The 72,089-nt window shown below is 44.1% G+C and overlaps 1 protein-coding gene across 1 annotated transcript; it reads left to right on the forward strand.

Annotated features, from left to right (window-relative positions):
* Positions 1–11,995: 11,995 nt before the first annotated feature.
* On the forward strand, positions 11,996–28,462 carry LOC132590787 (volume-regulated anion channel subunit LRRC8C-like). The gene is made up of 2 exons (XM_060263715.1): positions 11,996–12,133; positions 26,027–28,462. Exons 1-2 carry the CDS (start codon positions 11,996–11,998, stop codon positions 28,295–28,297), a joined length of 2,409 nt encoding a protein of 802 aa, XP_060119698.1. The 3' UTR covers positions 28,298–28,462.
* The last annotated feature ends 43,627 nt before the right edge of the window (positions 28,463–72,089 follow it).

Raw genomic sequence — 72,089 nt, forward strand, 5'->3', positions numbered from 1 at the left:
GGAAATGGCTGATATCCATACTGTGCCTGTCTTTTCCCAGGAAGTATTAAAGCAGTCGGGAGACGGGGAGAGGGTAAATATTTCAATTGGGGGGGGGGGGTGCTTGAAAGCCTGTGGAAAGTATACCCTCTTGCACCATTGTCCCTATACATTTCAGGCTCTCCTCAGCTGCTGAGAGACAGTGTTGTGTAGTGGTTATAGTATTGGACTATGATCTGGGAGAAAAATTTCCAGTTCACCATGGAAGTTTGCTGGGAGAACCTAGCCAGCCTCTCTTGGGCTTTTGTGAGGTCAAAATGGGGAGAAACTATGCTTACTGCCTGAAGCTCCTTGGAAGAAGGTAGAAATAACATGTATTTTCAGAGCCAAGACTTGTCGGCTGCGTTCAACACGGTTGACCATCGGTTACTGACCCACCGGCTCGCCGACGCAGGGATTAGGGGGTCGGCCTTACAGCGGCTCTCCTCCTTCCTTGATGGTCGGGGACAAAGGGTGGCAATTGGGGGAGAGCTGTCCCGGAGGCACCCACTAGTGTGTGGAGTGCCACAAGGGGCAGTCCTCTCTCTGATGTTGTTTAACATCTACATGCGCCCACTTGCCCAGATTGCTCGGAGGTTTGGGCTTGGGTGCCATCAATATGCAGATGACACCCAGCTCTATCTACTAATGGATGGCCAACCTGACTGTGTCCCAGAAAACCTGGACCTTGCATTGCAGGCCGTGGCTGGCTGGCTCAGGCTGAGTGGGCTGAAGTTGAATCCAGCGAAGACGGAGGTCCTTTGCTTGGTTCGCGGTGCTCCGGGAGGGGAAATTCCCTTGCCAGCTCTTGACGGTGTGCTGCTGAAAGCGGCCCACAGGGTCAGGAGCTTGGGGGTTCTTCTGGAGCCTTCACTATCAATGGAGGCACAGATAGCGGCCACTGCCAAGTCCGCGTTTTTTCATCTTCGGCGGGCAAAGCAGTTGGCCCCCTTCCTGGAGCGCCGGGACCTGGCAACGGTGATTCATGCTACGGTCACCTCGAGACAGGATTACTGCAACGCCCTCTACATGGGGCTGCCCTTGTGCCGAACTCGGCGGTTGCAGCTGGTGCAGAATGTGGTGGCTAGGCTGCTATTGGGGCTCCCAAGATGGGAGCACATGCGGCCAGGGCTACGCGAACTGCACTGGCTGCCAGTGGTCTACCGAGTTCGTTACAAGGTGCTGGTCATGACCTTTAAAGCCCTATATGGCCGAGGGCCTGCCTACCTGAGGGACCGTCTCTCCCCATATGAGCCCCAGAGAGCACTGAGGTCAGCTGGTAAGCACCAGCTAAATATCCCTGGGCCAAGGGAGGCCAGATTGAAGACCACCCGGGATCGGGCCTTTTCCATTGCGGCCCCACTGTTGTGGAATCAACTCCCGGAGGAGGTACGGGCCCTGCGATGTTTAGACCAATTTTGCAGGGCCTGTAAGACATACCTCTTCAAAATAGCCTTCGCCCATACCGAGCTAAGATAATGTCGCTGTGTATGTTTTCTTTTTCTTCCCACTGAACTTATGAAGACCTATTTAGCACCTTAATGTTAATTTCAATGTAACTATATACTGATTTATGATGATTTTATTGCTATGTATGATTTTATTGTATTGTATTGCATTTACACGTTGTGAGCCGCCCTGAGCCTACTTGTGCAGGGAGGGCGGGATACAAATAAAAAGTATTATTATTATTATTATTATTATTATTATTATTATTATTATTATTATTATTATTATTAAATAACATAATTTTATATCATTTATGCTTACCATATTTACAGTCTGCCTTTCTCACTGAGACTCAAGACAGATTATATACTGTTAAATTGATAAGACTGCAGAATTCCAACATCAGAGGTTGTTTGGCCCTAAGATTTTTGCCATATATGAATATTTGCAGGTTGGGTGATATACTCTGGATAAAGAAAGCACCTCAGATATTGTTTGTAGGAACTTGGCCCTCACTTCTTCCATATTGTATCTGACTTTCTCATGGGATAAGAACATAAGAACATAAGAGAAGCCATGTTGGATCAGGCCAACGGCCCATCAAGTCCAACACTCTGTGTCACACAGTGGCAAAAATTTTTATATACACACATACACTGGCTAATAGCCACTGATGGACCTGTGCTCCATATTTTTATCTAAACCCTTCTTGAAGGTGGCTATACTTGTGGCCGCCACCACCTCCTGTGGCAGTGAATTCCACATGTTAATCACCCTTTGGGTGAAGAAGTACTTCCTTTTATCCATTTTAACCTGTCTGCTCAGCAATTTCATCGAATGCCCACGAGTTCTTGTATTGTGAGAAAGGGAGAAAAGTACTTCTTTCTCTACTTTCTCCATACCATGCATTATCTTGTAAACCTCTATCATGTCACCCCGCAGTCAACGTTTCTCCAAGCTAAAGAGTCCCAAGCGTTTCAACCTTTCTTCATAGGGAAAGTGCTCCAGCCCTTTAATCATTCTAGTTGCCCTTCTCTGGACTTTCTCCAATGCTATAATATCCTTTTTGAGGTGTGGCGACCAGAACTGCACACAGTACTCCAAATGAGACCGCACCATCGATTTATACAGGGGCATTATGATACTGGCTGATTTGTTTTCAATTCCCTTCCTAATAATTCCCAGCATGGCGTTGGCCTTTTTTATTGCAAACGCACACCATCTTGACATTTTCAGTGAGTTATCTACCACGACCCCAAGATCTGTCTCTTGGTCAGTCTCTGCCAGTTCACACCCCATCAACTTGTATTTGTAGCTGGGATTCTTGGCCCCAATGTGCATTACTTTGCACTTGGCCACATTGAACCGCATCTGCCACGTTGACGCCCACTCACCCAGCCTCAACAGATCCCTTTGGAGTTCCTCACAATCCTCTCTGGTTCTCACCACCCTGAACAATTTAGTGTCATCCGCAAACTTGGCCACTTCACTGCTCACTCCCAACTCTAAATCATTTATGAACAAGTTAAAGAGCATGGGACCCAGTACCGAGCCCTGCGGCACTCCACTGCTTACCATCCTCCACTGCGAAGACTGCCCATTTATACTCACTCTCTGCTTCCTATTACTCAGCCAGTTTTTGATCCACAAGAGGACCTGTCCTTTAACTCCATGACTCTCAAGCTTTCTAAGGAGCCTTTGATGAGGAACTTTATCAAAAGCTTTCTGGAAGTCAAGGTAAACAACATCTATCGGGTCTCCTTTGTCCACATGTTTGTTCACCCCCTCAAAGAAATGTAACAGGTTAGTGAGGCAAGATCTTCCCTTGCAGAACCCATGCTGAGTCTTCCTCAATAACCCGTGTTCATCAATGTGCCTACTCATTCTGTCCTTGATAATGGTTTCTACCAACTTTCCCGGTATTGAAGTCAGACTGACTGGCCTTTAATTTCCCAGGTCTCCTCTGGAACCTTTTTTAAAGATGGGGGTGACATTTGCTACCTTCCAGTCCTCAGGAACGGAGGCAGATTTCAATGAAAGATTACAGATTTTTGTTAGAAGATCCACAAGTTCAACTTTGAGTTCTTTCAGAACTCTCGGATGTATGCCATCCGGACCCAGTGACTTATTAGTTTTTAATTTGTCTATCAGTTGTAGTACCTCCTCTTTTGTCACCTCAATCTGACTAAGGTCTTTCCACACCCCTTCCAAAATTAGTGGTTCTGGGGCGGGCAAAAAGTTCTCATCTTCCACAGTGAAGACGGAGGCAAAAAATTCATTTAGCTTCTCAGCCATTTCCCTATCCTCCTTCAGTAATCCTTTTACCCCATGGTCATCCAAGGGCCCCACTGCCTCCCTGGCTGGTTTCCTACTTCTAATATATTTGAAGAAAGTTTTATTGTTGGTCTTTATGTTTTTTGCAATATGCTCCTCATAGTCCCTTTTTGCCTGTCTGATCACAGTCTTGCATTTGATTTGCCACAGCCTGTGTTCCCTTTTACTAATCTCACTTGGACTGGTTTTCCACCACTTAAAGGAGTCCTTCTTACCTTTTACAGCTTCCATTACTTTGTTTGTTAACCACGCAGGCCTTTTCTTATGCCTGTTTGTGCCTTTCCTAACTTGTGGTATGTATTTTATCTGAGCTTCTAGGATTATAGTTTTAAATAGCATCCAAGCTTCCCCAAAGATTTTGACTGTATGTACCTTTCCTTTCAGTTTCCTCCTCACATGCCTCCTCATCTCAGTGTATTTACCCCTTTTAAAGTTAAACGTGGTTGTGGCGGTCTTTTTGGACAACTCCCTATTTATACAAACGGTGAAATCAATAACATTAGGGTCACTGCTCCCAAGCGGCGCAGTCACTTTTACATCTCTCACCAAGTCTTGGGCATTACTTAGGATAGTGTTTGACCTTCTGTCAATCCACTTCAAGAGCAAAACTTTCCGTTAACTTCAGTGAATCAGGAATGATCAGTTCCCAGGTTGCCACCATGAAGTCATTTCAGGCCTTGGGCCAAGCTCCTGAAGAGGTGATGGCTTAGGAAATCATTAAGAAGCATTTGCAAATGTATTAGCCCCTTGCCAAGACAAGAAAATGCATTTGGAAGAGCTGTTAATCTCTGAACAGCAGATGAATTTGGGAAGCTACCCATTTTATCCTCTTCTTAAATTCTATAGTGGTACAACCCCTGCCCCCACCCCCCACAAAAATTGATGTCTTTCTTCCCAGAATAATTCTGGACTTTTTGGAGGAATTGACTTTTAATAACCTCTTGAAGTCTCAGATGTGTATAAATCTAGGTTGTGGATGATGGAGCAGATTAATTAATTAATTTCTCTCATATCCTACAATTCAGGCCATTTGGAGTTCCTGATGTCTGGTTTATACTTTTTCATCTCTTGGGACAAAACCTGTAATACTTCCTAGCCGTTTATACTCCCTTTCTTTATTTCTACTGATAGAAGGCTATGCAAAAATCAAGAAGGTTATCAGTGCAGATTCAGAGTTTAATTGAATCCTTCCCTTTATTTTATTCATGTCCACCCCACAAGCCTGTTCTGCCTGGAGCTCATCATATTAATTCCACTTAATTTGTTCAGGGAACATTCTATTTTCTGCTGTTTCTGTCTTTTCAGTCTCATGCAGATGCTTTTTTGTGTAAATTCATGAAAGCAGCAGGACATCTGCACCACAGAAAGAAACTTCCCTTATTCAGTATTGCCCACCCAGAAGTTAAAAAATGATATAACGTACAAATATATAACGTCATTGATTTTTTGATTTGTTGCCTGACCTCTCTCAAAGATAGAGGTCCCAACCTCCAGAGCCTGGACATCTCCTGGAATTACAGCTGATCTCCAGGCTACAGAGATCAGTTCCCCTGAAGAAAATGTCTCCTTTGGAGTGTAGATTGTATGACATTATACCCTACTGATCTCCTTCTCCTTATCAAAGTCCACACTCCCCATGCTCTGCCCCCAGATTTCCAGGGATTTCTCAACCTGGAGTTGGCAACCCTACTTAAAAGCCTCTGGCAGGTAGTTTTCTAAACAGTTCTTTAGGATTAGGGCTGCCAAGCCCCTGGTCTGGGTGGGGCTTTCCCTGCCCAAGAGGTTCCCAATATTGGGCTGGCAGGGGGAACCTCCCCTGACATCATCGATATGATGACATCACCCGGAAGTGATGTCATCGTGCTGGCGTTGGCACATGGCGGCTGCTCTAGGCGTTTCCGGGAAAACTCTATGGTTTTCCCAGTTGCTGTAGCCATTTGGGAGGGGGAAATTCTATGGTAGGTTCCCTAGAGTTTTCCCCTCCCAAATGGCTAGAGCGGAAACGCCTAAAGCGGCTGCCATGTGCCAGCACCAGCACAATGACATCACTTCTGGTTAATATTATTGCGGCGCACGCTTTGTGCGCGCTCAAAAGTCCCCCGCCAGAGAGCAGAGGGGACTTGGCAACGCTATTTAGGATGCATGCACTGAAGAGCTGGGAGGAAGAGCAGGGGGAGTTACTATTCCACAATGAAAATAAAAAATGTTTATGTATTCATGCACTTCCTTATGTATGCTGGGAATGGAAGGCTTCATGTTTTGTAGGGTTGGCAAGTACAATTCAAGAAATATCTTGGGACTTTGAGAGTGGAGCCAGGAGACACTGGGGGGTGGAGCCAGGAGCAAGGTTGTGACAAGCATAACTGAACTCCAAAGGGAGTTCTGGCCATCACATTTAACGGGACCGCACATCTTTTAAATGCCTTCCCTCCATTGGAAATAATGAAGGATGGGGGCAACTTCTTTGGGGGTCATAGAACTGAACCCCCTAAATCCACTCCTTTTGAAACTTGGAGGATATTTTGAGGAGAGGCGCTGGATGCTATGCTGAAAATTTGGTGCCTCTGCCTCAAAAAACAGCCTCACCAAAGCCCCTGATACCTGCGGCTCAATTCTCCATTATACCCTGTGGGAATCGGTTTCCATAGGGAATAATGGAATGCCCAGCAGACATTTCCCTCCCCACCACCTTCTGATGACCCTGAAGCAGGGGGAGATCCTCTAGACCAGGAGATCCCCTGCCCCAACCTGGGGATTGGCAACCCTAATGTTCTGTGATATCTGAAGGGCCATCGCTCCCTTTATGAGCCTCTGTGTCAGTTATGTTCCTCTAACTGACTTTTTGCTTGTTATTTTCACCTATACAAATCCAGCAGAATATAGTCCTTATTTGCGTGATCTGTGCTTTCTTGGTTTTGGCACCACTGTTGTGGAGTGGACTTTTGGAAGAGTTAAGGAGAAAAACCTTCATGGCTCACCTATCAAATGAGGTTTGAGAGTCAGGGTTATTTAGTAGGATGTTTCAATAGTGGTTTTGGAAGGTAGATGCAAAATAGAGGGGATGGGGGTCTTTTGTTTTTAAGGACAGATTAAGCAGCATGTTTTGGTATTGGGATTTTTTTATTTGTGTTGTTGCTGTTGTGGATATCAGATATCTGTTGTGAAGCCACCTTGAGCTGGATGGAGCAAGCATATTACTCCCATTCTACAGTTATTCCACTGGCTGCCCATAGTGTCAAGGGGCATTGCCATTATTATTACTGTTTCATGTTTCTGTGAATCTTTGTAACTGCACTGGTATAGGCTTCCCAACCCTCCCGCCCTGGCGGGGGACCCCAGGATTTCCACCCTCTTCCCCCGCTCCTCCAAAATACGGAAGCGGGGGGAGGGGTGGAAACGGCGCCGGGGAGCAAGGCCAGCCGCCGCATCCCGGAGCCGGCGAGGCCGCCGCGCCGCTGCTGCCCCCTCCCCTCCCACCGCAGCTGCTCCTCCGAGATGAGCCCAGGCTGAGCCCATCTCAGAAGAGCAGCCAAGAGGCGGCAGCAGCGCAGGGGAGGGCGAGGCAGGCCAGGAGCATGGCGAGCCGCGAATCCGGGCCCTTCTAGGACCCGGACTCGCGGCTCGCCACGCCCCCGGCCCGCCTCCATCCCCCCTCCGCTTCCACCCCAGAGGTGGAGCGGGCGAGGCGGCAGCGGCTTGAGTGACTGAATGGTCCAGGAAACGGTGGAGAGGGGGTATGCTCGACTGGGAAGGGGCCGCTTAACTCCCCCTTCTCCCAATTGCCACCACCTTCTTTGCCGCTCATGTTGGCTGCGCTTCTAATCCGGGAGGCGACAGCTCTGCCCCTCAGCGAACTCTGGGAGCGCCACACGCAGCCGCCGCCAAACGCCGCAAACTCCCCCGCCCCCAAGAAATCCTGCCAATGCTCGCGCAGCTCCACTTCGGTCACCTCGCCTTCCAAGGCTGTTAATTTCCCCACAGTGTATCCAAAATTCCTGACAGCGGAATGTATGTTTGTGAGACCGAATCGGCTGTGCCTTTCTCATCTGCTTTGGTCATTGCAGGGAAGGGTACTATCCGTGAGGCCGGCACAAGTTACAGTGTTTTTGTGGGCAGGGGAAAGCACGGACACTCGAAATAGGCATTCGTCGGCGAACTATATCCTTTGTGCTCTACTGCCACTGCAAGACCTCTGATAAAGCAAGGCGATATGGGAAATGTAGTTTTTGTTTGTGAATGTAGGGGAGCTGCTGTCTGAGAGACTGAAAAAAATGAACTGTTCAGAATAAAAAAAAGTAAAATACCAAATCAAATCAGAGGCCCATTTTTTCTCATGGTTTGTTTCCTGAGAACTATTGTCACCTTGAACTTGCAAATTTAGACCTCCAGGGCCCGGCCCAATTCTAGTGCCCTCAGAAAGTTTCCGGCATGTCAAGATCATAGCTGGGTTTACTCTACAGTTGCCTCCTCTGGTTTTGGGAAATTCCTGGAAATGGGGAAGGGGAACCAGAGGAGGGCAAGTTTGGGGGAAGGAGCTCAGAGGGGTATAATGCCACAGAGTACATCTCCAAAACCATTATTTACTCCAGGTGAACTAATCTGTATTGTTAGATTCTGTTGTGTGGTCATGGTGGTCAGGAGCAACAGAACAAAGTCTGAGTCCAGTGGCACCTTTCAGACCAACAAAGTTTAATTTTGGGTATAAGCTTTTGTATGCAGGCACGCTGTTGAATACTGGGTTTGATGCATGAGGAGGCTCTTGCGTAGTGATTAAAGCTCTTTATTAGTGATTCAGCATGTCTACAAAGTGACTACAAAACTACTGCTAAGCACTCAAAGCATGCAGCAATATATACAGTTGGGGCAGGGTGAATCCAGCACCCAAGAAGCAGAAAACACCCTGTGATCGTACCATTTTTAGATCCTTTATTTAGCTCCCTTTATTAGGGAGGGATGGTGGCTCAGTGGTGGAGCATCTGTTTGGTAAGCAGAAGGTCCCAGGTTCAATCCCCGGCATCTCCAACTGAAAAGGGTCCAGGCAAGTAGGCATGAAAAACCTCAGCTTGAGACCCTGGAGAGTCGCTGCCAGTCTGAGTAGACAGTACTGACTAGGGTTCTGTGGAATGTTAATGTGTCTGAATTATTTGTGCAATAAACAGGGCTGGCACCTTTAAGACAAAAAAACCCTTTAATTCTAAGTATAAGCTTTTGCAAGACTTTTTTTGGGGGGTAGAAAAAGCTCAGCAGGAACTTATTTGCATATTAGGCCACACCTCATTGCCAAGCCAGCCAGAACTGCATTCCTGTGCATTCCTGCTCAAAAAAGCCCTGAAATTTCATGTGCAGGCACACTTCAGGTAAAGCTTATATCCAGAATTAAACTTCGTTGGTCTTAAAGGTGCCCCCTGGGCTCAAACTTCATTCTGTTGCTTCAGGCCTGAGCCCATCTCGGAGGAGCAGCCACGGCGAGCAGAGAAGAGGCGTCAGCTGCGCAGCGGCGTCGCCCGCTCCGAGACGGGGCGGCTCGCCGTTTCCCCCCCTCCCCCCTAGCTCCACCCTAGTGTCTCCTGGCTCTACCCCCAAAGTCTCCTGGCTCCACCCCCAAAGTCCCCAGATATTTCTGGGGATGGACTTGGGGACCCTAACTGGTAATGTTTGGGGGAGTTGTATTCTGTTTGCCTCACTTGCTTTGCTTCAGTGATCCATGCAACGGTCACCTCGAGGTTGGACTACTGTAATGCCCTCTACATGGGGCTGCTCCTGTACCGAACTCGGAAACTGCAGCTGTTGCAGAATGCAGCAGCCAGGCTGTTAGTGGGACTACCTCGGTAGGAGCACGTGCAGCCTAGGTTGCGGGAGCTGAATTGGCTGCCAGTTGTGTTCCGAGTTCGTTACAAGGTGCTGGTTATTACCTTTAAAGCCCTATATGGCCGAGGACCTGTCTACCTTAGGGACTGCCTCTCTCCATCCCCCAGAGAGCACTGAGATCTAGCTCCCAAAATCTTTTAAAAATCCCTGGACCAAGGGAGGCCAAATTGAAAACAACCCGGGAGCAAGCCTTCTCAGTAACGGCTCCTCATTGGTGGAACCAACTACCAGCGGAGGTTCGAGCCCTGCGGGACTATAATCAGTTCCACAGGGCCTGCAAAACTAGCCTTTTTCAAATGACCTACAAGATTGAATCCTGAAATGACACCTAGCCATCTGATATACATCTAATATGTTCGCACTGTAGCACCTTAACTGTAATGGTTTTAAATAATTATTTATTTAATGTATTTTACCGTATAATGTATTAAATGTAATCATGGTACTTCCATGTCTGTGAGCCGCCCTGAGCCTGCTTCGGCGGGGAGGGCGGGATATAAATAATAATAATAATAATAATAATAATAATTATTATTATTATTATTATTATTATTATTATTATTATTATTATTATTATTATTATTATTATTATTATTCTGTCTGTACCTTACAAAGTAATCACTCTGCCCTGACGGAGAGGCCTGTGTCTGGTTTTTAAGGATGTGCTATCTCCTCTTCAGAGACTGTCTTGGCACCTGCTATATTAAATGGGAGGCTAGGCAAGGAATGCTCATCCTTACTTTACGTGGACTTTTTGCTATGAATTCTGGCAGGCTCATAATGGCCAGGGAGAGGGTATATAGGGCCAGATCTGACACAGACAGTCTTACTGCTGTAAAGTGCCTATCAATAAAACGAACCTTTTCTGCACATAAACAGGGCCTGGTTATTGAGGACTGCTCAGGAGTTGACACGTAGTTATCAAGCTCAATTAAATGTTTTGGCTATTACATATGAAGACCTTCATGGCCTTAGACCCTCATATTTGCAAGACTGCCTCTCCCCTTATGCACAACCACAACAGCTTTGCTCATCTGAGCAAAGTTTTCTGCAGGTGCCAACCTGCAAATGGGCAAAATCAACAACTACCCATTTATGTGCCTTCTCTGGTGTGGCCCCCACTTTATGGAATGGCCTGATTGAGGAAGACAGGAAGTTTCCCACTCTCCTGGCTTTCCACAAATTATGCAAACTGAATTATTCAAGAGAGCTTTTATATACAGGCAACAGAATTGCACAGAACTAAATGATTCACAAAGTTACTTATATAAATTATTAGGGACTGTGGTCTATACTACCAATGTGGCCGGGTCTGCAGTTTGATGAGCAAATGCAGTCCTGCTGTGGAAAAAGTGTTCTTTACACAAGTCAAGGGCAATCATTGGAAAAACAAAGCTGCAATTTTCATTTACTCTTCTGATTGGGCTGTTCAATGTAACAATATCTTACCAGCAATAGTGTCTGCAAAACAGGGAGGGCTGATGAATAATGCTCTGCTTCTTGGAGAGGGGGGAATTCCATTTACTAACTGCACTTTACAGCTGGTTTGTATGTTACTTCCTCAAACATGCTAAATTTTGATGCTGCTGGAACAATAGACAAATAGCACTTATAACATCAATTGACCCTGAGATGATACTTCAGATCTGACAGATATTCCCAGTTGGAGCTTCCGGCTCAGTGGGGTGTATGTGTGTGACCATATCCAGTCCATTTTATAATGAATTCCTATTCCAGCTGTCCAAGCTAGTGAAAGTAGAGTCTGAATTCTGAGAACCAGTTTTGTGAGAAGGAAAAAAGATTGGGAAGGAAGAAGGAAGCTAATGTCAGTAGAAGACCAGGTCTCAGCTGCATGTGGTGCTGTGAGTTCCATAACTGGAGCTCCCAGTATTTTTGTTTCACTAAAGATCAGGTACATGGGGACCCAGTTCAGGAGGGACTGTTGTTAACCCCATTGGGGAAACATACAGGTGCACATATCAGTACACGCACCATTTCCTGAAAGAAGGCAAATATTGAAATGGTGACTCTCCAGGGCTGTTTTATTTCAGAAAAATGGTGTGGTGGAGGAAAGGGGATCCCTCCCCCCTCAAACTATGGTCTCACTCTGAATCAAGTACTCACACCCTGCTTTTAGAGAAGTAAACACACTGGGAGCCACGTTCACCAACCTCACAATGGCATGTGTTCTTTGAACCTTGAGTTTGCTATTATTTCACTGAATAGAAGATTGAAACATTCAGGGAAAAACCTCTTTCCCACTAAGTCATGGCAAATATCACATAAAAGGCTAACCATTCACTCTCCCTTGTTGCCTTTCAGAACAATGATTCCTGTCACTGAATTCCGCCAGTTCTCAGAGCAGCAGCCAGCCTTCCGTGTGCTGAAGCCGTGGTGGGATGTATTTACAGATTATCTCTCTGTTGCCATGCTGATGATTGGAGTGTTTGGCTGTACATTACAGGTAAATAAACAGTGTATTGTTAAGACAGCTGGGGAATGTGTTGGATGCCTAGTGTAATATTTCTGGACATAATATATCCAAAGAAGAAATTTTCCCTCATCAACAATTACATTGTAGATGTAAAAGCAAGGGGAAAGTATAGGTGTAAAAGCAAAGATAAGAAGATGGTACATAAAATTTTTTCAGTCAGACCTCATTTAATCACAGCTGATTTCAGAATCAGTATACAAAGGTGTTACTGAACATTTTGGTGGTGTAAAGTTTTAACACATCTAAGACCAGCATTAAAAGGTAAAGGTAGTCCCCTGTGCAAGCACTGGGTTGTTACCAACCCATGGGGTGACATCCCATCAGGATGTTTTCACGGCAGACCTTTTACAGGGTTTGCCATTGCCTACTCCAGTCATCTACGCTTTACCCCCAGCAAGCCGGCTAGTCATCTTACTGACCTCAGAAGGATGGAAGGCTGAGTCAAACTTGAGCCAGCTACCTGAACCCAGCTTCTGCTGGGATGGAACTCAGGTTGTGAGCAGAATGGACTGCAATACTGCAGTTTACCACTCTGCGCCATGGGCTCGTCAATCTAGATTTAGTGTCCTAAAATACTGAACTGGGTCTCAGCAAGTTCAAAAATATACTTGTTACCATACATCTTTTTAAGAAACTTATCTAACACTTACAATGGAGCCAGCCCTGGATTAACCATTAAGGAAAATAAGCAGGTGCTTAGGGCACCAAGGGAAGGGGGGTCCACGGAGTTTCCCCCCCTAGCTATCATGCCGCTACCTCTTTCACTGTCACACTTGACTTTAGTCAATTGTTTTGTAATTCTCCTTATCTACTGTGTTAAATTTTAATCTGCATTGTTAAAAAGTGTTTTCTTTGCATGGTGAATGACTAAAGTTTAAAAGTTTGGTTTGAAAGTGTAGTCAAATATTGCATTTGTTTCTGTCTCATGGCATGAGAGTTTTGTTTTTGTTAGTGTCAATACAGCTGGCTGGGTCTGGCTAGTGTTTAAATCATCAGCTGATTTGTGTAATGGACCCTTAAGATCTTTATTTTATTATTTATTTTACTGGGGTTTTTCACATTAGGTAAGTTTTAGCGAACAAGATGTAAAATCATGCATCTGCAGTAAGTCATTGATTTGCAAAAGATCAAAGATTACTGTAAGTGTAACGAGCTTAAGACTTAAAACTTAAGATAAAAGATGATCGTATGTCATGATGTTTGACCTTGAAGATGTAATATGTTTCTCAGTTGTTCCTTCTGTTATGGCTATTCATAAGAAATGATAGGCAGTGGAACCACTAGCACCAAGAAGGGGAGGTGGGCAGAGACGCAAGTATCCAGGCCTGTGCTTGTCCAAGGATCTGTAAAAAATTACTATAAAAATATATTAGGTGACATTAACATTAATAGTCACAAATTACACAGCTGAGCATTCGTTTTCTCAGCTGAAGCATATTAAAAATCCCAACAGAAGAACTGTGTGACAAGAAAGGCTGAATGCCTTGTCTCTGCTAAGTATAGAAGCAGATTTGTTAGACCAGATTAGTTTTAAAGACTTGATCAAAGACTTTGCAATTTAAAAAATCAGGATAAAACTGTTTAAAGTATACAGTTACGAGTAGGCAACAATAAGCATTATTTTGCAATGTTTGATTCCTGTGTGTTGAAATGTTATATATCTTCAAGGTTAGAAAGCAATGGAATAAAAGATGTTTTGTTTTGTACAAATAATTATATTTCTCCATTGGAATATCTTTTTTTTAAAAAACTGTCCACCAACATTGATTTCTGTAGAAAGATTTTCGAAATTGAAAAGTATGCTTTCAAGATCATGTAATTTCAGTAGAGATAATATCAGATCACATTTTGCTTTATAATCTTTGGGAGGGTAGCTAAAATAGTTTTAAATAATTTTTGTTTGCATTTTTTCTCTTATAACAGTTTTATTTAAAAATGCATTTAAAGTGTTGAAAATCTGCATTTTTTCTGTTGCCCTAGTTGTAAGTATATAATTTGCTTATATTGCTTACTGCTTCAGTATTAAATATATTAAAATTTTTAGAAGTTTAATATAGGTGTGAGGTCTGGTTTGGGAGATGGCTTGGAAGAAAAGTGAATTTTCAGTCTCTTATTTCACCTTCAGCACTTATTGAGTCTTACTGTCTTGTCAGTTAAGCAATGGAAGGGCTGAGGGGAACCATTGCTGTGCTGTGTTTAGGGCATCAGTTGGCCTTAATCTGACCCTGAATAGAACCAATATGAATCTAAAAGGTTGGGAGAATGACAATTATAGTTTAATCCAAGTGGGCGGCCGTGTTGGTCTGAAGCAGTTGAACAAAGCAGGAGTCAAGTGCACCTTTAAGACCAACCAAGTTTTATTCGGAACGTAAGCTTTCGTGTGCTCTCTTAGTACACTTCATCAGATGAGGGGATCAGGTATTGTGGGCTGAAATACAAGCAGTTTGTTGATTAAGTATGCAGACTGATCACATGGTAAAGCAGTGTGGCTTAGTCATTTGGTCCGGACAGCCATAAAAGCTAATAAAGTCCTCTGCCAACTGGTGTATCTATAAATCTAGGTGAAAGTTTGCTGCACATGTTTCAGCCACAGAAGTCCTCTTCAGCAGTTTGTAAGGATTAATAATCCTTTCCAGAAACAGGTAAAATGGATCAAGTTTTTCCAGATTCATCCTCTTGTCTAGGTTCATCCATACTAGTAGATTCATTTACTTTGGATGAAAGAGGCAAAAACATTTTTTTGCATATATTTTGGGTGGGAAATAAAATGTGAGCTCCAGAACTGGTTCTTATTAAAGTATCATTTATGTGAAGTTAGATAGCTACTAGTGTGGCTGAGGGGGACCTCCATGTTCTGAGGCAGTAATATTGCTGATGTCAGTTCCTGAGGGAGGGAACAACATGGGGAGCTCTGTGGCATCTGTGACCTTGCACTGGGCTTCCAAGGTCATCTGGTTAGCCCATTCTGAAACAGGATACTGGGATTAGATTGGTCTGATCTTAAATTTTTCAGCAAATAGCTTTTTGGAATTTCTTATCAGTACCTTTAGGTGACAGTTATAAAACAGAACTTTCTTAATAGAACACTTTTTTATACCTGTGGTAACTAGGGTTGCCAATCCCCAGGTAGGGAATTACAAAGCACACAGTTTACCGAGAACACCAGCTTCCATTTCCAATTAACCAAAATCAACAATATCAGAAAGCATAAACATATATTCACTCATAGACAACCATACAGTTAGTCCTTAGTAAAAAAGGAGGAACGTATACACCAAGAGTCCGTTCTAATTTTTGTAGCCAATTGCTCAGTTCATTCCTTGAAATCCTGGTGCAGTAATAAAGATGATCAAAGTCTATTGATGGATGCAGCCAATAATCCAAATTCGAGAAGACAAGGTCGTACTGGAACCCTTGTTTTGCCTGAGCTTCTTCAAGCTGCAAATAATCCTAAATACATAATAAGATCATATAAAATACAATCCATATGCACATAAGCCAACATATTTAATTTTATACAACCCTAAAAGTAAGACAAACCTTTTAGCCATTTCTTCATACCCTGGTCAAAAAACGCCAATTTGTTCTTGTATCAGAGGCACTTGGAAGGTGCTAGAGTGAACCATTACTTGTGGCTTATATGCAACAGGTATAACAAGTTTACAGCGTTCCTTAAAGATACAGTATCACCAGCTACGGTAACGTCCAAACCAAAACTTCCAGAACAGCCAAAATCCAACTATATACATCCGACTACAATTATAAAAAACATGCCAGGTCCCAGTCATTATTTAGTCCATGGGGAGTTAAAGTCCTCAATTTAAAAATCATTCGCATTTCCTGTTGATGTAACCATCTGCCGCTATCTACCTTCCCCTGCAGCCGTGTAGGGAACTTGAGAAGTACACAAAAACGTAAAGAATCCGGTTCAGCACTTTACTCAATTCAGACTTGAACTGGATTCTTTACGGGAGGGAAATGTCTGCTGGGCACTTCATTATTCCCTATGGAGAATGATTTCCATAGGGTATAATGGAGAATTGATCTGCGGGTATCCAGAGGGCTCTGTTTTTTTGAGGTAGAGGCACCAAATTTGCAGCACAGCATCCAATGCTTCTCCTCAAAATACCCTCCAATTTTCAAAAGGATTGGACTAGGGGGGTCCACCAGTTTGGAGGCCCTCCCTCCCGCCTCAGGGTCATCAGAAAGTGGGGGGGGGAAATGTCTGCTGAGCTCTCCATTATTCCCTATGGAGACTCATTCCCGTAGGATATAATGGAGATTTGATCCTTGGGTATCTGGGCCTCTGGGAGGCTGTTTTTTTTAAGGTAGAGACACCACATATTCAGCATAGGATCCAGTGCCTCTCCCCAAAATACCCGCCAAGTTTCAAAAGGATTGGATCAGGGGGTCCCATTCTATGAGCCCCCAAAGAAGGTGCCCCAGTCCCTCAATATTTCCAATGGAGTGAAGGCATTTAAAAGGAGTGTGGTCCCTTTAAATGTGATGGCCAGAACGCCCTTTGGAGTTCAATCATGCTTGTCACACCTTTGCTCCTAGCTCCACCCCCAAAGTCTCCTGGCTCCACCCCCAAAGTCCCCAGATATTTCTTGAATTGGACTTGGCAACTCTAGTGGTAACCAACCTTTTAGCTAGCGTACCACAACTCAAAAGAATGCCTTTGTCACGAGCTGGGGCTGAGTCAGGCAAAGTCCAGGGGCGGTCCAAGGTCGGCAACTCGTGAGCAAGGAGGGTCCAAGGCGCCAAAACAGAATCGTAATCCAGGTATCACAGGTCAGAGGTTCAGAAGCCGAAGTCAGGGGGTCCAGAGGTCCAAGCCAAAGTCAGGAATCCAAAAGCCAAAGTCAAGAGCCGGAGTGGATGCTAGGATGTCAGGTATGTGACTAGTTGCTTCCACAAAGCCTCCTCCCAAAGCCCACAGCTATATAGCCCTCTGCTGCCTGTTGCTCATTTGGGCTAATTGCTGTCTCAGAGCAGCAGCCAGGATCCTGCCGAAACTTAAGCATCCTCACACTTAGAAGGGCCAGAATCCTTTCACCACTCAGGGCTCAGGGAGCGTCTTGCTTGTGAGCGTGCCACCCTCCTCCGATCCCTGAGGTCCTGACGGAGGCGGTCACGCACACGAGCCACCCGAGAGGGCGAGGCAGGGGGACTTGGATCTTCTTCAGCAGGAGGCAGGGGCACTGGTGCAGGTGGCAGAGGCACAGTTGCTTCTGCAGGCTCTGCAGGCTCGGTTTCTTCTGCAGGGTCCCCAGCACCCATGACACTATCCCCCCCCCAGGGCCCCCCTCCGTCGAGGGGCCTGGGAGGTTGGGGTGGTCGCTGTGGAATTGTTGCACCAAGTCCGGGGCATGAAGATTGTCCACAGGTTCCCAGGACCGGTCTTCCGGGCCGTATCCCTCCCAGTCCACAAGGTACTGGAGGCCTCCACGATGGTACCGGGAGTCCAGAATCTGGCGCACCTCATATTCTTCCTCGTCATCCACCAACACCGGTGGTGGCGGCGGAGGGGAAGGAGGCCGAGCTGGGTCAGGGGGTGCAGCTGGAACAAGGAGGGAGCGATGGAACACAGGGTGAATGCGGAGGTGGGGTGGCAACTGGAGCCTGAAGGTGACGGGGTTTATTTGTTCTATGACGGGGTACGGTCCAATGAACCGTGCATCCAGCTTGTGAGACCGACCAGGCCGGCGCAGGTAGCGAGTTGAGAGCCACACCTGATCCCCCGGCTGCACTGGAGGACCTTCTTGCCTCTTTCGGTCCGCAGCCCGTTTATATGCCTGCTTGGCCTGCTGTAGCTGCTCTCGGAGCAAGTCTTGGCTGGCGCGGAGTTCTTGCAGGTAGGCATCGACGGCAGGGACATTCGTGGGTGGTAGGATTGCCGGGAAGAACCGAGGGTGGTACCCGTAGGTTGCAGCAAACGGGGTCATTTGGGTGGATGAATGGACCGCGTTGTTGTATGCAAACTCCGCTAGGGGCAATAGAGTGGTCCAGTCATCCTGCTGGTAACAGGTGTAACAGCGGAGATATTGCTCTAGCGTGGCATTGGTGCGCTCTGTCTGGCCATCTGTCTGTGGGTGGTAGGCTGAGGACAGGTGCACTCGAGTACCCAGGCTGGAATGGAGGGCTTGCCAGAACCGAGAGGAGAACTGAGGGCCCCGATCGGAGATCAGATGGGCTGGGAGTCCGTGCAGACGAAAGATGTGTTGCAGGTAAAGCTGGGCCGTCTCCTGAGCTGTGGGAAGTTTCGGGCACGGAACAAAGTGGGCCATCTTGGTAAATAGGTCGACGACCACCCAGATACAAGTCTGACCCTTGGAGCGCGGAAGTTCCGTGATGAAGTCCATCGAGATGGTCTCCCAGGGTCCTGAAGATGTGGGCAAGGGCTGTAGCAACCCTGAGGGTTTGGCTGGGATGTCTTTGGCCCGTCGGCAGACGTCACAGGAGCTGACATAACGGGCAACATCAGCGCGAACTCGTGGCCACCAGAATTCCCTTGTCAGCAAGTGGGTGGTTTTATGCTGTCCAAAGTGCCCGGCGGGTAACGAGTCGTGGGTCAGGCGTAGCACTTCTGCCCGCAAGGGCCCGGGCGGCACATAGAGGCGTTCGCGGTGTAGCAAGAGGCCGCCTCGAGTCGTGAACTCGCCTGTTGGGTCATCTTGGAGAGCCTGGAGGTGTTGCTGGACCCAGGGATCATTGGCCTGGCTAGCCCGAATGTCCTCCACGAGTGCTGGTGAAGTGGAGGTGGCTGCAAATACTGAGGGCGGCAGGATTGGAGCAGCGGGCGTGGTCTCAGTTGAGGCAGGGGCGTATTCCGGTTTCCGGGAGAGCGCGTCTGCTTTCCGGTTCTGGGTATGGGGGATGTAGGAGATCCGGAAGTCGAAGCGAGAGAAGAATAGGGACCACCAGATCTGGCGCTGGTTGAGACGGCGGGTGGTCTGGAGGTGTTCCAAGTTCCGGTGATCGGTGAGCACTTGAACAGGGTGGCGAGCCCCTTCGAGGTAATGTCGCCAAACCTCAAACGCCGCCTTGATCGCGAGCAACTCCCTCTCCCAGATGGTATAGTTCCTCTCTGCGGCAGTGAGCTGGCGCGAGTAATAGGCGCAGGGCTGGAGTGGCTGGGACGGCTCCTCGCGCTGGGACAGCACTGCTCCCAGGGCCACGTTGGAGGCATCAGCTTCCACCGTAAAGGGAAGCTGGGAGTCAGGGTATCTCAGGAGTGGCCCAGTGGCAAAGCGAGTCTTCAGGGTGGAGAAGGCGTTATCGGCCTCTGGGGACCAGCGGAAGGGTTCTTTGGGGCGGAGTAGTTGAGTCAGGGGTGTGGTCAGGGATGCGTAGGCCGGGATGAATTGCCGATAGTAGTTGGCAAAACCAAGGAACCGCTGCAGGTCTTTGCGATTCTGAGGAGCCTGCCAGGTCAGGACCGCTTCTACTTTTTTCGGGTCCATGAGGATCCCCTGCGGTGACACAATGTGCCCAAGGAACTCGACGGAGCGCAGGTCGAAGTCGCACTTCTCCAGCTTGGCGTAGAGGCCATGGGCTCGTAGGCGCTGCAGGACCTGGCGGACGTGCTCGGCATGCTGGGCAGGATTGCGGGAGTAAATTAAGATGTCATCCAGGTATATGATCGCGAAGCGGTCGAGCAGGTCCCGGAATATGTCATTCATGAACCTCTGGAAGACAGCGGGGGCATTGGTCAATCCGAAGGGCATCACCAGGTGCTCGTACTGCCCGTATCGGGTCCCAAACGCGGTCTTCCACTCGTCTCCGGGCCGTATGCGCACCAAATTGTACGCTCCACGGAGGTCCAGCTTGGTGTAAATTTGGGCCCCCTTTAAGCGATCCAAGAGTTCAGGGATCAGTGGTAGAGGGTACCGGTCGCGGATGGTGATCTTGTTCAGGGCCCGGTAGTCATTGCACAGCCGGAGCTCCCCACTTTTCTTCTTCACGAAGAGGACTGGAGCAGACAGGGGAGAGGTTGAGGGTCGGATGAATCCGCGTTTCAGGTTCTTGTCCAGGTAGTCTCGCAGAGCTGCCAACTCAGGCTCCGACATCGGGTACAGACGCCCCACCGAGAGTGGTGCCCCAGGTACCAAATCAATGGCACAGTCATAGGGTCGGTGAGGGGGAAGCTGATCTGCTCCTGTCTCTTCAAAGACATCGGCGAAGTCCGCATACTTCTGAGGGAGCTGAGGACCACCACTCGGGATGCCGGCTGCTAGAGTGGTGGGAGGAGTCAGATGGGGGCATGGGTCTCGGAAACGTAGTTCCTGCTGGGCCCAGTCCACGATGGGGTTGTGCAGCTTCAGCCAGGAAAGGCCCAGAATCAGCGGGAAGCGAGGCATGCGGGCAACATTAAACTGTAGCTGTTCTTGGTGCTGCTGGACGTGGAAGGTGATGGGGCAGGTCTCCTGGGTGATGGGGCCAGAACGGAGGAGGCGCCCGTCGATAGCCTCCACCAGCGTTGGAATCTCTTTTGTCTGCACTGGTATCTGGTGCTGCTTTACAAAGGCGGCATCTACAAAACAGTGGGCCGCTCCCGAGTCCAGCATGGCATATACGAACAGCCAGCGTTCATCAGGCAGACGGAGTGTGACTGGTAGCAGGAACGGGCCCGGGGTATCAGTCTGCTGTTCGGAGGACCCAGCTAGTCGCCCCAGGCTGGAGGGCCCACTTACGCCTGGGGCTGCTCTTTTGGCGGCGGTGGCAACGAGGGTCCGGGTATCCGACGCTTAGCAGGGCAGCCAGAGGCATAGTGGCCTGCCGTACCACAGTAAAGGCACAGATTCTGCGTGCGGCGTCTGGCCTTTTCTTCTGGAGTCAGGCGGGGTCGAGCAGCTCCAAGCTGCATAGGCTCCTCCTCGGCTCTGGTACTAACTGGGGATGGGCGAGGAGCCAAGTGGCACGGCGCAGGGAGCTGGCGCCCTCTGGTCTTGGCTTGGCGGCGACTTTCCAGGCGGCCATCAATGCGGAGGCAGAGGGTGATAAGTCCTTGGAGCGTGGGTGGCGACTCCACCCTGGCCAGTTCATCCAGGACTTCCTCTGCCAGCCCCTCGGTAAACTGGTCCATCTGGGCAGCCTCATTCCACGCCAAGTCTTGGGCCAGGAGCTTGAATTCGGTGGCATACTGAGCCACTGAGGATTTGCCTTGTTTCAGCGCCCTGATCTTCCGGTTGGCTGTGGCTGCTTGGACTGGGTTTGAGAAGGCAGCAGACAGGTGGGCCTCAAACCCCTGGTAATCAGTCAGCAGGGGAGAGGACGCAACCAGCAAGGGTGTGGCCCATTTGGCCGCCTGCCCCTTTAACAGGCTGATGATGAAACACACCTTTGTTTTGTCGTTGGGGAAGTCCCGAGCTCTTAGTTCGAAGTACAGCCGGCACTGTGCTAGGAAAGCAGGAAATTCTTCCACGGCACCCCCAAATCTGTCAGGTGGGGGAACTGGGCACTTGGCTGGAGCACTGGCCACAGGTTGTTGCTGCAAGTGGACTACTGCCTGTGTCAGCTGCTGTACCTGGGCTTGGAGCGCAGCCAGTAGTCCTGTGGTTCCACTTGCTTCAGCATCCATCCTGTGGAATGGGTGTTGGTTGTGGGTGGAAGCAATCTGTCACGAGCTGGGGCTGAGTCAGGCAAAGTCCAGGGGCGGTCCAAGGTCGGCAACTCGTGAGCAAGGAGGGTCCAAGGCGCCAAAACAGAATCGTAATCCAGGTATCACAGGTCAGAGGTTCAGAAGCCGAAGTCAGGGGGTCCAGAGGTCCAAGCCAAAGTCAGGAATCCAAAAGCCAAAGTCAAGAGCCGGAGTGGATGCTAGGATGTCAGGTATGTGACTAGTTGCTTCCACAAAGCCTCCTCCCAAAGCCCACAGCTATATAGCCCTCTGCTGCCTGTTGCTCATTTGGGCTAATTGCTGTCTCAGAGCAGCAGCCAGGATCCTGCCGAAACTTAAGCATCCTCACACTTAGAAGGGCCAGAATCCTTTCACCACTCAGGGCTCAGGGAGCGTCTTGCTTGTGAGCGTGCCACCCTCCTCCGATCCCTGAGGTCCTGACGGAGGCGGTCACGCACACGAGCCACCCGAGAGGGCGAGGCAGGGGGGCTTGGATCTTCTTCAGCAGGAGGCAGGGGCACTGGTGCAGGTGGCAGAGGCACAGTTGCTTCTGCAGGCTCTGCAGGCTCGGTTTCTTCTGCAGGGTCCCCAGCACCCATGACAGCCTTGAGGTGCTTCCGCATGAAGACGGTTCCCAATTTGCTCTCATCATTGAAGTAAATGCAAAGTTATTCATAGTGGCAGTGGAGCCACTAAAGAAAACATCAATCTCTGGTAGACATGGTTCATGTTACTGTACCTGTGTATTACTTACTGTCTCTTGCTTGTGTACATGCAAAAACACCTAAGTAGTAAGTCTGTCAGCCTTTTTTGCTGACTGTGATACGTGGGGGAAGAAGGATAATTATGTATTAAGGATTCATTACCACATAAACCACTGGTTTCTGTCCGGGAAAACAGGGAGGCTGAAAAATAAGAGACATAATAATACAGATGTTACTGAACTGATCCTATCCCCCCAAACATATATAAGCTGCATTAAGAGAAAGGATAGGATCGCTCAGTCGTTCCCATAATTGGAAGTTAGCAGTGACAGCAAGGGTGAAACTCTTGACTATATAAGCCTATATGCCTTGCCATTGGCCCATTGCTTGTACTTCTATCCAGGACTCACTGCTCAAATTTCTGCCTGTATAATATGTGCATTTCTGTCTCACCCCAGTCAATGCCTACACTGTTGATAATTGCATCCACATTCTTTGCTATTTATAAGGTGTGTTTGAAATTAAATTTGTGGAGGGAATGGTGGGAGTGAATATTGGCATGGATTTAGGACAAAACAGAGAAACAATCTCATGCTAGAGGCCAGAGTGGAAACTTAGGGAGATTTATGTCTGTCTTCTACCTTGCTACGTGTTTCTTATACTGGAGACTGGCAGAATATCCCAGGTGCCCTGGATTCTGTACCACCAGGGTAGCTTTTGAGAGAAGGGATCTGCTAGCCTGATTACTGCTGTGCTTCTGCGTCTCCACTGCTGATGGCAAAAGGTGGTAGTTACCAGGCTTGGTCCGAACACAGGATCCCAAGTTCCATTGGCCCTGTAAAACTGTTGATTCTGGTCACTCAGTATGAGCAACATCACTCCAGCCCAGCAAGTCACTCTCAGAGAGCCCATGCAGTGGTGCTTCCAAACAAGGGATTTTTGTGTGTGTGGTGGTTGTGTACCCAGTGTGACTGTTGGTCCATTCATGTTTCTAATAGAGATTCCACAACACAGACTATTATGGTTTTTCCTTGTTTTCTACTGTGGTTTCCTTTTCACACAAGGTGTAGATTGCAGCTGCTTTCTGGTGCTGTCATCATGCTGTCATGATCTCTACCCCCTTTAAAAAAATTGGTGCATGTGTACTGCTACTTTAAAATAGCACACTATTACAGGTTTGTTTGTTTTGAAATTGGACACATGCACAGTGTTGTTCCAGAATAGTGCAATTCTAGAGGCAAGAGTAACCTGCCATACAGAAGCCTGGCATATGCTGGCCCCCTCCAGGACTACTTTCTTTCTATTCCAGTCTCCAGGCTACTGTCCCTCCCTCTCTTCAACAGAAAGTATCCAGACCTATGGAAAACATCAGCCCTGATAACACTATGTTGGGAAAAATCAATTTATTTTCTGGTTTAAAAGCAAAGGAGTTTTTTGCAGAAAAATTCAGGTACTGCATGATTCATGCACAAGTGGAAAATGGTGTCATGAGAAAACGAAACAAAGCAAAAAGCACACAATTCAGGTTGCTGAAACAGGGAAGAATCTCCATGCGGAAACACCCCAGGCTGGGCTGATTGATTGCCTTGCCTGCCTGTTTCCTGGCTCTGTTACCAGCTTGCCTCCAGACCATCCGTTCTGTCAGTTCTGTCAGTTCTGTGTCTCTCTGGTGGTTCAGAAGGCTTAACAAATTGTGCAGGAGGGCAGGCATACCACCATATCCTTGATATCTATTACATATTAAACTTACTGTGTGGTTAGGTTGAAAATTGTCTAGTTGAGGGCTATAACACTATCAACTTTTTTATTTTTATTTCACTGAAGTAAGCACTACTGGAATGCACAAATGAGTGAAACTCTAAGAAATGACATGTGAAAATCAAATATTTGCATTCCTTCAAGCTGTATTTTTATACATACACGCTGTTGTTAAAAAGACTATTTCCCATCAAAGTGAATCAGGGGTGCTCTGTGGGCATAAATCTGGGATCACTCCAAACAGGCAAGTAGCTAAGATCCTTGCATCTTATGAAGTGTCACTGGTAATTGTAATGGTACTAAATATTTAATTCAGAGGACTGAATGCTGCAGGGTATTTGGTTCCTGGTAGACACATGAGAGATTAAAGCATTCTGGTAGTCTCAAACACTTTGTAATTGTATGCATGCTGCTTAGAAACAACAAAGAACAATATGTACAAGCGATTGTTGTTCTAGGTTTCTCTTACAAAGGAATTTCAAAGGGAGATTAGAAAGAGACTGCTGAATTGCAAATGATAATGTAAGAGAAACCTAAAGCAGCTTCTCACCCACACAATGATAAAATACTTTATAGTAACATGGACTCAATGTGGGCTCTGGTACCGGCCTGCAACAAACCAAGATGCCAACTTTGCTCTCATATACAAATTTGCAACACCATCATAGGACCCAACAACATCAGCGATACAATCTCAGTTACATCCTCTAATATGATTTGTGCCATCAACAGTGCCCTTCCATCCTCTACATTGGCCAAACAAGTCAGTTCCTACAACAAAGAATAAGTGAGCGTAAGTCTGACATTAGAAACCTCAATATTAAAAAAAACAGAACAGGAACATTTTAATCTTCCAAAACATTCAGTTGCTGACCTAAGAGTAGCAGTTCTCTTGCAAAGGAATTTCAAAGGGAGATTAGAAAGAGAGATTACTGAATTGCAACTGATAATGAAGTTCAAGACAATGCATCCTTCTGGACTAAATTGAGAACTAGGTTTCTTGTCTCATTACCAGTGCTGATTTCTCCATACCTACAACTTTTCTGCAGCCTGCTATTGTCATTTGCCTGCTAATTGTCATTTGGCATCTGGAATCACTCCAGTCTCTAAGATATAAGGACAGATGGACTCACATTCTAGTTCTATCTGAAAAAGTGAGCTGTGACTCACAAAGCTCATACTCTGCCACAGATTTCGTTAGTCTTTAAGGTGCTACTGAACTCTTGCTGTTTTCTACTGCTACAGACAGATCAACATGGCTACCCATCTTGATCTATAAGCAGGCCAGGGTACTGTTTTTTTTCTCTTCCTTTTCCTATCTCTGTTCCATATCTGAAGCCCAAGTCATGATTTGCCAGTGAATGCATAGTGACATTATTCTTCCAGGAAGTGAGGTCACTGTACATGTGCCCCTTCTTTTCCACAGGATATGGGGAAATACATCTATGCTGTTCATGTTCAACTTCCATCTCTTGCTCCGGGTGCTAATACAGTAATCTAGGGGGAAATGCTATAATCTGAGCTGTTGGGATTGAACAGTTTATACCTACATTTCTTTTAAAAAATAAATAATGCAGTAAAGATTGCCATTCCTATGGGTTCATTTGTTGGTTGCAGTGCCATTCTAGAAACATGTTGGTTGCCACATTAAATAGTTGTACATTTGTTAATTCCAAAGCTATTGGGATTTCTCCAGTATTAGGCACATTGAATCCTTTTCTCTGTAGTACTCATTATTTACACACTACATATTATAACAAGAATGTTTGTTTGTTTCAGGTTATGCAGGACAAGATTATATGCCTTCCAAAAAGAGTACAGCCTTCACAGAACTACTCTAATCTTCCCAATGTGTCAAATTTAGTCTCCAATGCAACCCCATCTCTTCCATCCAAGCCGTCCACTCCTCCTGCCACTGTTGAAATGAAGGGACTAAAGACTGACTTAGACCTGCAACAGTATAGCTTCATAAACCAAATGTGTTATGAACGTGCCCTCCACTGGTATGCAAAGTACTTCCCCTACCTTGTCCTTATACACACTTTGATCTTCATGCTGTGTAGCAACTTCTGGTTCAAATTCCCTGGGTCGAGCTCAAAAATTGAACATTTTATCTCCATTCTAGGGAAGTGCTTTGATTCTCCTTGGACAACAAGGGCTTTATCTGAGGTGTCTGGTGAAGACTCGGAGGAGAAGGATAACAGGAAGAACAACATTGGCAGGTCAAACACTATTCAGCCTAGCACAGAAGGAACTTTGGTCAAAACTCAGTCTTTGAGATCTATACCTGAAAAATTCATTGTGGATAAGGGAACACCAGGAGCCCTTGATAAAAAAGAGGGAGAACAGGCCAAAGCACTGTTTGAGAAGGTGAAGAAGTTCCGACTGCATGTTGAGGAAGGTGATCTGCTGTATGCTATGTATGTTCGCCAAACAGTGCTGAAAGTTATTAAATTTCTCATCATTATTGCATATAACAGTGCACTTGTTTCAGAAGTTCAGTTTACAGTGGATTGCAATGTTGACATACAGGACATGACAGGATATAAGAATTTTTCATGCAATCATACTATGGCCCATCTGTTTTCTAAACTTTCCTTCTGCTATCTCTGCTTTGTGAGTATCTATGGATTCACGTGCCTTTACACTTTGTACTGGTTGTTCTACCGCTCACTTAAAGAATATTCTTTTGAGTATGTCCGTCAAGAGACTGGGATTGATGATATTCCAGATGTCAAAAATGACTTTGCTTTTATGCTCCACTTGATAGACCAATATGATCCACTGTATTCCAAAAGATTTGCTGTCTTTCTCTCAGAGGTCAGTGAGAACAAACTGAAACAGCTGAATCTAAATAATGAGTGGACTGCAGATAAATTAAGACAGAGGCTGCAGATGAATGCCCATAACCGTTTGGAGCTGCAGCTGTTTATGCTGTCTGGCCTTCCGGATACAGTTTTTGAAATTGCAGAGCTGCAGTCATTGAAACTTGAAATCATTAACAATGTCATGATACCAGCCGCTATTGCACAACTGGATAATCTCCAGGAGCTCTCATTGTATCAGTGCTCTGCAAAGATTCACAGTGCCGCTCTAATATTTTTGAAAGAAAACCTGAAAGTTCTGAATGTCAAATTTGATGACTTTAGAGAGTTACCACCATGGATGTATGGACTGAGAAATTTGGAAGAGCTGTATTTAATTGGTTCTTTGTGTCATGACATTTCTAAAAACATCACCTTGGAGTCTTTTCGAGAACTTAAGAGCCTTAAAGTTCTGTACATTAAAAGCAACCTGTCCAAAGTCCCACAGTCAGTAGTTGACGTTTCGAGTCACCTTCTAAAAATGTGTCTTCACAATGATGGCACTAAACTAGTGATGCTCAACAACTTAAAGAAAATGGTCAACTTGACTGAATTAGAATTAGTGCACTGTGACTTGGAGCGCATCCCCCATGCCATTTTCAGCCTTATCAGCCTCCAAGAACTGGACTTAAAGGAAAACAATCTCAAATCAATAGAGGAGATACTTAGCTTTCAACACCTTAGAAAACTTACAGTCCTCAAGCTATGGCACAACAGTATAACCTATATTCCAGAACACATAAAGAAACTTACAAGCCTGGAGCGGCTTTATTTTAGTCACAACAAGATAGAGGTTCTCCCATCCCACCTTTTTCTCTGCAACAAAATTAGATACTTAGACTTGTCTTATAACGACATCCGATTTATCCCCCCTGAAATAGGAGTCCTGCAAAGTTTACAGTATTTTTCTATCTCTTGCAACAAAGTGGAGAGTGTGCCAGACGAGCTGTACTTTTGCAAAAAACTCAAGACACTGAAGATTGGGAAAAACAACCTCTCCATTCTGTCACCCAAAATTGGAAACCTGGTATTTCTGTCTAACTTAGATATTAAAGGCAACCATCTGGAATTCCTCCCACCCGAACTCAGTGAATGCAAAGCTCTGAAAAAGAGTGGTCTAGTGGTTGAAGACACCTTGTTTGAAACGTTGCCTTTGGATGTTCGGGAGCAGATGAAGGTGGAGTAACCTTCCTGCAATTTTACAGAAACATGTCTCTACCAAATGCCTTGTACATAATCAGCTACTCTGCTGGGGTGGGTCCTTTCAAATCAAACGTTTCTGTATAGACACTTTTGGACTACGAAGTGTATATAGAATATATATTTTATATATAAATTTTCCATTTCTCCCTGTATTGTAAATTTGTTTTTACAGTGGGCTTTTTTTTTTTTGGCCCCAATATTGTAGAAGTCTGATTTTATTTTGTACTGGTGAAATTGCTTATGTCTTCCTTTTTTTTTAAAAAAAGAAAAGAAATGTAGGCTAGTTCAAATAGGGACAATGTGTTTTAAGATTACACCACAGGTAACACATGCAAAATAGATGAATGTACGGTTGCTATAGCAATTCTATATATTTCATCCTTTAAGGTGGTAGGAGCCAGTGCCCTCTCTGTCTTGTTTTTATCCATTAGAATTGCAGGTCATTGTAGTCTTGGTAGGTCAGAATGCCTTGTTCTTCGAACTTGGCAGTCCAGGAAGACAGTCCCTCTTATATAAGAGCTACTTCCTGATTTCTGGTTATGGACTGAGAAAGAGCCTTCTGTGCTCCTAGAGCTTTTACTCTTTCTGGTGGCAATAGAAGCTTTGTTCTCTTGAAGATGCTAATTTCTTTTTTAAAAAATATTAAAATCATGCTTTCAGCTGGGATTCAGCTTGCTGTAGTGAAGCCATGTCTGTGAGTCACTGCCTCTGCTTTTGGTACTCCCAGACATATCAAAGTTTTTGTTATAGTTTCAGTTCCAATGAAAGACTACCCATGTGAATTTCTTCCCCCCCCAAAAAAAAAAAAATTTCTGTGTATATATTGGTGCTCCCTCATGTGCATCACTAAGTCTTTTCAAGTTGAACCTATGTAGTGGCTATTTGTGATGCATCTCTTGGCCTTCCTGTTGTGAGATTCTCAGAAAGCATATATGTACCACAGATGAATATCAGGGTTTTTTTAAAAAGCCATTTAACTGCTATGGCTTCCTCCAGTGATTTCTGGAATTGTAGTTTGATAAGTGTTGAGAATCATGTCTCTTAGCCTCTCTAACAGACCTATTGTTACCAAGGTTCTCTACGAAAGTGAGAATCAAAAGCCCTGCTTGAAATGCCGTAGTAAAAAAATTCCTCAGTTCTATAGACTGGGCATGTGCCATTGATTTACTTTCAAGAAAATATGCATCCTTTACTATACGTAATGATTACCAGCATTACAGAGGACAGCAGTGATTGCTAGGAATTGTAAGTGGGTGAAGGTGGTGAGAATTTTCTGGTTTAGATCCCTATTGTAGTCATTATAATTAGATTATAAAATTGGAGGCCAGGTTGGAATAAACTATCACTGTTATCCAGCAAGATTATCTGCATTTGGAGTTTTCCATGCATGTAGCCATTGTTGATGCCAATCTCACATTGGAAGGCATATTCCCATCAGTGCTGAAGTGTATAGGTACATCATTGGATGTGCACTAGGATAGACAATTCCCAACTGGATCACTTGTTGCCTGGGTAAGAGCATAATAGAAACCCTGCTAGATCAGACCAATAGTTCATCTAGTCTAGCATCCTGTCACACAGTGGCCAACCAGTTCTTCTGGAGGGCCAACAATGCAACATAGAGGACAAGGCCTTCCCCTGATGTTGCCTTCTGACTATGGGATTCAGAGGCTTAGTGGAGGTTCCCCTCAGTCACCATGGCTAATAGCCATTGATGGTCTTATTGTCCATTTATCTATAAAATACCCTTTATTTGCTTTAAAAACTGATAAAAATGGAGGTAGTCAAAATAAATCCCTCCATCACCCACCTCCAGGACAATCTTAGTTCTGTTGTGGGAAGATGGCAGTGAAATTAATAGCTGCACTACCATCCTGCCCCTCTAAGTAAATGAGCACAGTTACATCTACAATGTTCACTGCCCATATTCAACTTGCTCCATAGTGGTGCATTATGCAGGTGCATCAAGCAGTGTATAAAAGGAGGTCCATCACAGGCAGACAAGCAACTCATCTCTCTTTTGCCATCATCTTTGACTCTAATGCAATTCTGTTGTTTGGCTAAAGTTATACCCAAGATTGCTATGGAGTGATTTTGGCTACAATTATGATTAGACAACCTTCTTCACCTACCAAGCCTTGCTGTATGCATAAGACCAGCTTTCTGCTTGCCAATTTGGGAAAAAACCTCAATAATCAGATGATATTTTGATTCTGAAACAATGGCGTTGAAAGTCTGCTGAATGATTTGTCTCAGTGCTGTGTACTAGTTTCCTTGAACTGGAAGCGTATGGTGATTTGTGCACACAATCAAGATTGCGCAATGATCTGAACTGCAGTTCCCACCTGCGTGAACAAGGAATACCAAGGCATTTCATCAATGCTTTCTTACTCAGGGGCTTGGCCTGTTCAGAGGTCACATTGGGCATTCTGCATGGGAAATGTTTACAGTTTTGTGCTGACTTTTTCATGGTTGCTAGGAATTGTAAGTGGGTGAAGGTTGTGAGAATTTTCTGGTTTAGATCCCTATTGTGTCACAAAAGAAAGGAAATGCCTGTCAAACCAGTCCAAGTCTGCCACCTAGATCAGTCCTTTTTTTCAGTATGAAACTGTAGTCTCCATCTGAGATAATTATTTTACTCCTTAGATGATTAGCAAATCAAGAACCCCCAATCCTGTCAGCTATCTCTGTCCCAATAGCTCTCTTTGAATCTCTTTCAACTCACTTCAGCCTCATCTTGAATATGAAAACAAGTCAGTAGTTGAAACAAGATATCCCAGAGGCCCAGCCTGAACTGATCATGGAAGCAGATCATTTTATATGCTTTTGTTTAGTGGGATCCAAGAACAGGAGATGTTCTCTATTTCTCATATAAACCTAACCATATAAACCAAAGTCCTGGTGTTGCCAATGAATGTAAACTGTTTACTGAGTCTACAATCAGTGATTCGCTGTAGTTACCCATTAGAGATAAGAAATTAGAGATGACAGTCACCATTACAGCAGAGAACAACACAGTCCTGATGTGTGGCATGGTCTGCTTTTGCCATGTGTGCTTATTATAGATGGCTGCTTATCAGATGAAATCTGCTAGTTTAATGGTGCTGCATAGATTGCGTCTTGGATCAGAACAGAATGAGGTTGCACCATTGAGTCTGGTACATCAGAAGTGCACTGTGTTTATGTGTAGTTAAGGGACAGTTAGCCAATTGTTGGGTAGATATCCTGTATAGATAAGCAGGAAAGGAATATGTGGACCACATATTCAGGTGCAAGATAAAATGCAAGCCAGATCAATGTATCTGGATACATAAGTGCAATTTCTGCAATGGGTCCACTCATTTTGTTTGTTTTGAGAAAGGGGACTTGACTGTATATCCATGTGTGCTGGGTCACGTACTTTATTCACTTGGTAAGGAGGTGAATGCATGGTGCTAATTGTGCATACAGAATTTTCAGCTGATGATGTGTGTAAACCAAGTCTAAGAGCCACTGGAATTGGGGAAAGAATTCACTACAGTTCTCCGGCCACTTACTCCAGAGACGTCCTATTAAACTCCACGGAGTTCCTTCAAAATAAGTGAATTAGGGAGTACAAACTGTTTTTTAAATATCTGTTATTCATGTATGTATATCAAAAACAATGTTGTTATAACTAATATTGTATTGCATGTCTTATGTGGCACATCATTTTCTAAGCAAAAATTGCAGATATACTTTATTTGCTATAGTTTTTAATGTTTTATAATAATTTTAAATTATAGTTTTAAAATAATTGCTTTGTTATATTATGAAACAATCTCAGGTAAATGAACTTTCTTTTTATTTATATTACTGTCATTGGTGTATTTGCAAAATAATATCACAATGCATTTGAAATTCTTTTTCTGTGAAAAGACAGTTTTCTTAATTTTCCCCAAGGGCAGGAAATCATGTCAGTGAAGAAGTGCCATATGTCCTCTGTCATTTACTTACTATGACACACAAATATATCTGCTTATATTATATAATTACAGCAAATCATGGCCATCTAGTCCAAATCAATTTTATTCATAGTCCAGTAGTCAGAGTAATGGGTATTTTATTCTTTTTAAAATGCACTGGTTTTGAAAACTGGTACAACATACTGAAAATCAGGGCATACCTAATCCAAGATAGGATGGAATGTGGTGGTGATCATACAGTTACAGTCCTCAACAGTAACCTTTCATGGAGCGCTATCTGTAATGTGTAGTTAAGGAAACACATGACATCACCACATGATTTCTCTACCCCATCCCTAAATGGCTGCTGATAATATTGGAGCACAAGTGAGGAATACCATCCTGTGATAACATCATACCATGTGTTTTCTTAACTATATATTACAAGGAGAAAAGTAACTCAACATGGATTTGCTGCTTTGGGAACAACCCCGTGAATAGGATTACAGCTTGTATCCTGTCACTTGTTTCTACAACGGAAAGGCCCCTCCATTGTGTTGAGGGAAGGATGATTTTGATTATTCTGCAGCTCCCCCCACTTTGTTCTTTACATTGCTATTTATGAAGATCCAGTGATCCTCAATGACAAAATTGGAGGGCTCAGTGGACTGCAGTGAGAAGAGGAAGACAATCCCCAGGAATTTTGGGTGACTCCATGCACTGCAAGGGAGGGAACTGGGGAATTCCTCTTCACAGGTCCTGTTTTTGGGGGGTGGATGTTGTTGGATACAAGCCAGTGTCTATTTCCCACCTCAATGTTTTATGGATTTTGCATACTTTATTTCTAGGGAAATGCATTTATTCAGATCTGATGTTGAATATACCTTTTCTTATCTGTGTATACTCAGGTTGTGTCAAGCTCTAGCAAATCTACCTGACCCCAAAAAAAGAGCTTTGAAATGTTATATAATATGAACAGACACCTGAATTCTGTAGCAAGAAACTTCTGTGAATGACAGTAGGCCAGTCTTGTGTTCTGTCACACAAGAGAGTACACAATAGGGAAAGGAGACTAAATAAAGGCTGTTCTGTCAAAGGTAAATTGTTGGAGAAAAATATTGTGTTTGCTGTTTCCCCCACTTTTTGTACCCCTTAGCTTCTTGCAGAGGGAAAAAGATGGTGACCAAACACCCATGTTCTAAACTGCATCAGCCTCAATCCTGTTAAGGTTAGTTGTGACCAATGCCAAGTTAGTTATGCTTATTCATGCAACCACCTTTTCCACTTAAGAAGTGGCGGTAGGACTCCTGGGTTCTGGAAAGGACCTTTTTTTAAAAAAATATATATAATTTTACTGGAAATATAAAAGAGAGAACAATTTCAGCTAAAATGCATGTCCATATACACACATACATGACAAAGGTCTGGGAAGGACCTTCATACAGCAAATGCCTGAAGGTTTGAGTCTGGGCAGTGCCTAAATGGGTGACTTTCCATGGTTCCTGTGTATGTTGAGTTATTTATTTATTTATTTAATCAATCAATCAAATTTATATCCCGCTTTCCCCTGACAGGCTCGGGGCAGCTAACAACAGTTAAAAACCACATAGAATATTTAAAAAACAATATACAATAAAAACAATTCCGCATGTTTTCCAACCATAAAATCCAAGATGCATGTCTGATTACCTGCATTTGTCCAATGAGATTGTCAGTGCTGTGGGGCATTAGCTACTTCCCCTTAACCATTGAAGGCAAGTTTAAATAGTTCAGTCTTACAGGCCTGGCGGAACTTAATGGAATACAAATAAAACAATTTTGAAGGGGGTGAATGATAGAGCACTGAAGTCTCCTTTGCTTTACCTGTTTCCATTATATCACACCAGGTATTGTCCTCTTAACTCAACTCGCACCATTGGAGGAAGAATGGGTAAAGGGGCCTTTGGCTAACAGGCTTCAAGGAGGCATGGTGGAGGAGAGAGTAGTTCAGATCTCCTCATCTATGTATCTATATTTAGCTGGATTGAAGTGCATGTGAGTTTTTTTTTAACCCATCTGTATCTTCCCTAAATTTTACAAATGTTTCCATGTGACACCTTTAGACTGAAAGGTGCTGTGCACAACACAGAAAGAAGGCAACAGAAAAACCTATGCTAAGTAAACCACCTGCCCTCCCAACGAGGGAAATAGAGAAGGGGAGAAAGGCAGTGGATGCAAGGGCCAGGTAGATCAAGGGAACAGGTGGAAGGTGGAAGTCTTCAGCAATATTAAGTCAAATTTATCCAGTAGTTTGCTGTTCATATATTCCAGAGTATGTCCACTAAATCTTTTAATATCTGAGATATTTAAGTCTCTTAAATGTATTTTCTTCTTCTAAATCTTGCAAATTCTCTCCTGTATCAGAGTATGCCTACATTTTTTGTGTATGATAGTGTTACAGGCAATGCTTTTAAGTCTCTTAATTTTGATGGGAAAATTAGCTAAGAGACTAGGTAGAGCAAATTTAGGAGCGAAGATCTTTTCTTTCAATGATACAGAGTTCGGGTTTTCTGCCAAGAATAGTCCAAGCAATTGCATTTTATAGTGTTTACTTAGGATATGTAGCAAAAGGATTTACACACACAGAGAGAGATCTATGTAAAAGCAATCAAGAGACTAAGAAAATAAGGGGTAATCGATAGAGGAATTCAAGGGTTGTTGAAACGGGTAATATTCACCTGATCCAGAAGAGATGTCCATTCAATGAAAAATACACAGAGAGGAATGCAAATGACAAGCGTAAAGCGCCCTATAGACCCAATTACAGGAGTAACGGGTGGTACAGACTGCAAATGGCACCCTACAGAATGCACAGCGAGGTGGGTTTTTGACCCACACTATATAGGGTTCGAAGGATGGGGGTCGTTAGTTACCAAGGGGCTTTGCTGTTCCATTGATGGCTATCTTGAATCACTATGTTGGGAAACTTCACATATTTTGCTAGGATGATAAGCTCGGAGCAATTGAATAATTTGTTACCAGTTTTTGGCTTACACTCGGAAAGGGATCAAAGACCTTTAGGGGTAGGATCAATCAAATTATGCATTTGATTGGAGTTAGCAAGGTAGAGGTGATAGGCTGGAGGAAGAGACAATTGGCAAGTAGCAGAAGATCAGAGTGAGAGTAGTACTTACCACAGTTCCCATGTTATGCATCCTGTTTGGGCAGAGGCGCTGGAGGGGGGAATGGGTGAGACTACACTAAGACACAGACTTCAGGCGCCAACCAAAACAAACTCTCTACTGGGTCCACTCCACCTGTTTAGATGGAGTGTTTTCTTGGCCTGTCTTTGGTTGGACTCCATTTTGTTTAACAGAAGTAGGAGACCATCTCTCTTTATTTGCACTGGGGTACTCCATTTTTATCAGGCAACGCCTCTCAGTAACAATAGCCAAGGACCATGGTGTAAATAGTTATACTAAGTAGATGCAGCACTATGTATAAATTGGCTAAGTAATGTATTGGTCAATATAATGATCAAAATAAAGAATATTTAAACCTCAAACCCTGTTACATTATTTACATACAAAATTACACCATAACACAATATATGTTCTAATAACGCAAATTCAAATTTATATTGTACATGAAAGAGAAATGTTTCCAACTAACAAGTTTGAAGTAGCAATATTTCTAAGTCATATATAAAAACTTGCTGAAGTAAGCTGAGGCTTGACAAAAGACTTCAAAGAATGCTGAGATGAACTGAAGCTTGAAAGACTACAGGGATTAGTAGGTAAAAACATATTGTACAGATTCTATATATATATGTCAGAATTATTCTAGCTTTAAGTTTTATGTATCATGTTTATTATAGATTTCCAGTATTAAACTTAAGATCTCCATTGCCGTGAGACCTGAGGAAGAATTTGTGAAATGGGATATTACCATATTTGGAAACATTTTTCTCTTTTGTGTACAATATAAATGTGTATTTGCATTATTAAAACATATATTGTGTTATGATGTCATTTTGTATGTAAATAATATACTACTTAAGACTGGAGGTTTAAATATTCTTTATTTTGATCATAACTCAAATACATTATTTAGTAGTACCATTATACATGGTGCTGCAGCTACTTACAGTGCAGCTACTCATGGTGCTACCACCTTTTTTGTGGCAACTCATTCCTTTTTTTATATTTGAATGGTTCAAATATAGAGTGCATGGAGTGCATTGCAACCAAAAGGGCCTTCCAAAGTATTAAGAACATAAGAGAAGCCATGTTGGATCAGGTCAGTGGCCCATCCAGTCCAACACTCTGTGTCACAGTGGACAGAAAAACCAGGCGCCATCAGGAGGTCCTGTCCCCACTGATGGACCTCCTGATGGCGCTTGGTTTTTTTGGCCACCGTGTGACACAGAGTGTTGGACTGGATGGCCCACTGGCCTGATCCAACATGGCTTCTCTTATGTTCTTACTACTTTGAAAGGCCCTGTTGGTTGCAATGTACTCCATTAATAATTATAAGATGATTATAAGAAAAACAGTTTTTTAAAAAACTGCTTACTGGCTTATGTGGAAATTCAGTTTGCCAATTCTTTAGAACTTTAACCTCAGAAATAATGGGGTAGATCCCATGGAAGATTTCAGTGTGCACAAAGCCCCTAGTGAAGTGCTAAAATTACTCCTTATGATCTTACGCCCAGTGAGACAGATTGTATCCCCACTTTCTTTTCTGCACGTACAAGCCATAGCACAAGTTAGTCCAGCTGTTGCAATCTCAAAACCAAATTAAATGAAATTATGCGATTCATGTGTTATACATTCCATTGCTCCATATGCACTTCGTTATTTCATTAAAAATGATACTAAAGCCATTCCCTCAGAGAAGCTTTGGGTCCTGAGATGCTGTTCCATTGGCACAGCAGCAGCTTCTCTGAGGGAATGGCTTTTCTGTTTCTAGAGAAGGGGAGGACAATTTTGGTCAGTTCTCCTCATGCTGTAAACTCCCAGTCTTCCAAAAAACAGTTTTTTTGGAAAAGCATGATTTTGGAAGGCAAAGAAGGGGGACCTTTTTTTAGCGTGACTCTACTTAGGATCCAAACCTCTGTGTTGCAGCAGCCATTGCCTTACTGCCTGAACAAGCAGAACTGTGCTATGTACATTTTCCTTTCCTCTCATGCATGACTGGATCCAACCCAATGCTATTTTACACAATGATTTATAGTTTGCTCCTCTGATCTTCTAAACAAGACTATAACACTTCTGCATCTGGCTTTCTGTGCATTGTTATAAAACAATGTCCAGACAGAATTTGTTCCATGGTGACATTTCCAGGTCCTCTTTGCTATTTTCCTGCCAAGAATAGCTGTAAGTGCTTAGACAGGCTTCCTGGATAGTTTGCATAGTTTTGTACATTGTCCTAAGAAACATTTGTAATGAGAAGCTTCTTCAGTTTTTCAGTCATTCCCTCCTCTTAATTTGCCTCGTTAAATGTGCTCCAGAAAGCAACTTAGCTTTTGTCCATTTTGTCGCTCCCTTTCTTACCCTGATACAGGAGTGGCTAGTTCCTGAGTGTGAAACCCATCTCATGCATTTGTACTTTAATGATGCATTAAAGAAAGCTCCCAGTGACTGTAATAGGTGTCAGCCTCCAAAGCAACTACATGCAGCCGTGTTTCCAATCCAGATCTTGCCCACACCTTGGCACTATACCTCACTTAAGAGAAGGGGAAATTGACCTGAGGCAATGGGTTGGATGGGATCTTGACTAAATTGGCAATTTGCATCAATTCCTCCTTCCCACTGCAGACCCTCCTCAAGTTGTTCTTAGGGTCCAGGAGCAGCATTTAATGGAGAGCAATGGAATAGCAGAGGCAAACTCTGTTCTGCCATTAGAAAATTTACACTCACAGTGCAGACAGCTCCACACAGCACCATCCCACTGTTAAAACTGCCCAAACATGCTCCAAAGGCCAACCTAAACAATTCATACTAACATGCCCTGTGGAAAGTAAACAAAACCAGCAGGGTGCATTTTAGGTACATTCACTGTAACTTGTGAACAGGGCTTAGATCTTGATGGAATGAGGGACAGAGGTGACTGCGATCCACATTTCTATGCAACTAAAATCAAATACTCAGCTGATCTCTCCTAGAGGTTTCATGTTATTGTGGGTTGCATTTTGCTTACACTAACTTTAACTGCTTCATTTATTTATTAGATTTTTGTAGGTGCTGCTTACTCAAAGGATCTTGTGGTGATGTACATCATTAAAATAAGGTAAAATAACATAAAAAAATAATAAATATAAAATATTGACATTAAAATATTATTAGAATATGTGACTATCACCATTCCACTGTTAAAACTGCCCAAACATGCTCCAAAGGCCAACCTAAACAATTCATCTTAACTTGCCCTGTGGAAAGTAAACAAAACCAGCAGGGCATAGATGTCACCTGAGAGTGCATTCCACAAGGTAGGGGCCACAACTGAGAAAGCTCTTCCCCTGGTGACAGTTAACTGAGTCATCCCAGGGCCAGGCACTTGCACGAGGCTGCTAGATTATGGCCAAAGGGAACACAGGAGGTTATAATGGGCAAGGTGAACCCATATGTATGAGAGTCTCAGATCATTATGGGCTTAAAAGGTTAGATCTTGAATTAGATTAGAACTAATTGGTAGCCAATTGCAGCTGCCATAGAATTGGAATGATATGAGCTGGCCATGGTGGCCATGGTGTTTCAGTCAGCAACCTGGCAGCTGCATTCTGGACCACCCACAGTTTCCAAAGTGTTTCCAAGGGTAGCCTTATGTAGAGCAAATTGTAGTATTCCAGTCTACAGGTGATTGTTGCATGGATCGATGTAGCAAAGTCTGACCATAAGAACTAAGAGAAGCCATGTTGGATCAGGCCAATGGCCCATCCAGTCCAATACTCTGTGTCACACAGTGGCCAAAAAAACTCAGGTGCCATCAGGAGGTCCATAAGTGGGGCCAGGACACCAGAAGCCCTCACCCTGTTGCCCCTCCCAAGCACCAAGAATACAGAGCATCACTGCCCCAGACATAAGAACAAAAGAGAAGTCATGTTGGATCAGACCAATGGCCCATCCAGTCCAACACTCTGTCACACAGTGGCAAAAAACAAAAACAGGTGCCCATCAGGAGGTTCATCAGTAGGGCCAGGACACCAGAAGCTCTCCCACTGTTCCCCCCAAGCACCAAGAACACAGATATATAAAGAGCCAGCTGGCAGGCCTGACTTAGGTGGGAAAATGTTGACATTGCCACCATGGACACATGTTTATCCAATGATAGCACAAAATCAAACCACACCTTGAAGCTCTTTATGACCCTACAGCTGTCAACTGGACATAGTCAAGTCTTGGGAATGATCCTCCAGCTAGCATCTCACTCTTTCCCAGTATGACTTTTGTAGCAAGTTACTACCAACTGCTCTATAGAAGCAGGATATAAACTTTTAAAGTAAACAAATAGGGTGCTTTGAAGTTCAGAGCAGAAAAAGGGCTGGAAGGGAATCTTGAGAATTGGCTTCCTGAACTTGCACTGAGGCCCAGGTTGGCATTTGAAAGCTTATTTCAATATGAGGCCTTTTTAAGATACAACTATGTCTACTTGCAGTTTCCTTTTAATAAGGTCTCACGTTGAAATAAACTTTCCAGTGCTTGTTGTAGCTGCCTGGTCCTGTAATTTCAGATCATATCTATATTTTTGTTTTTGTGGTGCCAACATTAGATTCTTAACACATTCTCCATAGCCAGCTGCTTATGTATTCTGCTGAAATCTTCTTAAAGTGCCTTTCTTCCACATATGATTTCATAAGATGCTGCTTGTTCTACAACATCTGCTGGAATAACTCTGGCAATATGTAATGCTTGCCCTGCCCAGTTATTATACTATTGGGTGTTGTTGAATTGTTAAAAGGACCCATCAGGATGATGCTTTACATTGCATGTTTGACTTGTTAACTCTTAACATTTGCCAAATATGTGTTTATACGGACTTCAGCAAGCCAAACCTCATGCTAGATGTTACCATATAAATCAAGTTCTATTATGCGATTCCAATGTAGTTGATTATCATAAAATTTAGACTGAATTTGCCCTATGAGTACATCTTTGGTAGCTTTCCAAAGGCACAAAGAGGCTAGCCTGCAGCACATTTAGCACTCTGTGGCTCACATTATTGATGGCAACCTGCACAAGCAGTGAGAGCCACATTTGAGGGCAATAAATTCAGTGTTCTCCATTTGTTGCATATAATCCAGGCAAGTCCTGCAACGTTAATACTCAGGGCTGGCCTGCCCACTAGGCAACTAGGCATTTGCCTACAGTGCCGGCAGGGTGGGGGTGACGAATTCGGTCCCCACCTGCCCCCTAGGCAAATCTCTATTTGCCTCCCCCTCCCTTCCTCACAATTTTAATGCCCAGGAACGGGTGATGAAGTGCCACACTCCCCGAGCTCTTTAAAGGCCTCCCCCTGCTGATCAGCTGATCAGCCGGTAAAACCGTGCCAGAGGCCTGCAGCTCCTATGCCGGCCCTCAGGCATGCTTGTGATCAGAGCGGAGGCAGCAGCAACAGGAAGGATGAGTGCGCCTCCTCCTCCTCTCTACTTCCTTCCTGGATCATGTGGGAAGGAAGTGGGGAGGAGGTAGCAGCAGCGGCTTGCTCATCCTTCACACCACTGCTGCCCCTGCGCTGATCATGAGCATGCCTGAGGGCTGGCATAGGAGCCGTTGGCCTCTGGTGCAGTTTTACCTGCTTATCAACTGATCAACTGGGGGTGGGTGGGCACGGCCTTTAAAGAGCCTGGGAGCACGGTGCTTAACCGCCTGTTCCCAGGCATTAAAATTGTGAGGAAGAGAGAGAGGAGGAGGAGGCATTGCTGAGGGGGGCTGGAGTGGCATGGGGGGGCATTGAGGCTGCCTGGGGAGCCATGTGCCCTAGGGCCAGCCCTGTTAATACTGTATTGGAAAACAGTGGAAGAGCTGCCCCACAGGCTTGCCATTTTGTGTAGCCTTTTTGTTTAACCAGAAATCAGAAAAGTTGGAAATGCATAGACAGCCTAGTTAATGGGTAGGTTTGCGAACCCCCAGATGGTAGCTGAAGATCTTCCACTATTATAACTGATCTCCAAGCAATGGAGATCAATTCACCTGTATAAAATGGAAGCTTTTGACTGTATGCCATTGTGTCCCAAACTCGACCTCCTCAGGCTCCACCTCCAAAATCTTCAGGTATTTTCAACTTGGACCTGGCAACCCTAGTTATGGGTCAGGCAGTTGTGGCTTGCTGCAATGCAAGTTTGCATACAGAAAATAATCTTGTGGGATCATGAACAGCATAAGATTTCAAAGCTGTCAGGCCTACTCTTTATGCAGATTTCCATGCAAAATGCTAGGAGGGGACATGAAGAAGAGATCCAATCCAGACTGGGCTGTTTGTTTTTCTGAGTCTGTATGGCTTGATCTACATGATTAGGGTTGCCAAGTTGGGAAATACCTGGAGATTTTAGGGGTGGAGCCTGGAGAGGGGGGGAGTGATTTGGGAAGGAGGAGACTTCAGCAAGGTATAATGCCATAGAGTCCCTCTTCCAAAACAGCCATTTTCTCCAGGTGAACTGATCTCTGCCACCTGGAAATCCGTTGTAATAGCAGATCTCCAACCATTGCCTGGAGGCTGGTAACCTGATCAGCTTTTCTGTCTGTTTTCACCTGTCCTGACGAGCTATGACATTGTCCAATAATCAGCAGTAGGCAGCCCCAGCGTTAGGGGTTCTGCCACTAGAGGCAGACCCCTGCACTGTGTCCACTCCCCTGCAAGCTTCCTCTGGGGCTATCATTGTGCGTACAAGAAGTGCAGGCAGCACAATGATGTCACCAAAAGTGACATCATCGCACCAGGCAAGCAGGGGATGAGGGAGTGTCAGGTGGTGAACAAGAGTCTGCCACGCCACCACTTTCCCCTGCAGTATGCTCTTTGGAGGCTTCCTTGGAAGTCTCAGAAGAGCACACTGTTTTAGCAGTGTCCAGCTGCTTTTGGGTTGAAAGTGGCCGATCGCCGCCTGATGAGTGCAATGGGAATGTACCCCTTGGCCACTTTCAACCCCAAAGCGGCCAGGCACCGCTAAAGCAGTGCACTCTTTGGAGAATTCTAAGGAAGCTTCCGAAGAGTGTACTGCACTGTGTAGCGCTCCTTCGAGCCTGCCTTGAAGGCAGACTCAGAGGAGTGCTCTGCATGGGCAAGGGGGAGTAAGGGGGTGCCTGGCAGTGCCCCCAAGATAGGTAGTGCCCTAAGCAGCCGGTTACCCTGCCTACTCCCAGCCGCCGGCTCTGGCAGTTATCAGGGTTATCAGGACTTTTTTTGTAGAAAAAGCTCATTAGGAATTCATTTGCATATTTGGTCACATCCCCTGACATCACCATTGTTTTACACAGGGTTTTTTGTAGAAAGATACCAGCATGAACTCACTTGCATATTAGGCCACACCCCCTCATGCCAAGCCAGCCAGAACCACATTCCTGTGTGTTCCTGCTAAACAAAAATAAAGCCCTGAGGCTTATGAACTCTACCTTTGAAAATTCCTTGAGGTTTCGGGGGGGGGGGGGTAGTGGATGCTGGAGAAAGTGATGCCAGAGCAGCAGGGGCATGATGCCACAGAGTGTACCTTTCAAAACTGCCATTTCCTCCAGAGAGAACCGATCTCTGTAGTCTGAAGATTGTTTGTAATTCCCAGAGAACTCCAGACCCCACTTTGATGTTAGTAACTCTGGCCGACAGCTATTGCTAGCTTTGCATCAGATTCTTGCGACATGGTTCTGCAAGAACAATTCTAGGGTTGCCAGGTTCCCTGTGGCCACTGGCAGAGAATGGGGTCATATGTCCATTTCACAGATGAAATGGGGTCATATGTCCATTTCACAGCCCTTTAGGCTCTCATGCACTAATTTAAAAGCCAATTTGAGTTAAAGCTGTACTCAAAAAACCTAATTATTTCAATATGATGGTATCATGAGGAATCAGGCCCCACACCATCAGAATCCCCCCTGAACAAATGGATCTGGCAGCAGACCCAATGGGGGAAGCATCGGGAAGCAAGAACACTTCCCAGTCATGTCTGGGCTGCTTGATCTTCCAGGAGAAGAAAGGAACGCCACAGAGGATAGAAGCATAGAAGAAGAGAACATTTGGTAGCTCAGGAGAGACAACAGAGCACTCGCTTGGCTGCTCTGCAATAGTCAGAGTTAGTTCCTGGAGTGGAATCCTTGCAGGACCAGGACTGACAGGCTGATAGGGAAACAGTAAAAGACCCACACCTGTAGGAAGGTGGACACAACTGTAAGGAGTGACACCTGGTCCTCAGGGGATGAGTCAGCAAAAGATGCAGATAAAAGGAACATGCTGAGTAAAGCTTAGTGTGGAAGTAGCCTTGCTTGCAACTCTTGTGTGCTAACCTGTTTAGCAAACAGTTCTACCCTGCTGCCTTGTACCATGTCTCTAATAATCTGTGCTTGCTCTTGAAGCCTGGGACCCAGACCTCTGTATCCCACACTTGTTCTTAAGCCTTGTAACTGGACCCCTGGGCCCTTGACCCTCCTGCCCTCACTCTTGAACTATACATCTGACTCTGGACAGGTTTATAGACCTTGCTCCCATGTATTTCTGTACTTGATATTGTATTTGAGGATCCTGGAAAACCTGGGTAGAGCAGTAGCACCAAGCTTAGCCCTGATTGTGACCAATGGAGTGATTGGAATGTTACAGTAGGTTCTGAGAAACTAGGGTTCAAATCCTTACTAAGAGCTATCTAGATGTCAGAAATGTCCTTGGGTTCACACCAGGGATACACCACTGCAATTCTGGTCCTAACCAGAATTATACAGGTAAGAGGTAGGGTGGTTAGCCAATGGCTAATGTCTCCAGGGGGACATGGGTGGGGGGTGGGCTGCTGGTGTCATGCTGTGCATAATGCCAGTTATTTTTTTTTTTAAAAAAAAAACCTCCTGCCACCTGAAGGAGCAACAGTGGGAAGAGCAGATTGCCAAGGGAAAGTTTCCCATCATAGCAGGAGACTTGACAACCCTAGGAGGAGTGTCAATTGAGCTCCCATGGTAAAGTTTAAATTAGTTCCTACCTGGGAACTCACTTTTAAAAATCATGACAGATCCCCAGGGCAAACCTGGAAACAGCTATCATGTCTAGATAGTGGAAGTCTGCTGGGTAACTTTGGGCCAGTCATCCCCTTTCAGCTGAACCTACTTCACAGGACTCTTGTGATGAAAAAAAAAAAATGAAAACCATATGTACCATTTTGTTCCATGGAGGAATGTTAGGATAAAAACATGATAAATACACAGAAGCCATTCAAAATAGATCTTTTCAGTTGCAGAATGTGACAGAATAGTCCACGCACTACATGGGTCTTTATTTTGCATGCAATTTTATTTATTAAGCTGCGCCTTGCCAGAGTCTGAGCACATTTCAGAGAGCTCTGAGAGAGAGCAGAGAATAAGTGCTATAAGGGTGAGGTTTGGCTTTCTAAGCAGCTGGGGAAGTTGCTGAGAATCTGAGTTTGTGTGACTGCTGAAAATTCTGAGTCTGTGGTTGCTGGGGAACTGCTGTCTGTTTGGTTTGAGTGGGCTGAAGGTGATTGAAGGTGATTGTTGCTGATTAATTAGGAGTGGCTGCGTTCCCCACCCTCTTTGCATTATTAAGCTGCGCCTTGCCAGAGGCACGAGCCTTTGGCGCAAGCCGAAGGGTGAGAGCTAAAGGGCTCTTAGCCTGGGGGCTCTGTAAGGACCAGGAACCCGGATCCCTATTTTCCTTGTGTTCCCAATAAGGTAAGTTGACCCTCCAGAAAGGGAGCCACATAAACAAACAGGATTTAAAAGGGGACTGTATATTTTTAAAAAAGCTATCATGAAGGTAGAATGCCAGCAGGGGGGTGGGGGCTTTCCAGTGTTTTGCACTGAGTGTCACATGTCTGACTATCTACCCACAGGACAGAAGTCTTGGGTGTGTTCTCAATGCAAGGAGCTCCTGGTCCTCAGGGAATGAGTTTGTACCCTTGAGGTCGAGGTGACTGACCTGGAGAAGCAGAGACAGTCAGTTAAGCACTCGGAGAAGACTCTCCGGGACGTATTAGATGAGCCCCACTCTGAAGGTGGCAGCCCCGTTGCTACCAGGGAACATGAGGGTTGAGAGGGAACAGGGCACCGTGCTGAGGATAAGGGGAATGTGCCCTCAGAATGGACCTCTTCTTCAGTTGGTGAGCAGGTATCCTTGGGCAGGAAGAGAGGGGGGGTCTTGGTAGTTGGTGATTCGATCCTTAGGCAAGTAGACAGCTGGGTAGCAAAACTGCGTACTGACCATATGGTGACTTGCCTGCCTGGTGCGAAGGTAGCGGACATTACGTGTGTAGTAGATAGGCTGATAGACAGTGCTGGGGAGGAGCCAGTGGTCATGGTGCATGTTGGCACCAACGATGTGGGGAAATGCAGTCATGAGGTCCTAGAGGAAAAATTTAGGCTGCTAGGCAGGAGACTTAAGGCCAGGACCTCAAAGGTAGCCTTCTCAGAAGTGCTACCTGTTCCACATGCAGGGCTGGAGAGACAGGCACAGATTAGAAGTCTCAATGTGTGGATGAGAAAATGGTGTAGGGAGGAAGGGTTTAAGTTTGTTAGGTACTGGGATGCTTTCTGGAACAAGCGGGAGCTGTACAAAAGAGACGGTCTCCACTTATCCCCAGATGGAACCAAGCTGCTGGCGCTTAAAATCAAAAAGGTGGCAGACCAGTTTTTAAACTAAATCTTGGGGGAAAGCCAGCAGGAGATTAAATGTCTCTGGTTCGGGAGGACTCATCTTAAAGACATGAAGGGTTAGCTGTTACTTTTCTGCCGGGTAATGGATCAGAGTTGTCCACTGAGATGGTGACAAACAGTATGGACTGTCTGCTAAAGTCTCAAGGTGGCAGGAGGAAGGTTGTGGGCCTAGCTTACCTGGGAAATTATAGATGTTTGTATGCAAATGCTAGAAGTGTTCGAAGTAAAATTGGTGAATTGAAATGTTTAGTGTTAGGAGAAAACATAGACATTGTGGGAATTTCAGAAACTTGGTGGAATGAGGAGAATCAGTGGGACATGGTGATTCCTGGATATAAGTTATATCAGAAGGATAGGGAGGGAAGGGTTGAAGGTGGGGTGGCTCTGTATATCAGAGAGGGTATACAGTCCAGTAAGACTGAGGTCAGAGAATTAGATTCCCTTCTAGAAATGCTTTGGGTTGAAATAGAGGGCCCAAAAAGGAAATTTAACTATGGGAGTTTGTTATCGCCCACCAAATCAGAAGATAGAGGACGATTATAATATGATGGAAGGATTAAAGATAATGGCTAAACGTAAAAACTGTGTCGTAATAGATGATTTTAACTACCTGCAGATTGATTGGGTCAATATGTGTTCAGGTTGAGAGAAAGAGATTGAGTTTCTAGATGCTCCCAATGACTGTGCTATGGAGCAGATGGTCTCAGAACCAACCAGGGGTGGGCGATCCTGGATTTGGTCCTAAGTAATGTCCAAGACTTGGTGAGAGACGTAAAATTGATCGCACCGCTTGGGAGCAGTGACCATAACGTTATTGATTTCACCATTTGTATAAATAGAGAGTTGCCTCAAAAGACCGGCACAACCACGCTTAACTTTAAAAGGGGTAAATTCTCTGAGATGAGGAGGCATGTGAAGAGGAAACTGAATGGAAAGGTAAATACAGTCAAAACGCTTGGGGAAGCTTGGAGGCTATTTAAAACTACAATCCTAGAAGCTCAGATAAAATATATACCACAAGTTAGGAACGGCACAAACAGGTATAAGAAAAGGCCTGCATGGTTCACAAACACAGTATTGGAAGCTGTAAAAGGTAAGAAGGACTCCTTTAAGTGGTGGAAAGCTAGTCCAAGTGAAATTAATAAAAGGGAATACAGGCTGTGGCAAATCAAATGCAAGACTGTGATCAGACAGGCAAAAAGGGACTATGAGGAGCATATTGCAAAAAACATAAAGACCAACAATAAAATTTTCTTCAAGTATATTAGAAGCAGGAAATCAGCCAGGAAGGCAGTGGGGCCCTTGGATGACCAAGGGGTAAAAGGATTACTGAAGGAGGATAGGGAAATGGCTGAGAAGCTGAATGCATTTTTTTGCCTCCATCTTCACTGTGGAAGATGAGAAGTGTTTGCCCGCTCCAGAACCACTTATTTTTGAAGGGGTGTTGAAAGACCTGAGTCAGATTGAGGTGAACAGAGAGGAGGTCCTACAACTGATAAACGAATTAAAATCTAAAAAGTCACCAGGTTCGGATGGCATACATCCAAGAGTTCTGAAAGAACTCAAAGTTGAACTTGTGGATCTTCTGACAAAAATATGTAATCTTTCATTGAAATCTGCCTCCGTTCCTGAGGACTGGAAGGTAGCAAATGTCACCCCCATCTTTAAAAAGGGTTCCAGAGAAGATCCGGGAAATTACAGGCCAGTCAGTCTGACTTCAATACTGGGAAAGTTGGTAGAAACCATTATCAAGGACAGAATGAGCAGGCACATTGATGAACACGAGTTATTGAGGAAGACTCAGCATGGGTTCTGTAAGGGAAGATCTTCCTTACTAACCTGTTACATTTTTTGAGGGGGTGAACAAATGTGTAGACAAAGGAGACCCAGTAGATGTTGTTTACCTTGACTTCCAGAAAGCTTTTGATAAAGTTCCTCATCAAAGGCTCCTTAGTAAGCTTGGGAGTCATGGAGTAAAAGGACAGGTCCTCTTGTGGATCAAAAACTGGCTAATTAATAGGAAGCAGAGAGTGAGTATAAATGGGCAGTCTTCGCAGTGGAGGACGGTAAGCAGTGGGGTGCCGCAGGGCTCAGTACTGGGTCTCATGCTCTTTAACTTGTTCATAAATGATTTGGAGTTGGGAGTGAGCAGTGAAGTGGCCAAGTCTGCAGATTACACTAAATTGTTCAGGGTGCTGAAAACCAGAGAGGATTGTGAGGCACTCCAAAGGGATCTGTTGAGGCTGGGTGAGTGGGTGTCAACGTGGCAGATGAGGTTCAATGTGGCCAAGTGCAAAGTAATGTACATTGGGGCCAAGAATCCCAGCTACAAATACAAGTTGATGGGGTGTGAACTGGCAGAGACTGACCAAGAGAGAGATCTTGGGGTCGTGGTAGATAACTCACTGAAAATGTCAAGACAGTGTGTGATAGCAATAAAAAAGGTCAATGCCATGCTGGGAATTATTAGGAAGGGAATTGAAAACAAATCAACCAGTATCATAATGCCCCTGTATAAATCGATGGTACGGTCTCATTGGGAATACTGTGTGCAATTCTGGTCACCGCACCTCAAAAAGGATATTGTAACATTGGAAAAAGTGCAGAAAGGGGCAACTAGAATGATTAAAGGGTTGGAACACTTTCCCTATGAAGAAAGGTTAAAACGCTTGGGGCTTTTTAGCTTGGAGAAACGTCGACTGCGGGGTTACATGATAGAGGTTTACAAGATTATGCATGGGATGGAGAAAGTAGAGAAAGAAGTACTTTTCTCCCTTTCTCACAATACAAGAACTCGTGGGCATTCAATGAAATTGCTGAGCAGTCAGGTTAAAACGGATAAAAGGAAGTACTTCTTCACTCAAAGGGTGATTAACATGTGGAATTCACTGTCATAGGAGGTGGTGGCAGCTACAAGCATAGCCAGCTTCAAGAGGGGGTTAGATAAAAATTTGGAGCAGAGGTCCATCAGTGGCTATTAGCCACAGTGTGTGTGTGTGTGTGTGTGTGTGTAGGTCCATCAGTGGCTATTAGCTACAGTGTGTTTGTGTGTATATATGGCCACTGTGTGACATAGAGTGTTGGACTGGATGGGCCACTGGCCTGATCCAACATGGCTTCTCTTATGTTCTTAAGTGGAGGACTGTGCAATGTCCCTCTGGACAGAGCATGCTGGTACTTCATAAGGGGCAATAGAGTGGGCAAGGCTAGGTAGGTCTCTAAGCCAGCTCTCCTTTGTTTACCTAGAATGCTATTCTTTGGGTTTCCTGCTTTCTGGCTAACACCATCTCTTCTTCCTTCTCTCCCTTAACAATCATGAGGTCAAGACGTCATCTATTAAGTCTCTTTCCATCCTACTTAAATACTTTTATGCTACCTTCTCTATCCAGTTTTGAGTTCATTTACAATGAAATAATTTGGTTTCTTTTCTAAAGCAACAAGCCTTTTGTGGGCTTTGTTCCATAAGCACGATGCTCCTGCAGGGCAAACCAGGCTCTAAGCTGATAGTATTTATATACTGGAGATGTGTTGCATTTGCTACCCTGTTCAGGTTTAACTTCTAGAGGCTGGAGGAGGGGCTTGAAAACTAAACTTTTAAAAGTAGCATTAGCAGAATGATAGCACCAGAGAGCCAGTGTGGTGTAGTGGTTATAGTGTTGGATTAGGATACGGAACCCAGGTTCAGAACCTCACTCTGCCATAGGAAGCCTGCCAGGCATACACTCTCATCGTAAGCCATCTTGTATGGTTGTTCTCAGAATAAAATGGGGATGAAAAAAATGACGAGTCGTTTTGGCTCCCCATTGGGAGAAAGGTGGGAAATAGGTTTTTTTAATTAAAAAATCACACTTTAAGGCATTCCCAGAGGGGTGGGGCATACTCATTTTCCAGGGTGCAGGTTCCAGAAAGTAGAGTCTGCCCCTGATAAATATGGGCAGTTGGATTGTATTTGTTGAGATGTCCTAGGAGACTCTGTGGCATTGTTCTCAGGACTGGCTCTGGGGCCTCTGATGTACATTCATTGAATGCCTGGATAAGTCTTGCAGATGACCTTCCTCTTGTTGCAGTGCTTGCCTGCCTATCTTTGGAGTAGAGCCTCGGCCCCCTTGGTTTCACGCTGTTGCATGAGGGACTTGGGAGAAAAGAATGATAGGGTTTTTTCTGTGAAATACACAAGATAAACAGGATGCAATTTAGATAAACAGATGAGATAGGAGTCTGACTAAGAGTGAAATCACTATAGGAAAGGGAACAGATAGCAAAGGGCAAGAAGGGGACAGGAAAAAGAGAAAAACAAGATTTTTATCCTAAGGCCAGAGAGGAAGTCATATTGTCCTGAATGAACTCAAATAAAGAGCTCAGTTCTAAAATGATGTTTTTGTGACAAAGACTGCCAGAATATCTGGGAATGAAGGCCATGAATCAATCACTCAGTCTGCAGAAGTGAAGGTAAATGCAAACCTACATACATAAATTCTGCATCCTGCTGATCAGCTTGGTGGTGTCCACATGACTTCATTTTTATTATTGATCAATCCAAAATACTTGATGTATTCAGGTTCTGTTCTTAGAATTGTTATATTTTTTACCAATAATCCCTTGAGTGGCACTAAATTGATCTGTTTCTGGTGCCTTTTTAAATCTTCACTCTTGGGGTTAAACTCCAAAGGCTTTGAATGGAACAGAAAAAGGAAATTATGAGCATTCCCTATCAGCTGGTAGGCTGGCAAATTACAAACGGAGATCATTACTACGATCTTTTTCACACAGCCTAAGTATTCCGGTATGGCAGCTGGTCAGTTACTGAACAGTAACGGGTTTCTGTTGGCATTTCAGACAGACCCGATTCAGTAACTGGCTGCTACCGGAATACTCTCACCTTTTCACACAGTCCCGCGGCTGTCCTGGTAGTGAGGCATGCCTGAGTCGTTACTAACAAAGAGCAGCTCCTTCCACTTTTCAACCCCTCCTTCCGGCTTGAAATCGCTATGGGGTGCTGTGTGAAATGTCCAGTATCTAACCCGGGAGCAGTTTTTGCACCCTTTTTCGCCCGCCGGCGCGCAATCTCCGGCTTTTTTGGGGGGAGGGAACATCGGCTAAAATCGCTATAGCGCTATAGTGACATATCACAACAGCATCACCATAGATCGCCGCCACTGAAACTTGGTAACTTATCTCAGTGGAGCCTAGCCATCTCTATGGTTGTGCTGTTGTGATACGACGCTATTGCGCTATAGCGCTATAGCAATCTTTGCCCGACGTTCCCCCCCCCCCAAAAAAAGCCGGAGACGGCGCGCCGACAGGCGAAAACGGCTGGCGCTGGTGGAAGCGAGATAAAAGCGGAACAGTGTGAAATGGCTTGCTTCAATCACGGAACCCTACCGGGAAAAAAAACATGTGTCTGAAAACTCCCATCCCTGTCTCGGATTACTGCAAGGCGGCACAATACCGACTCCCTTCCGGCTTCCACTGGTAAGTGTGAAAAGGGCCTACATCACAGCCAGTGCACTCAGCTTGGCCACAGATAACAGACCTTCATATGTCATTTGGTTTGGAATGTTCTCCCTGTCACCACTCAGGAGAAAAATGCTTTCTATTCTTTTAAACTGAAATCAATCACATTATTTCCCCAAAACATGGCAGCCATTTTGTAATTTGCACTATCTTCTCTAGCAGCCATTTTGCAGGGGTACTCTCTGCCCTTTGCAGTCTTAAAGGTAGGACAGGGGACAGGGAGGGAAGAAGGGGAGACAACATATATGCAATTGGGGTAAATGGCCACATAATCCAATTGGGGTAAAATGGCCGCAGCTTTATTGTTTATAGCCTCCAGAACATTGGCATGGCATAAGGCATGGGTCCAGACATCAAAGGACCTGCCTGTTGGCTGATGAAATCCATCCCCAGCCCTCTTGATGGTGGTAAACCTAGGATGGCAAGTCCTCTGTTCTCGGATGGGTGCAAGCCTTTCCATTGTTCCTTTGCCACATGTGAGTACAGCTAAGAGACTGCTACTGAGCTGGGCATGCGACTAGATGGCTCTATCCCCAAGACCCTTTGAGGAGGTCCCCACCAAGGGCACACAGACACAACCTCCCCTGCAAAAGAGTCCAGCCTAATTCCTATAACCATGCTTAAGCTGTGACAGGAAAGAATGACACAATGTTCAACTGTGCTACAAATGTGCGACCAAGGGAGGGAGGGGTGGCCCTGTATGGGAGAGGGGCAGGCCAGAAGGAAAGCCCTTCCTCTCAGGCTCTCTCCTGATCCAACCTCCCAGGCTGACCCGGGCAGACGGCAATTGGCCAACAGGCTAGATACTGTTAGGGCCCTACTCAGGAGGCTAGCAGCTGCTACTTCATGCCCTGGCTGAGGAGCAAAACTCTTCTTCCTAGCCATAAAACAACCCCAGATAAGACTGTGGTTGTGCTTTCTCAGAATTCCCAAAGTGCCTACAGATTCACCATGTTTCTTTAGGCCATTGGTTTGAGAAAGGACCCCATTTTACTAGGAGCAACTATGAATTGCTATTTTCAGAGCCTCAGAGGAACTACACCAGACTTTTGGCCTGAAGCCTGTGTCACAGTGTGGAAGCCAGCCAACCTGCCGCAATCTCTGTTCAGATGCATGACTAATGAATGGCGCCAGTGGCTCATGTGAACCCCTCTTCCAAAAGGTAATACATACCGGTACTTCCTACTTATATGGGAGGTGCATCTCATACAAACACATTTTTTAAAAATCAATCTCTCTTTCTTTGATCTTTCTGTCACCTTAATAATAGTTAAAGTATATGAAGTTGAGACTGGCTGCATAATTGTGGACCCTTTTGTTCTGTTCTCCATTGACCAGTAATTGATTTAGTTGCCGACTGGAAGTCTAGACACCTTCCTCTCTCATGGGATAGGTCAGCAAGGAAGGAAAAGCCCTCTCTACTTGCAGGATTATATTCCCCACAGATCTGCAAGCTCACCAGCTGCACACGTCTCACTCCCAAGCTGAGAAGAGGGCAAAGAGACAGGAGCCTGAGCACTCTCGGGGGGACCAATTGCTAGGGCTGTCTAAGGGCCTGTGAAAGGATCCTGAGCACTATTGATGACATTTAATTAATTCCAGTATTACATGCTTGTATGATAGCAATATCCTGCTTTCAATTTGGATAAGCCCAATATTTATTTAAAACATTTTAAAATGCTGCCTTTCCACCTGATCAGGGGCCCCAGGTAAAAAAAAATTGGAAACATTACAACATTTGAACAATTAAAGCAGCATTTAAAATGTAAAATAATTCAATGAAGATAGACAGGGCTTTTTTTGAGCAGGAACACATAGGAAAGCAGTTCTGGCTGGCTTTTCACCAGGGGGTGTGACCTACTATACAAATGAGTTCCTGCTGAGTGTTTTCTAACAAAAAGCCCTGTGCAAAACAATGGTGATGTCAGGGGGTGTGGCCTAATAAACAAATGAGTTCCTGCTAGGCATTTTCTACAAAAAAGCCCTGAAAATAGACAAAAACATACAATATCAGAGCCAGGAAGAAGGCCAATAACTCTTATTGGGGATATACCAGACAAACTTAAAGTCTTCATCCACTGGCAGAAAACAAATGAATCTCCCTCAGGAGGGAGTTCTAACATTTTGGTGTCATCACTAAGAAAGCTCTTTCTCAGATTACCACCTTTTTAACTTAGGATGGTGGAGGCATCTGAAGCAGGGCCTCCAAAGATGACCGGAGTTGACAAGAAGGTTCATACGGGAGAAGGTGTTCTTTCTCAGTAGAAAAAGTCTGAGACCCCCTTTTCCCTAACAGAGTAATGTTGATTAACACATCCCTTCTTCACCAGAAAATTTAAGACATCTCTGACTGTGCTGTCAAATCAACACTGAAAGTCTGATCTCTGTGTGTCATGCTGGCATTGCATAGGAACCTGGGGTACCATGCCATTGTAGCAGTATGTATGGGTGCTGCAGCCCTAAGAAAAGTCTTCTTCAGCAAAAGCATCATTGAATGTTCACTGTATGGCACAGAAGCTTATGAAAGAAGAATGGCTGGGGAAGGCAGCGGGGGAGGGTCTTGATGTGCCTCATCCCACAACTGTCTTCAGGAAGCAATGTCCATTTGCTGATGTCTCCATGCCTGTTGTCCCAAATATCAGGGAAGAGATCTGCTCCATTTGACCTCCTGCAAAATGTCACATATCTATATAACTAGGGAGTTAGAGCACTGGAACTCACATTTCTTCTGCCCTGTCTTGCTCCCTCAACAGAAATAACATGCTCAAGGAAATTAAGCACAACCTAACAGGAAAGGCTGATATTTTTAGACTTCCTGCATGTTGACTAAGAGGTTTTTTACAGGCATGAATCAAGGGAACAGAATATCAAACCATGATCATGGGGTCATTCACTATAATGGAGAGTTTAACCTCATGCTTCAGTTTTATTCAAAAGGGTTTGAAGTAAATTGGAAATATTTTTGTACTGGGAGATGCACTTTTTTCCAGTGTCAAAGTAGACCAAATAGTGGTAAACCCAAGTACCAGAATAAGATCCAAATTATTATACAGCATGAGGTAAAGGGATTTAAAGCACATTGGGGCTTAGTAGAAGAGATCACTGAACCCTTCTCTTCAAGTAGCCTCAACCTGCTTTTTATAGCTAATTTTCTTATTATGGGGGTTGTTTTCAGTCCTGCTAAGAGGGGGAAAACAGCTTAAAATCAGATTAGGCAAGGACACACTGGCAGTGAAATTGTTCCTTCCCTGTGTTTGTGAGTGTTAAGTGATGACAAATCATAGCCAAAGTGAGGCAATCTATAGGGTTTTCAAGGCAAGAGACTAACATTGCACACACACACACACACACACACGGTGGTCTCTCGTCCAAATACTAACTGAGGTCAACCCTGCTTTACTTCCACATCTGGCAATACTGGGTTAAGTCTAGGACATTATTCCGTATACTTGGTACCACTGGTGTACTTAGCCTATTTGGCACCCGGAGATGGTTTGCTTTTGCCTGCTCCATGTCATCCCCGCTTAACTTCTGAGATCTGATGAGATCAGGCTAGGCTGGAACTATCCAGGTGAGGACCCCTCCTCTACATGACAAAATTATTTTCATTAATAACAATGAAATAAAACAGTAATAATGGCCAGAAAATAGTTTTGAGTGGGTAGCCATGTTAGTCTGAAGCAGCAGAACAAAGTTTGGTCTTAAAGGTGCCACTGGACTCAAATTTTGTTTCAATGGCCAGAAAAGAAACAAAGACTGAATAATTTCTTGTATTTAACTTTGTATATATAATCGTGCCAGTAAAAAAAAAGAAAAGAAAATCCAAACCTGCTATTCCATCATGAGAGCCACCATGGTGTAGTGCTTAAAACATTGGACTAGGATCTGGGAAGTGCAGGTTCAAATCCCCATTCATACCAGGGAAGCTTGCTGGGTGACCTTGGTCCAATCACATGACTCTCAGCCTCTCCACTGACCTGGATGACCCCAGGGTAGTCTGATCTTATCAGATCTCAGAAGCTAAGGGCCAACATGGAGGTAGGCAAGGGCAAACCACCTCCGAACATCTCTTGCCTCGAAAGCCCTACAGGGTTGCCTTGAGTCAGCTGTGACATGACAGGAAAAAAATAAGTTCCATCATACCAGTTGTGTTCTGAGCAGGCACTTGGAAGGGCTTCTGTTCTCCATTTTGAAGCCCAAGAAATGCCCATCGCAAACATCTACAAGGCATTTTTGAGAGCTAGGAGTCTGCCTTTGTACTAACTTTTACTAACCAACTAGTCAGAGCATCACAAAATAGTGATCATAAGCTTCACCAGACTGGATGGTAAGAAACACACTACTCCCCCCCCCCGAAGGTATTCCCATTCTCCATTATTTATAAAGGACTAAAGTCAAACCAGAGAATTTCTGCAGTAGAAATTGAAGTGGGGGCATTTTTGCAGCCCAACATAACCAGTGCGATGTATAGAGTACCCAGCAAAATATTAACAAAGTTTTATTATACTACTCAAATATATTCAGTCACCAAGCAAGATTGGGATGAGAAGGTCTTGAGACCAAGAAGTGAAAGAAAGGGGAGGAGACAGAGACATTAGGTGAAGAGAGACAGAAATGAATGAGAAATGTGTAAAAGAGGGAGAGAGATTTAGAGAAAGAAAGGTTGTTTTATCTTGTTGGAACACCCTAATTACTGCTTTGTATGATCTGGCTGAACTGGGTGTAAGGAAATGGAAAGAAAAAGGCTATTGGAGAAAATGAACCACGGGCTGACAATAACTGTAGTAGTTAGGATTATCTGTTAAGAAAGTTTGCTTGAGTCTTGAAGAAAAGGGAAGCTTAGCCTATCATAGAGCTTTTGCTTTGCAATGCTTAGACTTCTTGCGTCCCTAGTGGCTATAACCAGAACTGCTTTTTAAAAATAAAAGGGAAGTCTTTCAGCAGCTGGATGACAATAGCTTTGAGAGCTCCCTTCAAAAGACTTCCTTAAGCTGCGCCTGGGGTGGACAATCTATATAATCAAGGGCAAAATTATTTTTATGCTGTTTTACAGCCTGAAAAACAGAGCAAAGGCACAGAGCCAATTAACAAAGCCCTGTCAACAGTACTGGAGGGGAATCCATACTGTTGTAGCCTATGGAGAGTAAACAGAGCTTTCTTGACCACCATGTTTTAGGAATTTAACTGAGATTTTTTTAAAGCATTGAGTGAACAATACTGTTCAATAATAAAGCTTTAGCCATTGTGTTGCACAGGTTTCAGTATGCTTAGACCTACTGAAATCAATGTTTATTCAGGAACACAGAAGGAACTCTGCTGGAGAGATCCAAAGTAATCTTAGTATTATGTTAAAAATAGCAGGCAGGCAGTGAGGCTTTTAGGAAACTGTTGTTCTGTTGTTTTTCCTAAGCAACTGGTGTTCAAAGGTGTATTGCCTCTGGTTCTGTTTATAAGGATTATGGCCTTTGTACATGATTACTTTTGTGTACACAACAGCTGCATTCCACAGTGGCAGCTAGCAGTTATCCTAGTGTGCAATAGTGTGGCCTGATGTGGCTTACTAGACTTCTAAGAGTTAACTGCACTCAACATGCATTTAAGTAGTAGCCAACATGAAGAAATATATGATCACACCAAAATACAGGATATTATAATTTTAGCTGTTTCCCTTCTGCTTAAAGTACCATAATTCATCAGGCAGATAGAACAAGTGCAGATAATGTAAATAGAGATGTGATTGTATCACTTTTGGTTGGATGGTACCTCCAAGACTGAAACCACAGCATGCTCAGATACACAAAGCTATAGCCTCCAAGTCTTTGTATTTGTGATCCAAAACAGTCATGAAAATTCAGAATATTGTCACTTACTGCCTGTCCATAAAGTTTTATAAGCATTTGATTTTTCTCCTTCTAGGTCTGTATGACCTCAAAATGGAGCTGTGGGACTCCACAATGGATTAAGTTTTCTACATGTAAGTATTTTAATATGTTCAAGGAGGGGCTAAGCATGAAGCTTTCCCTTTGCTGTGTTTGCATTCCTCTGGAAGAAATCATGAATGTGAGGGAAGCATACCTCAGGGAGGAGGCGCTATGCCTCAGTCCTAGAGCGCATCCTTTGCAGGCATAAAATCTCATGTTCAATCCCTGGCATTTTTAGTTAAATACTGAGAAAGACTCCTCTCTGTGTGAGACATGGAAGATTACTGTGTTAGATGAACCAGTGGTCTATCACCATAAGACAGCTTCATACATACTGATTGGTAAGGTGTATGCATTGAAGGGGGTTTTACCTCCCCATACTATTCTGCTTTTGTTGATGGACACTGTGAAAAGTCCAGGAGCCCTGTTGGACTTAGTTCTATTATTAGAGAAGTAGCTGCAGTAGCTAAGAGAACTTTGTCGTTGGCTCATAAACTTTCCCCGTACTTGGAGACTGCTGTGGTGATGGGCAGGGAAGCAGTGGTGGCTCCAGGGGGAATCCCATCTTTCCTATACCCTTTGTTTGTTTGCCATTTGTGGTAGAGGAAGAAGCTAGTGGAGGGAGGGAAAGTTAGCTTGTTCACCCTCTCACTCACTCCACCCCCCTGCTCTGCCACCTGCTGCTCCCTCAAACTGCATAATCTGCCTGCCCACTTCCCTCCCTGCCAGTTCCTGCTATTCCCCGTCACCTGTAGCATTGTCATCCTCCCTCCCCTTTTTCCCAAACATGGCCACTGGATGACAGCAGGTTGCCAGGCTTTGGGGTTGACAACGCCATGATTTTATTCCCCTCTCCACCATTTTTTTTTTAAAAAATCATATTTTCCTGCAAACGTCAAGTTTGTGGAAATATTAGTTTTTCTCTAAACATGGTCTTAGTCTGTGGATTTAAGTAACTGCAGATGGGACAATGTTGAGAATTAGATATATTTGAGAATTAGATATATTTCTATTTCTAAGGAGCTGGATGCAGGAATATATAACTATTTTATTGCCATTACACTGAGTGCCTATTGGTTTCTGAGTCCAAGTCACAAAGTATTGGTGCTTAATGTACTTCTTTTTTCCTCAATGAATTTATATTTTAACAACATGGAATTAAAACTACACAAACAAAACATCCACAATAAACAAAATCCATTTTTTTTAAAAAAAATCATATTTTCCTGCAAACGTCAAGTTTGTGGAAATATTAGTTTTTCTCTAAACATGGTCTTAGTCTGTGGATTTAAGTAACTGCAGATGGGACAATGTTGAGAATTAGATATATTTGAGAATTAGATATATTTCTATTTCTAAGGAGCTGGATGCAGGAATATATAACTATTTTATTGCCATTACACTGAGTGCCTATTGGTTTCTGAGTCCAAGTCACAAAGTATTGGTGCTTAATGTACTTCTTTTTTCCTCAATGAATTTATATTTTAACAACATGGAATTAAAACTACACAAACAAAACATCCACAATAAACAAAATCCAATAAACAAATCTAAATACACATATACAAACAACCATAAAACATACAAACAAAAATAATGAGGGGTGAAAACCTTAAACTGTTATTTCTACTTATTTTCATCATACTTGTATAGAAATCTTCTTAACCTTACCCCTCCCCCGTATGTTACCTGGCTTCCCTTATCCAACCAATCATACATAGGTTGCCAGGTTTCTTTACACTGATTTATATTCCCTTCAGTCAATTTTACTGAAAGGAAATCCATTTTAGCTGTTTCCAGTAATTCCTGTACAAATTCATCTTTTGGGGGTATCAGTGGTGTCCTCCAATACTTTGCATATACAATTCTCGCAGCCGTGGTTGCATATATCAAAAATCTAGTCTGTAACTTAGAGATGGAACCTTGACATATTCTCAAAAGATAAAGTTCTGGCAAATGTTTAATGTTTATTTTAAGTACTTTTTGTATCCATATATGTATTTGGACCCAATATCTCTTTGCTTTCTCGCACAGCCACCATATGTGGTAAAATGAGCCGACAGCCTTCTGACATTTCCAGCATCTATTCGAACTATTCGGATACATTTTGGATAGTTTCTCAGACGTACTATACCACCTGTACAGCATCTTACATATATTTTCTTTGAAAGTAGAGGATCTAGTCATTTTTATGTTCATTTTCCATAACTTTTCCCAGTCTGCCAGTGCTATCGTATGCCCAAAGTTTTGCATCCGCTTTACCATGCTTTCTTTTACAATTTCTTCTTACATTCTCATGCCTAATAATAAGTTGTATATTTTGGTGATTAATTTTCCATCAGTTCCAGTCCATATTTCATCTAATTCATTCATTTTTTCCACAAAACCGAGAGTTTTATCTTTTACATATTTGGATTGAATTTGCATCTTTGCCCACCAATCCATTTTTACATTTGCCTCAATCTTCAAGTTTCCTTGTTTATCTAGTAATGTGTGATAACTGTAAGATTCATTCCAGTTAAATAAATTTGGATGGATCGAGGCTTCTGTTGGAGACAACCACTTTGGCAGCTTATTGTATAGTTGCAGTTTGATCCATTGCCAAGTTTTGTAAATCACCTTCCTAATTTCATGATTAACAAACATGCTATTTTTTTGAGAAGGTCTGATACCACATATAAGAGTGCCAGCCTCGTGGGAGATCAGCACCTTCTAAGACCAATGTCCTTTTTTTCTCTAAAGTAACCCATTCTTTTGCCCACACCAATGTGCAGGCTTTGTGATATAGCTGCCAGTCCGGGAGGCCAAAGCCCTCCCCCCTGTTTAACATCCTGTAAAACCTTCAGCTTAATTCTGGGTCTCTTGTTTTGCCAAATGAATTTGGAAATTAAGGTATTTAATTGTTGAAAGAACATTTCTGGGAGGATTATAGGGATCATTTGAAACAAAAATAGCAGTCTTGGTAGGACATTCATTTTAACAGTCGCGATTCTTCCTAAAAGTGACAACTGGATGTCTTGCCATCTCTCTAAATCCTTTTTAATGATCTTTAAAAGTTTGTCATAGTTGTCAGCTTTCAATTTCTTAATTCTGGCCATAATATAAATTCCTAAATATTTCACCTTTTTATCATATTCAAAACCTGATTTGCTTTCTAGCTCCGTGATTTGTTCTTTTGTCATATTTTTTGCCAAAAACTTCGGGTTTTTTATAACTAATTTTCAGACCCACTACTTTACCATATTGAATCAGTCTATTTTTAAGCATTTCAATTGAAGCATTTGGGTTTTTCGAAATAATCACCAAATCATCTGCAAAGGCCTGTACCTTATAAAACTCTCCTTTTATTTTTAATCCTTTTATCTCCAGATCTTCTCATATTGGCTGGAATAATAGTAGAGGCTCGAATAAATAGTAGAGGCGATAGCAGACACCCTTGCCTCATACCTTGCTGAATCTGTATTGGTTTTGCTAGCATTTCATTGATATTTACTTTTGCTATTTGCTTTGTATAAATGGCTTGAATCATACTTTTAAAGTGCGACCCACATCCAATATCCTCTAGAGACTTCAACATAAAACTCCAGTTTACGTTGTCAAAAGCTTTTTCCGCGTCCATAAAAAAGCAAGCAACTTGTTTCTCTGATTGTTCCTGGTAATACTCCAAGATATTTAAAATGTTCGTTATGTTTTGCCTCATCTGTCTTTTTGGTAAGAACCCAGTTTGGTCATCTTCTATTACATTTATTAAGACTTTTAAAAATCTTTGCCCCAAGATGGAAGCAAAGATCTTATAATCGTTGTTTAAGAGTGATATTGGTCTGTAATTCTTTATATTTGTTGGTTCAGAGCCTTCTTTATGAATCAGAGATATCATGGCCTCATTCCAGAAGTCTGGTTGTACGTTCTATACTCTCAATCACATTTTTATATGGGAGCAGAAGTTCATCTTCAAAGACTTTATAAAATTCTGCTGGTATGCCAGGGGCTTTGTTATTTTTCTGCATTTTTATTGTTTCAATAATTTCCTGAATCGCTATCTTTGTGGCTAAAGTCTCTTTAAATTTTGTGGGGATTTTCTTTACTTCAGTCATCGCTATATATTCCTTCTGTTGTTCCACAAGTATTTCTTGTTCTTTATATAATTTTTGGTAAAAGTTCCTGACAATTTCCTCCATTTGATCTCTTCCCCCTACTTCTTCTAAGTTCCCATTCTTTAAACTCTTAATCATTCCTTTTTCTTTTTTAAATCTGAAGGCCAGCCATCTACCAGTTTTATTAGCGTTTTCAAAAAAAGGTTTTGTTTGGCCCATCGCATTTTTTTCTCTAGTTCTTCATTTAAAAGTAAATTAATCCGATGTTGTAGGATCTGGATCTTAATCTTGATTTCTTCATTGCTTTTTTCTTTCAGTTTCTTTTTTTGAATTCCTGGTTCCTGCTTATAAGTTTGAGTTCTCTCTCTGTTCCTTCTAGAAGCATATTGTATCGAAATTCCCCTAATAAACGCCTTAAATGCATCCCAGGTTATTTGAATAGGGGTATCTTCTTCCACATTCTTTTCAAAGAACATCTTAATCTCATCTTTAACTTCTTTCAAGAAAAAATCTTTATTTAAAAGTTGAGGATTTAAAGTCCATTGGGGTCTGTTTCTAGAACTTATCAAAATAACCTGTATAGGGCTATGATCTGCAAAGGTTCAAGGAAGAATCGTTGCATCTACAAGAGTGTGGAAGAGGAGAGATAAAACCCAGCACATGTCAATTCTGGACCATGAGTTGTGGACTTCTGATTGAAAAGTGAAATCTCGAGATTTAGGGTTTCGTGTTCTCCACGCATCTATCAAACTTAGTTCTTCTGCCATCTTAAGAAAGGTTTTTGGAAGTTGATTTCAAGATTTCTTCTTGTTCTTGTTTCCAGTTTTCCAGTCTATTTCCACATCAAATACAGCATTGAAGTCACCTATGACGAAATGTTCTTGGTAATCCAATTCAACAATCTTGTCATGTATACTCTTATAAAATTTCTCTTGTTTTTCATTTGGGGCATAAATATTGGTTGGTAATACTTTTTTGCCAACTCTTACCTGGATGGCCCAGGCTCATCAGGTCTCAGAAGCTAAGCAAGATCAGAAGCTAAGCTGCGCCTCGCCAGAGGCTGAGCACATTTCAGAGAGTTCTGAGAGAGAGCAGAGAAGCTCTGAGATAGAGCAGAGAAAAACTGATATAAGGGTGAGCAGCTGGGGAAGTTGCTGAGAATTTCTGAGTTTGTGTGGCTGCTGAAAATTCTAAGTTTGTGGTTGCTGAGGAACTGCTGTTTGTTTGGTTGAGTGGGCTGAAGGTGAAGGTGATTGAAGGTGATTGTTGCTGATTGATTAGGAGTGGCCGGGGTCCCCCCACCCTCTTTGCATTGTTAAGCTGCGCCTTGCCAGAGAGCTAAAGGGCTCTTGGCCTGTGGCTCTTAGCTTGGGGACTCTGTAAGGACCAGGAACGCAGATCCCTAATTTCCTTGTGCTCCCAATAAGGTACGTTGACCCTTCAGAAGGAGAGCCACATAAACAAACAGGATTTAAAGGGAACTATATATATATATTTTTTAAAAGCTATCATGATGGTAGAATGCCAGCAGGGGGGTGGGGGCTTTCCAATGTTTTGCACTGAGTGTCACATGTATGACTATCTGCCCATAGGACAGAAGTCTTGGGTGTGTTCTCAATGCAAGGAGCTCCTGGTCCTCAGGGAACGAGTTCAAACCGTTGAGGCCGAGGTGACTGCCCTGGAGAAGCAGAGATGGTCAGTTAGGCACTCGGGAAAGCCTCTCGGGGGCATATTAGATGAGCCCCGCTCTGAACGTGGCAGCCCCATTGCTGCCAGGGAGCATGGGGGTTGAGAGGGAACAGGACACCGTGCTGAGGATAAGGGGAATGCACCCTCAGAAGGGACTTCTTCTTCAGTTGGTGAGCGGGAATCCTTTCGCGCCAAGGAACCATCCCTGGGCAGAGAGAGGGGGAGGGTCTTGGTAGTTGGTGATTAGATCCTTAGGCAAGTAGACAGCTGGGGGGCAAAACCACATACTGACCGTATGGTGACTTGCCTGCCTGGTGCGAAGGTAGCGGACATTGCGTGTGTAGTAGATAGGCTGACAGACAGTGCTGGGGAGGAGCCTGTGGTCGTGGTGCATGTTGGCACCAACGATGTGGGGAAATGCAGTCATGAGGTCCTGAAGGAAAAATTTTGGCTGCTAGGTGGAAGACTTAAGGCCAGGACCTCCAAGGTAGCCTTCTCAGAAGTGCTACCTGTTCCACATGCAGGGCAGGAAAGACAGGCACAAATTAGAAGTCTCAATGTGTGGATGAGATGATGGTGTAAGAAGGAAGGGTTTAAGTTTGTTAGGCACTGGGATGCTTTCTGGAACAAGAGGGAACTGTACAAAAGAGACGGTCTCCACTTGTCCCTGGATGGAACCAGGCTGCTGGCGCTTAAAATCAAAAAGGTGGCAGAGCAGTTTTTAAACTAAATCTTGGGGGAAAGCTGACAGGAGATGAAATGTCTCTGGTTCAGGAGGACTCGTCTCAAAGAGATGAAGGGTTGGCTGCTGTTTTTCTATCGGGTAATGGATCAGAGTTGTCCACTGTGATGGTGACAAATAGTATGGACTGTCTGCCAGAGTCTCGAGGCGGCAGGAGGAAGGTGGTGAGCCTAGCTTGCCTGGGAAATTATAGATGTTTGTATGCAAATGCTAGAAGTGTTCGAAGTAAAATTGGTGAATTGGAAAGTTTAGTGTTGGGAGAAAACATAGACATTGTGGGAATTTCAGAAACTTGGCGGAATGAGGAGAATCAGTGGGACACGGTGATTCCTGGATATAAGTTATATCGGAAGGATAGGGAGGGAAGGGTTGAAGGTGGGGTGGCTCTGTATGTCAGAGAGGATATACGGTCCAGTAAGACTGAGGTCAAAGAATTAGATTCCCTTTTAGAAATGCTTTGGGTTGAAATAGAGGGCCCAAAAGGAAATTTAACTATGGGAGTTTGTTATCGCCCACCAAATCAAAAGAGAGAGGACGATTATAATATGATGGAAGGCTTAAAGATAGTGGCTAAATGTAAAAACTGTGTCGTAATAGGTGATTTTCACTACCCGCAGATTGATTGGGTCAATATGTGTTCTGTTCGAGAGAAAGAGATTGAGTTTCTTGATGCTCTCAATGACTGTGCTATGGAGCAGATGGTCTCAGAACTTACCAGGGGTGCGGCGATCCTGGATTTGGTCTTAAGTAATGCCCAAGACTTGGTGAGAGATGTAAAAGTGATTGCGCCGTTTGGGAGCAGTGACCGTAATGTTATTGATTTCACCGTTTGTATAAATAGGGAGTTGCCCAAAAAGACTGCCACAACCACGTTTAACTTTAAAAGGGGTAAATTCTCTGAGATGAGGAGGCATGTGAGGAGGAAACTGAAAGGAAAGGTAAATACGGTCAAAACCCTTGGGGAAGCTTGGAGACTATTTAAAACTATAATCCTAGAAGCTCAGATAAAATACATACCACAAGTTAGGAAAGGCACAAACAGGCATAAGAAAAGGCCTGCGTGGTTAACAAACAAAGTAATGGAAGCTGTAAAAGGTAAGGACTTTTTTAAGCGGTGGAAAACCAGTCCAAGTGAGATTAATAAAAGGGAACACAGGCTGTGGCAAATCAAATGCAAGACTGTGATCAGGCAGACAAAAAGGGACTATGAGGAGCATATTGCAAAAAACATAAAGACCAACAATAAAATTTTCTTCAAATATACTAGAAGTCGGAAACCAGCCAGGGAGGCAGTGGGGCCCTTGGATGACCAAGGGGTAAAAGGATTACTGAAGGAGGATAGGGAAATGGCTGAGAAGCTGAATGCATTTTTTGCCTCCGTCTTCACTGTGGAAGATGAGAACTTTTTGCCCACCCCAGAACCACTAATTTTGGAAGGGGTGTTGAATGACCTGAGTCAGATTGAGGTGACAAAAGAGGTGGTCCTACAACTGATAGACGAATTAAAAACTAATAAGTCACCGGGTCCGGATGGCATACATCCGAGAGTTCTGAAAGAATTCAAAGTTGAACTTGTGGATCTTCTCACAAAAATCTGTAATCTTTCATTGAAATCTGCCTCCGTTCCTGAGGACTGGAAGGTAGCAAATGTCACCCCCATCTTTAAAAAGGGTTTCAGAGGAGATCCGGGAAATTACAGGCCAGTCAGTCTGACTTCAATTCCGAGAAAGTTGGTAGAAAGCATTATCAAGGACAGAATGAGTAGGCACATTGATGAACACGGGTTATTGAGGAAGACTCAGCATGGGTTCTGTAGGGGAAGATCTTGCCTCACTAACCTGTTACATTTCTTTGAGGGGGTGAACAAACATGTGGACAAAGGAGACCCGATAGATGTTGTTTACCTTGACTTCCAGAAAGCTTTTGATAAAGTTCCTCATCAAAGGCTCCATAGAAAGTTTGAGAGTCATGGAGTAAAAGGACAGGTCCTATTGTGGATCAAAAACTGGCTGAGTAATAGGAAGCAGAGAGTGAGTATAAATGGGCAGTCTTTGCAGTGGAGGACGGTAAGCAGTGGGGTGCCACAGGGCTTGGTACTGGATCCCATGCTCTTTAACTTGTTCATAAATGATTTAGAGTTGGGAGTGAGCAGTGAAGTGCCAAGTTTGCGGATGACACTAAATTGTTCAGGGTAGTGAGAACCAGAGAGGATTCTGAGGAACTCCAAAGGGATCTGTTGAGGCTGGGTGAGTGGGCGTCAACATGGCAGATGCGGTTCAATGTGGCCAAGTGCAAAGTAATGCACATTGGGGCCAAGAATCCCAGCTACAAATACAAGTTGATGGGGTGTAAGCTGGCAGAGACTGACCAAGAGAGAGATCTTGGGGTCGTGGTAGATAACTCACTGAAAATGTCAAGACAGTGTGCGTTTGCAATAAAAAAGGCCAAAGCCATGCTGGGAATTATTAGGAAGGGAATTGATAACAAATCAGCCAGTATCATAATGCCCCTGTATAAATCGATGGTGCGGTCTCATTTGGAGTACTGTGTGCAGTTCTGGTCGCCGCACCTCAAAAAGATTATAACATTGGAGAAAGTCCAGAAAAGGGCAACTAGAATGATTAAAGGGCTGGAACACTTTCCCTATGAAGAAAGGTTGAAACGCTTGGGACTCTTTAGCTTGGAGAAATGTCGACTGCGGGGTGACATGATAGAGGTTTACAAGATAATGCATGGGATGGAGAAAGTAGAGAAAGAAGTACTTTTCTGTCTTTCTCACAATACAAGAACTCGTGGGCATTCGATGAAATTGCTGAGCAGATAGGTTAAAACGAATAAAAGGAAGTACTTCTTCACCCAAAGGGTGATTAACATGTGGAATTCACTGCCACAGGAGGTGGTGGCGGCCACAAGCATAGCCACCTTCAAGAGGGGTTTAGTTAAAAATATGGAGCAGAGGTCCATCAGTGGCTATTAGCCACAGTGTGTGTGTGTGTGTGTGTGTGTGTGTATGTATGTATGTATCTATCTATCTATCTGTATATATATAATTTTTTTTTTTGGCCACTCTGTGACACAGAGCGTTGGACTGGATGGGCCATTGGCCTGATCTAACACGGCTTCTCTTATGTTCTTAATAAACTGAAGCTTACTGTCAAGATGTACTTCTGTTCAGATGAAGGTCTATGAAGAGGGCAAGGACTAATTCCAGATTAAGGTGTCGTCCATTCTGGATGGGGTTGCATATAGTCTTAACTTTGACTGGTTAGTTAGCTGTTGCCTTTCCTGCACAGAGAAGATCTGGCCACTGTGATACATGCTTTGGTTATACCTAGGTCAGATTACTGCAATGCTCTCTACATAGGGCTGCCCTTGAGAAGTGTTAGGTGTAGGGTTGCCAGCCTCCAGGTGGGGCCTGGGGATCTCCCACTTCTACAACTGATCTCCAGCTGGCAGAGATCAGCTCCCCTGGAGGAAATGGCTGCTTTGAGGGGTAGACTCTATGGTATTATACCATCCTGAGACCCCTCTTCAAACCCCACCCTCTCTCTCAGCTCCACCCCCAAAGTCTCCAGGTATTTTCCAATGCAGACCTGGCAGCCCTATAGGTGACTTCGATTGGTACAGAATGCTGCCACTAGGATATTGATTAGAGTGGGTCATAGGGTCCATATCACTGCAGGCTTGGCCTACCTGCACTGCTCCCAATTTCTTTCTGGCCACAATTCAGTTCCCTATATAGCCATATAGTTTGGGATCAACATACCTGAAGGACTGCCTATTCCCTTATGAACCCACCCAACCATTACAGTCATTTTCAAAGGGCCCTGCCTTCAGAGATTAAGTAGGTGGCAACCCTAGAGAAGGCCACTCAGTTGTTAGACTTAGGGTCAGTTGTGGCACATAAACTCTGAACCTCTCTCTGGGAGATTAGTCTGTCCCTTGAAGACTTTTTAAAAAATTCTGGTTAGCATTTTGTTTTGCTTGGTGGTGATCCCTCTTTCCTGACCAATGTTTTTGTGTCATTGCACATATTTTAACTCTGGTTTAAAAGCTCTGTGTTGGGAGGAGGGTAATGGTTTTAAAATATGCTTTTATTATGTATGTTTTAATTTGTTAGTCTTCTTGGTGGCTCTTGTGAAGGCAGAAAGGTGGGATATAAATTTTCTAGTATGAAACAAAGAAAACCTCAGGGTATTCTGGTGGTGGTGGAAAGTGCCGTCAAGTCACAGCTGACTTCTGGTGATCTTGTAGGGTTTTCAAGGCAAGAGACATTCAGAGGTGGTTTGCCATTGCCTGCCTCCATGTCACAACCCTAGTATTCCTTGGGGGTCTCCCATCCAAATACTACCAGGGATGACACTGCTTAGCTTCCAAGATCTGATGAGATTGGGCTATTCAGGTCAGGGCCAGGGCATACTATGTTTTAGAAATAGGTCAGTCCTCTGCTCCCCTTCTTTATAAAGTCTTTAACAATAGGCTATATTTGCCTTTTCCTACTATCAGCAAGAAAAAGTCATCTGCTCTTTGTCAGCTCTCATCTGCCTCTTTCTAAATTCCACACAGCATTACATGTGTTCTGTAATCCAATTTACATTTGAAAAGAAATATATGAGAAATTAATTGGCCAGGGAAAGGGAGTCAGCAAGCTGATGGAGTCATTGGCAAGGCGAGAAAGCAGCCACTCTTTCCATTACCTCAGCAGATGTGCATCCCCAGGGCCAAGGATCATGGTGGGAGGGACTGATAGGAAGAGATTTCATTGCAGAGAGGTGTGTTCCATTCTTTATGGGTATGTCTAAATGCACCCTACAAAACATAGCAAGATAGCATCCAGCATAACCATTATGCTAAGTATGCCACAGAAAGAGAGACAAAACAGAAACTATGTTAAAGTGTAAATATCTTGGAAGTTGGTCAGTATAAAAAAATGTGCTCTCATTTGGCTCCATCTGTGATGCTGTTGTAAAAATTCTCTGTAACATGGTGCCCATTCTCTTATTCCAAGAGAATAAAGTACTTGCAATCCATGTTACATTTGATCTTTAGTAGTTGCTGGTTGCTCCTGTGCCTGGCACACCTGCAATTCTATTTAACTTAATTCTCCTCTGTCATTCTTCATGGTAAAACATGCACTCCACCAGGAGTCCACGGAATCTCTCTCTTCTCTCTCTAAACAGAGGAACAGCCCCCCCTTTTCAGACTCCATCCCATGTGTGCTTTAGGGCTTCAGCCAGTCTGGATGCCAACTTGCCTTGGGGCTCCAGTCTTCCAAATCTAGACCAAAGAGATGTTAACACATTAAAGGGCTGGTGTAATATCCCTATAAATAACATTAAAAATGAAACAAACACATGTTAGGAAGTCATGTGATATCAGACTCAAGTAATAGGAAGTGGACATGGGTTATGATTTGACCAGGAATGTGATCGAGAGACTGCTAGGGATGTAAAACACAAGTTGTATCATAGTGAGGAACAAACCAAAAGGCAGAGTCATGGAGGAATCTTCTTCACTGAGTGACCTTGTCACACAGCCTGCTGATTCTTTGAGCATGCATGCAAAGAAAGGCAGGTGACATACCACACTTGCTGTCTATACTTGTGCACTATCAGCACAGCACTACTGAACTATTACTCCTCTAATTCTAACATGCAAGCAAGAACAGACTGATAGACCAATGTGTTAACTGGGAGAGACTTCATTGCAGGCCTTGCATATTCCAAGGCAGTTAGTGGGGCCAATTAGTTCCTACTTGCTGCTATGTCCACACAAAAGTACATAAGAGGGAGGCAGGCTGTATTTATGAGATCCAGTTCCACACATGCCAGTTCGGAGCAGTATAGTGGTTACTTGGCAATATGTAGATGATTGAGAATATAATTACCAGTCCCTTTGGTCCTTTTGCCTATCCCTCCCACTCCTGCTGTGTAGAACACCTGGGATTCTCCATTTTACAGTAGATGGATAAAAAGATCAAGGATAGAGCAGATGGAGCAATCTGTGTCATTGATAGCTTTAAATGTAAATTTACAGGTGCAACCTGCACATCTTAAATGAAGTATATGTGTCCTTCTGCCACTCACACACAAGAGTTTCTAACTGCTAGTTTCTTGGAAGCTACAGATGGTTAGATGGGAGAAGTCATGGAGAGTACAGAAGAAGAAGACACTCTGAATCTCAGCATCTCAGAGCAGTTCACAATCTCCTTTATCTTCCTCCCCCACAGCAGACACCCTGTGAGGTGGGTGGGGCTGAGAGAACTCTCACAGCAGCTGCCCTTTCAAGGACAACCTCTGCCAGAGCTATGGCTGACCCAAGGTCATTCCAGCAGGTGCAAATGAAGGAGTGGGGAATCAAATCGGTTCTCCCAGATAAGAGTCCACACACTTAACCACTACGCCAAAACTGGTAACATGGACAGCTTTTACCGTTGCAAACCAACTGTCTTGCATTGTTGAGATGAAAGATATGCATTATTCTCTAGGCATGGATCTACCTCCTTAGCTTTGGAAAGCACTTTGTGTTTGTATTTTAATACATGCCACTGCTGCTTCCTAGAAGAGTTAAACTACAATAGGAAGCCCATCCCATTTACAGGACTTTGGTTTCTCTATGGAAACCAAGTGTTACAGGTCCTGCTACACAAAATGGAGTTGTTATTTTAACACCAGGATGTCTCTCCACCCCATCCCAGTGACTGTTTGAGCCTGGATTTGACACAAAGCGTAACAAATGATATTGTAATTAAGCATAATGCTGCTTCAGTCTGAAGGGAAGCCAAACAAACATGCCATAATTGTCTCCCAGAGGAGGATGGAATGAAACCTAAAGGGATGTGAAGGATGCAGTGAAGATGTTGCTAAGAAACGGTTCAAAGCACCAGGTTCAAAATGGGGACATCAGAAGTAGGGGTGTGCAAAAAAAAAAAAAATCAGAAAAAATCGGATTCGGAAATATACAGGACCAAAATATTCAGAATACCGTATATTTCCGAATACCAGTACTTGGAATAGCCACATATACAGGAGATATATGACTATTTCCGAAATACGGCCCAATTATATCCTATGGGCTATTGAAATCAATGGCAAAATAGGGTATATTGGAAGCTGCCTGGAGGGGAGGGAGTTTGAGGGAGAGCCCCCAAATTTGCAGGGGACCTTCAGGGGACTCTCCCCTACAAAGTCCCAAAAAGATTGGGCCAGAGGGTCCCATTTCAGGGGCACCCAAAGAGGGTGCCCCTATCCCACCATTATGCCCTATGGGCCATTGAAATCAATGGCAACATAGGGCATAATTAGAGGCTACTAGGGGGCAGGGAGTTTGAGGAAGAGCCCCCAAAACTGCAGGGAACTCGCAGGGGACTCTCCCCTACAAAACCCCCAAGTCCCAAAAAGATTGGGCTCCCCAAAAGGCCCATTGCCACCAATGTTGGGGAAAGCCCAATTAGCCACTTCCTCCACTATAATTGCTGTGGGGAAAGTGGTTTGAGGGAGAGGCCCCAAAACTGCAAGGCAGCTTCAGGGGACTCCCCCGCATGCAACCCCTTTGGCCCCAAAAGACTGCATCCATCTGTGGGCACCCCCAAAGGAACACTGTTCTCAATGGTGAGAAAAAAACAATTAGAGCCACTTCCCCCACTAATTGTTGTGGGAAAAGTGGCTCTGGGGAGCAGGGGGTTTTGAGGAGAGCCCCCCAAACTGCTGTGCAGCTTCAGGGCAGTGTCCCACACAAAATCCACAAGACCAATTCCTGGGACACCCAAAGTCAAACCTAACTTCACACCAGAGAATCTCTATAGGACCCAAATGCACTACATCCATCTATCTACTCTATGAACCCTGCTGGCCTGGAACCAATATAAACCCAGTTGCCAATGTCACAGCCACACAAAACACAATCTGCTCAAGCTCTGCAGCAAACCCAGATGCCAGCTCTCCAGCTCTGCCCCAAACAACATGGGGAGAGCTGGCCAAGCACAACAAGCATGCTGGTTCTGGGTCTCTCACCCAGATGCCAGCTTCCCTACCACAGAACGTGCAATCTACAGACGC

Source organism: Heteronotia binoei, unplaced genomic scaffold (assembly GCF_032191835.1).
Source record: "Heteronotia binoei isolate CCM8104 ecotype False Entrance Well unplaced genomic scaffold, APGP_CSIRO_Hbin_v1 ptg000753l, whole genome shotgun sequence".
Lineage (NCBI taxonomy): Eukaryota > Metazoa > Chordata > Lepidosauria > Squamata > Gekkonidae > Heteronotia > Heteronotia binoei.

Excerpts from the sequence above, each read along its gene's own strand:
- LOC132590787 (XM_060263715.1), top strand. The coding sequence starts at position 11,996 with ATGATTCCTGTCACTGAATTCCGCCAGTTCTCAGAGCAGCAGCCAGCC. Across the intron at positions 12,134-26,026 it reads TGTTTGGCTGTACATTACAG|GTTATGCAGGACAAGATTAT; the intron begins GTAAATAAACAG and ends TGTTTGTTTCAG.